General features: G+C 38.8%; 1 protein-coding gene across 4 annotated transcripts; it reads right to left on the minus strand.

Moving 5' to 3' along the window:
* Positions 1-9,945: 9,945 nt before the first annotated feature.
* Positions 9,946-48,681, minus strand: CD36 (CD36 molecule (CD36 blood group)). Of its 4 annotated transcripts, none has more exons than XM_086610009.1 (14): positions 48,471-48,680; positions 36,199-36,428; positions 27,750-27,910; positions 25,438-25,582; positions 21,497-21,676; positions 21,256-21,347; positions 20,762-20,808; positions 18,528-18,597; positions 16,690-16,877; positions 15,748-15,866; positions 14,361-14,434; positions 13,542-13,596; positions 13,177-13,341; positions 9,946-12,439 (listed from the first exon to the last, which is right to left on the minus strand). In XM_086610009.1, exons 2-13 carry the CDS (start codon positions 36,316-36,318, stop codon positions 13,177-13,179), a joined length of 1,416 nt encoding a protein of 471 aa, XP_086466135.1. In that variant the 5' UTR covers positions 36,319-36,428; positions 48,471-48,680; the 3' UTR covers positions 9,946-12,439. The 4 variants fall into 4 exon arrangements, with proteins under 4 accessions (XP_086466135.1, XP_086466134.1, XP_086466137.1 ...); XM_086610008.1 differs by having other exon boundaries at positions 36,199-36,431; XM_086610011.1 differs by lacking the exons at positions 9,946-12,439; positions 13,177-13,341; positions 13,542-13,596 and adding an exon at positions 13,603-13,724 and having other exon boundaries at positions 36,199-36,431; positions 48,471-48,681.
* Between the last annotated feature and the right edge of the window lie 23,408 nt (positions 48,682-72,089).

The following is a 72,089-nucleotide window of genomic DNA, read 5'->3' on the forward strand; positions in this document are numbered from 1 at the left end:
AGTGCTAATGCAGTAAATACAGCTTTCTAATTTTTTTTTATTTTATTTTTTTCCTCCTGTTCTGTTGGCTAAAACCCTAAACAGCTGGCGTTTGCCAGATTGCATTCTTAGGGTGAAGAGTTTGTCCTACACACAGAGAATGCGTTCATTCCTCAGGAATCAAGTGACCACACCAGAGCTAAACAATATGTAAAGCATACAATTTATTTTGGACTATGATTTTGCCAGATGCTGAAAGCTGGTACATTTATTAACTTTTGACTAAAAACCACTGATTTTCAGTAGAAAAATGTGTACAAGAGCAAAAACTTTTACTAGGAGCCATTAACTGGAACTTTGCTAAATGCTTGCTGCTTTCACACTTTCTGGTTTGCAATACTCAATCTCTGAACACAGAAACAAGACAAACCAGATGAATTTTGATTTGCAAGAAACCTTTCATTAAGGCAAAATGTCTTGAACCAGCACTGACTGTAGTAACAGAAAGATTTCCGTTGGATTTGTGGGAGCTGGGGTGGGCTGCCTGTTTGAAGGCAGACCAGGTCACATTCTCAGGGCTCTTTACAATCAGAGCCACCTGAGGTTTGGGCCCAAGAACCAGGAGCACCTGACTAATTGTTATTTAAGACTCACTGAAATTAACAGGAGTCAGAGGTGTAAGCAATTACTTCAGCGATTAGATCTTCTTGAACATTTGGGTTTTAAATACCCTGTATGTGAAGGTTTAAGCTCTGGAAGATGGGCTGCTGCCTGCAGCCTCCAAGAGCTGGGACAGCAGCCTGGAAAATGAATAAAAGTTTTTTATCCTGTGGTATTACAGTTATGTGCTCTGACCAAATTGTTGGCAGACAGAGTAAATCACTAATACCCCGTGTGGAAAAGCCCTGGACACGCAATTTTTGCACTGAAGCATGGAGTTCTTCAAGCAAAGGGGCTGGTGGGTAGTTAGAGACATTATCAGCCTTGTACACAAGGCTGAGTTACGCAGAAGAAAAAGACAGAGTATGTCCAACACGTTTGTACGTCTGTTCCTGTATCGTTCTCACTTTTAGTTGATTGAGTTATGATGGGAAAGTTGGTTAAGAGTGTGGGGCCATGCCCAGTTGAAGAGCCATGGTACATGTTATCTTCTCAAATGAGCTTCAGTTGCCTCACTGCCCGTTGTCTGACTTTGCCAAACGGAGTAGTTGGGGGTTTCAGATATGGTTGTGCATGGAGTTGGAAAACAGTCATTATCAAAGCAATGGGTGGTTATCAAGAAAGAATAATTGGGAGAGGAGGGTGTGATGCAGTATACAATGTCATGGGTGTGTTTGCAGATGACATAATGGAGAGTTCCGGCCTTATCAGATGGTGCAATTTTACTTTTTGGTTTTGTTTTTGTTTACATGGGTGTGCAGTACTGATGTCATGTGTGCAGCAACCTTCTGCTTCACAATATAGATTTTTGCATGTTTGCTGATGGTCAGCACCTGTCTGGAGGACTCACCAGCGGCCACCGCCAAGGCCTGGAGGAAGCAGACCGATGGGGACAGAAGCAGCAAAAGGCAGTATTTTATATATCAGCAGCTGCATGCGCTCCCTGGTGAGTCAGCAGCTGGAGATGAGCTCGTGCAATGGCAGCTGCCTGTGAAATCTTTGGCAAAGCCGGTAATGGAGAAAGTTTAATAGGCTTTGCATATCTGTCATTTTAACACGCCTCCACCACCTCCTCCGACCTGGAGACGTTCTCCCCACCCTTTAGACATTCAGTGTGAAGGCTTAGTCTCAGCAAGGACGCCAAGCTACCATGTGCTGAACTTCCATCAGGCAAGACTTGCTGCAAAGCTCAGTTGCAGAGCTAATTTGAATAATGGATACAAGTTTCTAAATCAACATTTAAAACACAATAACACAAAAGCCTTCGCTACGTTACCAGGTCCCCGCAGGATTATCTCTGTGCCAAGTTCAGTTTGTATGGGTAAAGCTATTTAAAACTCTTTTTTTTTTTTCAGTGAAAGGCAAGTGTGCCAAAAATTAATTGCAGCCAGTAGTCAAAGATAGAGATTTCTTACTTAAAATATATGAAAAGACCAATTCGATAATTAAATATATGAAAAAGCTGTAAGATAACTTTTATAACCAAATGACTGCAAAATTTAGGATGAAGTCCTCATCTAAAGTTGTTACCAGAAACTATCCATAACATACAGGGACAATTGAGAACACTTACAATCCAGTATCCTCTGCTACCAATGTAGGCCAGTCAACTGAAACCGTATCTTCAGGACACCCACATAGGCATGTTGCAAATAGAAATAGAGATGGAAACTTGAACAAACAGCATTTGGCACCCGCATCTGTTTAGCAACACACATAACTTCTGATATAACATCTTGGTCCTTATTACTTTGAGGAATAACTTAGAGTCTAGTTGACTCTCTTTCCATAGAATTCAAGCTGTTGATTTTGAAAAATAAACTGATTGTCCACCATTGTAAAAGGTCTCTTGACTGCTAGAAGAAGTGCTTTCACCTAGGTATTAGGATGTCATCTCACTGGGATGAGAGATTATAGCCCACAGCTTGTCAGGCAGAGACTCCAGCATTTGTCTTTTGGTTAGTAACTACATATAAAAACATACACACATATATATACATATCCCTCCCACACATCTACAAATAATCAGTCTTGGAAACTGAGGTGGTCAAACACAACAAAACCTTGTTTTTCTTCTTTGATGATCATCTCTTCCCTGAATTGTATCTACATGCAAAAAGTATTTAAAATAATCTTAAAAAAAAAATCTTTTGAGGGAAACCTATTTTTGAGAAATCATTTTAGTAGTCTTCTCAAAGACCTTTTTTATTTTTAATATTTTTGGCTTTAAAAACATAATCATGTAAGGATTTTTTTTAATAAGTTTGATTTTCTAAACAAAAGAAAGACTGCTATCTAATCTTCATAAATCCAGGAAGTGTACATATCTTATTCTTAAAGACAATAAATACACACTGATGGATGAATACTTTATTTCCATAAGTAAAGGCCACAAGTGAATAACGGTCTACCAGTAATTTCAGCTAGACCTGACCAGCTTGCTGAGGTGCTGGTTTTCAGCAGAGCTTACATTGTCAGCTTGACAACAGGGATCAGAAATGGCTCATATCCTGCTCACCTGGAAAACCCTACAGAACACCCTGTAGACATGTTTTTGAAGATAGGCTACAAAGCCAAGTTTGCAGTTCACACGTCTTTTTTAACACCTGTTGTTCAACGTTGCTATCATGGGCAGCCTATTAATTGGATATGGTCATTATTGGTGCAAGTCTGTTATCTCAACATATAACTGTCTATCTAGCCACTTTCTTTGCAATAGATGTGTTGTTCCCAGACACACACAAAAAAGAAACATAACTTCCTTTCTGTACAACTAAAACACATCCTGCAATAAAAGCAGTATATCAGTTAATGGTTAGAGCCTTGATTTACAACAGAAAATCTGGGAGGAATGCTGTAACCGTATTACAGGAAAAATTTTGAACACAAAATTGCACAAATACTTACAGAGACATTTCTAAACACGTCAGCATTGTAAATAAAGCTGATCTCAAACGGTCAAGCAGATCATGGTTAGATGTCCTTATAACCACAGGAAGTAGAGAGAATCAGAGAAGGTGAGTTTTCTGGATGGAGAATGGGGATATTAAAAAGGAGGAGTCTTGGAAAGTGGAGCTGCTGGTCTGATGGTATGGTAAGGGACAACGATTGGGTTTGCCGAGTGCGAAGATCTTGCATACTTTCTCATGTTCTGCATGGCTCTCTGAGTAGGCACCAGGGTCTGTAGCAGCTGGCAAACAGCAAGTGGAGCATCTTTTACATTGTTTGCAGGCTTGAGAGTACGAACTCTCCAAGTTCGAATACTTCATCATTTCTTCACAAACCGAAACGCAACTTTGTAAAAAAAGCATTCTCTATGATATTTATTTCTTGTGGAAGCCATACACTAACATATATGAATGAATTAGGTTAACTCTGTTGCAACACTACCAAGCTGTGTGAGGCAATGATGCAATTCTTATTTTATGCTCCGGATTAACGCAGAAAGAGGGGCCTCAGCTGAAGCATCACTAAGTCCAAGAGCGTCCACCCAAACCCCGGAGCAGAGTGAAACGCCCTGGACAGGAGATTTGGAGAGTTTGGGACTGTCAGGCTAGATGTTGCATTGCCATCTAGTGCACATCCCAGACACTGCATGGCCAGGCCTGCGAGTCGAGATGCACGAGATGCACAGCACTACACTTGTATAAAAGTAAGGAGGCTTTTCAAAAATGTTCGATTGGACAGTAACAACAGCAGGAAATTCTTGATAGAAAGCTCCAGTCTCATCCCTCTTTTTCTAAAGGAGCAAGAATCAATGTTGTGAGGGGACAACGAGAGAAATGTGAAGCTCTAAACCCTTCCATTTCCTCTCCCGGGTGTGGGAGAGCCCAGGGAAGAGCCCTGTGTACCTCTCCCCCCACACCCCTAAATACAGAAAGGACAAGCTGCAGGTAAGCCTTGCACAGTGTTTCCTCTTTCAGCTCAGTATTTGCTTGCAAATAGAATGCAAATACATAACTGTCATTTCTCATTTTAAATGATTCACTGTTTGCCTTTGGGATTGCTCCATGGTTTGCACATCACTCCTACACCACAAACAGTGACTCAATGATCTCTGCCTCTTCTGGCAGGTGTGTCGCATTCCCAAGTTTTGCTGCATGGCTGCATGTGGACCAAAAAAAAAATATTGTCAAAACTGTAAAATATACATTTTAATATCTAAACATGCCATTCAGGGTGTCAGACTTCAAGAGAGCATTTCTTCCTAAACACTGTTTTGAAACATCCAAGAAATGGCAGCAAAAAAAGCTTAGAAAGGATTAGCAAGAGGAGTTAATAAAAATCTGCTCCTGTATTATTTAGCTGGATATTCTTATCATTCATTTCTCTGTTCTGCCTACAAAGAGGTTTAGGGGAGTTTCCATAAAAGGGCTCAGGTGTAAAGCAAGAACAGCAAAGGATTTAACTTTTAAGTATCTATTACCATGTCTATGAATAAGGTAACTTGTCTGCTCAGCAAGGGAGGATTGAATACCTGAGATGGGGATATGCAAAGGCCAGCTGGCTCAGAAAATCTCTGCCAAAGCTAGCCAAAAAGTCCTGGTGACTAGCCTCCTGAATTACTTTTGTGGCCTCCTGTACTCATGACCTTTCTTTCTGCCTTGCTTTCAGCCCAGCAACTGTGTTCAAGAGGCCTAGTCCTGAAAATTGCAGATATGGAAATAGATAGCATGATCTAGCAAGACTTCTCACATGACATGCTTGGATTTGAGATATCCACAAGGGACATGTGGTATGATACGGACTCTGTGGGAGACCTAGGCCTTCCTAAACTAACTGCTGATAAAAAAATCAAGTGTCATGAGATATATTGCATTTATACAGTTAAGCAACTGAGACTGTTCACAGCGTATCTGCTTTCCCTGGTAGGCTTGCATGTGTGTATGGCACACAGTCACACTTGATAGGATATCAGCAGCGAACAATTTAGGGGCTGATGGGCAACAAACTCACTAGTGAAATGATGTTCCTGGTGCCCCAAACTATGCAATGCCAAGGGCCTGCTGTGTTCAGCCTTGTAGTTCTTCTTGTGGAGCACTGAGTCTTACCTCCCACTTTATAGCCATCCGCCTGCACACCCCTACCTGCATCTGCGGCTGTTCTCCCTGTCCTGGTCTTCCAGAGTGCTCTTATGCTCGTTGCCTTGTATGGGGGCACTCAGAAATTGCTGTTGTGGCTGTTCAGTTGGGTTTTGTTGAAAGTCTTTGCCATCACCATGAGAATTGCCCTTCCTTCCTCCCTCCACATTTCCTTCCCCACTTCATATATTAGGGAGCAAGTAGAGCACAGTAGATGAGTTGTTCAGATAGGCTATTAACATTTCCCAGTAATGTACACACACAAGGCTCAGTAGACATTTGGAGCTGCCAAATCTGTTCCAGATTGAAGCATGTGCCAGTCAACTCTATTACCGCAAGAGGGAGGGGAAGCAATGGCAAGACCAAGATATAGTTGTAGTTACTTTGAAAATGGTATTTACAGGCAATGTTTCACTGAAGAGGATACTCATCTGGAGAGATCCCTCTCACTTCTCATCCAACTTGGCCACTTGGGATAGCATTCCTTTTTTTTCTCCTTCTCTCTTTTTCTCTTCCTTCCCTTGTTTGGGTTTTGTTTTGCCCAAATGGAAGAGTTACTGTTACAGTTGCTGCATACTATGAGTTACAGACCCCACAAATAAACCTTTAAGCCTGAAAACCTATTTCATCATCCTTTGTGCAATAGTGAGAACTTCAGATCTCTTTCAAATGAAGATCAAATAGCTGAGTTTAACCACTTGTCAAAGATTTAAACATTCATAAAACTATTTAAGAGGTCTCAGCTCAGATCTGATAGATCCAAGATAGTTGCTTAAGCTGTCTCCTGTGTCTGCTACATCAGAGAGTTTGAAATGCAAAGTCAAATGTATTATTTTAAGGTAGAACCACCACGACTGGTTTAAACTCATCTGTTTGACTTGTTCTGTCTCAGCCAAATGTGAGAATTTTAATAAGATTCAATTTTCAGCTATTAAAGAATGAGCAGATATTAGATTTTACTGAACAACAAATATCACTTGCTATGTGGGAGGCTTTGTTGGGGTGTGATCTGCCATCCACCACCACAGCCAGGGCCACTGACGACTCTCATGTTCCTGAAGCCGTGAAGCACAGATTGCAGGACTGACACTCCTAGCAGATGACTTTGAGCTAAACACACTCTTGAAAGTTTTCAACAGGGGTATGAGACATTGCCATGATAAACCGTCTGTGCAGACTTGCCTTTCTTTATCTTTGTGTAAAACTTGGCCATACTTCGAGGACATCCACCTTCTTCACTCAGGTATTCCAGACAGAACAGCCCCTTTAGGGTCAAAGCAGCATTAAACAGAAGCATTTAAGTGTTATGATTGTTGGTGTTGCAATGCCTAAGACGTGCTAGGCCTCGGGGAAGGAATTCAGGTGAAACATAGGGTAAATTTGGGCTCTTCATCTGGATTCATAAAAGCTGGCGTGCTAAGCAATAGATCATCTAAACTCCAAAAAGTGATCAATCTTTCTCCTTCCTTAAATACAAGATGCATTTAACACTTGTTTTACAGTTCCTGCACCTGGCTGGAAAGGGAGATCAAGAGTTTCTGGTTCTTGATTTTTGAACTACTACTGGTTTTAACCCAGCAAGAATTAAAACCAACATGAAAAGAGTCCTCTGCCTCGCAACCAGTATCCAAAGTAGAGTCGAGATCCCCTTCATCTTCGTGAACTAGCAATTATCTTCCTCTAGGATTTTGGCTTCATTAGAAGGAATAACCTGTGTCATAGCATTCTCTCTTCATCTGAATTAGTGTTATCTAAATGGATTCACAGAAAAACAGGAGCTTTTGGAACCCACATATTCCATGTTCTGGCTGATACCACTAATCATTAACCTATTTTTACTGCTAGAAACATTGTGTACATCTACCAGATATGGTTCCTTCAGGAATGTACTAAGAGCCAAGTGATCTTACGCAGAAGACATGTATGTACACCTGTTCGGCAAAGCAGGTGATGTTCCTGGGTGCTCAGGAAAGTCTCTGTTGCCTGGAAGATTAGATGGTGGCTGGAATAGATTTACCAAATTAACCTCTTAACTGCACTGACTTCTTATTGAATTAAAATATATGCTTTGGCAAAAGTTCTTATTAGTGCTTTTTCCCATTGCTCATTGGAAAAATAGAAATTATTAGAGGGTCCTGGTTCCCCTTTCGCCCTTGTTTTCTGTCAGTGTGAGTCTGTGAACAGCAACAGCATTCTTCAGTTTGTCCTGCTGAAGACAACCAGGCTGAGGTTGTCAAGAGCGCAGAATAAAATGCAGCTGCTGCCACATTACAGTCAGCGAGCGCGTGTGCCCATGTGTGTGTCTGTACGTGTTGACTGTAGTGATGATGCCTGATTTTGCAAAGCAGACCCAGTGTTTGACCGGTGCAAAGATAAATGGTTACACCTGTAGAGTGAATGCACAGAGAAGGACATGCTTACAGAGTTGTGGTAAAAACATAGGAAATGTCTGGATTTATATGTCAGTACTCAAAAGTAGCTGCACCTCCAGCAAGCTTTGACCTTCCACTGCTGTTCTGAGATGCCAACCGTGTTTTAGCTTCATTCATGAAAGCAAATATCAGTGGAGAAATTTACATTGAGAAGCATTCATATATATGAGCTTTCCATTTGGAAAAGTTATGAGGAAAAAAGAAAGACAAAAATGCGACTTTCCCAGTCCTAAGCACAAATACCCTAGTGGGGCTGAAATTGCAAATGTGTTTAAGGTGCATCCGAAACCTAAGTCACATAAAAGAGCACACACATGGCTATATGTAAGTCTTGATTTGTCCACAAATCCTTGGTGTTACACAAGTGATGCTGGGCAAGAAATAGAGTTCTGGAAAATATGGGTGTGCCTGGTTACACCAAGCACGTATTTTGTAAAACACTAATTCACAGAACTCAAGGGAAACCCTGGCTTTCACAAAACACTCTGGAATATTAATGGGCATCAAAACTTCTGTCTTAGTCCTACATCTGACAATTTATCATTCAGCAGGCACTTAGGATGTGTTTTTTCTCCCACGGCTTTTAAAATGATGTGATTATTTCTGGTCATGTCAACTGTCAAAGGAAGCAACAATGAATTTTAGCCAGAATTGTTTTTTGTCTGTCTACACTGAAATGAAGCAAGGGAACTTGTAAAAAAACTGTATGACCTTTGGGTGGCGCCTACTGCAAAGCATTTGGTTTCTTTTCTTAACACAGTAGAGCTGAGAAAGGTCCCAGCCTGAAGCTGGCTGAGTGGACTTTCAGTCTCTCTGGGTAGCGCTGGGAGAGGGTGCGACCACAGAGCATCGGGGATATCTGGTTTGCAAAGAGGGCACAGGAATAGAAAATGAATAGCATCCATTTATCAATGCAGTTTGTATTTGGTTAAGTGTGAGTCATTTGCCTCTTTGGGTTTTGATTTTATGTGGCTACTGAAAAAAAAGCTGTAAACATGTTTTATTAGTTCTTAAATTTATTATTTTTTTAAAATACTGTTGATGTGTATGTCCATGAATAAAGCAAGTCATTGCTTAGTCTCACAGTTGAAAGAAGAGAGGAAACTTCAATTTTCCTTCTTTTTCAGGGTCTAGTATCATGTTTACATTACCTTAACAGACACTGGTAGGCTAGGTGGGAAGAACAGGTTTTAAGAAAGGTTTTGAAAGCATAATTACAGATAGAGATCAAGAGTTGGCACACCTGCTCTGGGGTGTAAGTGTGTGGGCTGTAAGTGTGTGGGCTGTTAGATCTTGGGTCAGATTTGATTTTCACCAGTGATCTTCACCCGTAAGGACCTGGGATGGGTGGGGAATGTGTGTCGTGAGCGTAGCCAAGCTCCCCTCCCACCCCACCTGCTGCACCAGCAGAGCCAGCAAAGGATGTCACAATGTTCTGCTGGATGTGCCAACACCATCCTGCCAACACCTCCAGCCCAGTGGAGTTGAAAGCAGGTCTCTGAGCTTGGGACTCTTGGGACTGTTTTACAATTTTTTCAGTTTAGACATGCTGGTGCTTAGCTCTGCCCACAGTCTCCTCTTTTTGTAAGCCAGAGAATAAATGTTGCATGTCACTGGTATTTGTAATATATCATGTGGCAACATGAAATGTGATACGTGCTTCTAAGCAGCTGTGATGTGCCGGAGTACAATGACATAACAAGGTTAGCCATAAGCTCTTTTATAAATCAATTTATAAAATCAATATCTAGGAAAAGAAAACACACTCAAAATATCAGGAAAAGAAACAAAAGTTCATTATCCAACATAGAAGACTTTATTTACAGTTAGACATAAGAATCTCAGAAAGAACTGTTTGAGCTTTATTTTATTTGTATTGAGTTCGTTAACATTTCCAATAAATGTTTATCCTGCACTGTTCGAAAAAATGTAAATACTTAACATTAGCCTTAATAACATGAATTAACAATAACTGTAATCAATGCTTTGAACAAATAACTGCTAATTATGATTCAAATGCAGTCTAGATGCTGAACATAGTTTAAAAGTCCAAACCTGCACTGAGATCAATGAGATCATACATATGAACAAACATGTTTGTGTGCATGCAAAATTGGGCCCTGAGACATTTAAAATCACGGCCTGACTTGCTGGATCACTGTTGCTGAGCACCACATAGCACTAAACACTCTACTGGTAGTAGAGCAAACATTAACTTGCTGACAATGGAGTTGAAGCCAAAGAAAATGAGGCTGAAACGTTAGTGTATCAAAAATGACAGGAACATTGCTATTTCTCCTTTGGTGAAAAGATCTCACTTTTACATTCTGGCACAAAAGACTAGTTTTATTATAAAAACTTGGCATCAGATCGTGAACCACAGCAGAGCTGTGCATGTTTCAGAGGAGAAGATGACTTCATTACGTTAGTGTTCTTCATACGTTTTGACCAGGCCATGGGACTCTAGGTATGCCTTCAGTGTCAAACTGTCCCCAGACTAGTGTGAGAATAGATCATCACATATGACACCAACAATAATGTAGAGATGAGAGAAACATCTTATTTTTCATTGGCTAGCAAGTATTGTGAGTAATCAAATGCATTTACTATCTAAGTGAGAGCAGAGCTTTCCTTGAGCGCCATTCCTCCTTCACATCTCCTGCCCTGTTGCTTTGCATTTCTAGCTCACGGCTGGAAAAAGAGAGTGTAGCCATGTACCACATAGACCTTGCCTTCAAGAATAGTCTCTTGGGATTTCTGTGATTCATCAGCTCTACTGATAGCTACACAACTTTGTTCACAAGGAACATGGGATTAAAACAATAGCATTTTAGTCTGTTGGGTTTTTCCCTTTGTTTCCAATGAGTGAAAACACCTTACTAAAGATATCTGGTGAAAGATCTTGTCCTTTACTAGCAAGATAAATCTTTCTGGCTTAGAGTCCATTGTAGCACTATTTCCAAACACCAGGCTATGAGAGATTGGCCATTTTTGATCTTCCATTTTCTTTGCAGCTCTTAGAATGACAAAAGGTCCAAGAAGAAATCTTAAAAATGCTGAACTTAGGCTACCATTCAGAATTCAGTGAGTCCATGGCAAAAGGAGAAACCTCACAAGACTTCATATCTGCCCTATGGAGCCTCATTTCTAAGACATGGCATTCAGATTAAATGAAAAAGTAAGCCATTTATGCAGACGGCAGTTTTTGCTACCTGTCTACAGGATGATGCACCTCATCAAAACAAATGGTTGCACAGATTTCCTTGTGGTAGATGGTTTATCAGTAAAGAATCAGGCTCTCTTCTCATTTATGTTCTTCTATAGCAAGGAAGTGGAAGCCTCTGATGTTTGATCAAAATCATTATCTCAGTTCTTCCTGTGTCTGGAGCATTCTGGAATATTTTCTCTTGACCTTAAAGGTGACATATGAGATCGTTCCCTAAGAGAGGCCTGGGGCCAAGTGGGGTTAGGACAGAGCAGACACTGGTGTTCAACCAACAGCCAGAAAGAAAAGCACACAGGAGGCAATAGTAAGAGCAGTGGAGCAGGTTGGGAGTAGCTCGTATTTCTAAACAGCTGTGGAGCCAAATGTTGACGAGCTCCATCAACATATGAATGACTGTGGTGTGCCTATGAGCCATCTTCTTATAAAATGTATAAACTATGTATTTTAGTAAGTCTTTTATTAATTTCATGGATTACAGTTAGTATCTTTACATAACAAACTTCACATTCGACACAATTCACATCCCTGAATAGAGGACAGAGAGCAGTTCTATTGCAGCAGCTTCCATTCCTTGAAGGAACAGAAAGAGACATCGCAATGAGAGCATCTAGAGCACAGCACGAGCTCAAAGGTCTTGTCATTTCCAGCTGCTGCCCAGAGACAGAACATCAGCAAAGAGCTTCCATTTGTCTTGCAAATCCCAGAAAAAAAAAAAAAAAGTAAGTTGCATAAATGGGACAAGGTGGACTAAAATCCAACTGCATCTTAAGTTCAGTCAGCTTGAATGCCATTTAAAATTTGTAAAAAGGTTTAAATAATCAAAGTTATTTGAAAGCATAGTTTCCATGGTGGCCTCTTTAGTGATGTCAGAAGTGTAGACCTTTGGAAGCATCAGCTTATTTGGGTTAGTGAGTTGGTCTTCTCAAAATGGAAAAGCATGTTGAATTCCACAGCATATGGACTGACTGTGCCTTGAATCATAATTTTTGTCTCTGGATTTTAACATACTGCTTGGCTGAAATTTCAATTAAACATTGCCTACTTCTGAAGTCTTTTGTCACCTGTAGTGAAACAAAATCAGAATTCAGCGCTTGATAAGGTTTCTTCTTAAAAAAGTCTCTTTACTACAGTGTACTTTTCATCATAACATTCATGTCTCTGCATTTGTTTTAAATCACTCTAAAAACATGTTTGTTTCCCTAGATGCCAGTAAATTAATCCACCACTTGGTTATTGTACCCGTGATAGGAGTATATGTAGTCTTGGACTAGGTGTATTTGGGAAATGCTTAGACTAACATGAGGGTAATGCACAACTGAGAGAAAGAAATGAGAAATTCTCTCCAATAATCAATGAAAAATGTCATTTACAGTGGGTTCTCTGAACCTCAGACAGGGGTATGTCCTGGAAGAGCACAGGAATCTCCAGCTGTATGGCCTTTGTCCCAGAGAAGTACCAGAGAGCACTGCTGAATAGTTTTGCAGTCTTGGATAAAATGTCTATTTTCATAAACTCACAACAATCATGCTGTGTTTTGGAATTAAACAAAAAAAAAGGTTAGTCTTCTGATACAGTTCCCAATACCCCTTCCTGAGTGTGTTAAGAGCATCCTGAAAGATTAAGGCTGGGAAGACAATTTGAAAACATTGGCAAATTATCTGCATGATTTCCCACAGAACAACTGCTGAAGTAACCAGCACTTAAAAAATAAGAACAGCTAAATAGGTAGTGATTCTGAACTTCTCGAAACCCTGAGGAAAAGTTACTGCTGAAGACTGAGCCGTTAGTGCTTACTTACTTATTTTAATTTCTTTGATCTGCATATGAAATAGGAACCCATGAATGCGACGAACAGCACAGAACCTGCGATTATTAACACCATCTGCAGCATATTCAGCATCTGGACCCGACCGGTGACTTTATTTCTGAACATTTCTGCTTTCACATCCCCAATAACAGCAGTCTGGAACAGTGCAAGAAAAATAGCAGTGAAAGGTAAGTATGCAAGTCCTCACTTGCTGAATATATTCTTGGAATGTGCAAATCACAGCATGAGTTTAATTGCCCAATTTCAGAGCATCAAGACTAAAAAAGCTAGGTCATTTTTTTTGTTGTTTTTTTTTTCTTAAACAGTGAAGATTAATAGACAGAAAATATACTAACCTCATTTAGCCAAAGAAGAGGAAAAACATACGGTTTTTTAACTTTTGATAAAGCTCTGAAATGAGAAAATAAGTACAGCATGTTACCTTTAGTTTGGTACACAAGCCCAGTCTCTACTTAAGCATTTTTCTTCTCTAACTACATTTCTACCCTCCAGATGTACCCTTTTAGTATAGTTTTGGACTGAAAAAAAAAAGCCTACAATTAATAACAGCCATTTTACATACTGGGCAGCCAACTCTTTCTGTCTAGTCTTCCACATCCGGGTAGTCAGAAATAAGAATGACTGGACACAGATAGATGTCGGTAGGAGAGTCTGAAGATCTGTGGTGTTCACCTGTCAGATGTATAGTATCTTGAAACACAGGTCTGTACAGATGCTTTTGGGCCAATGAAGAGAAAACAAACTGCTAGAGACCCATCAACTCCTGTGATAAAATCCATCTAGTGACAGAGCACACACAAATTCTCTCTCATTGGCTTTATTACAGACAACACGTTTTGCCTTCTAGTTCATCCTCCTGTCCCCCATTTGGGTTTTGTAAGAATGTTATTTTTAGGCACATATTGCCTTGCAAGCTTCTGTGGGGAAATCAAATGCCTGTTAAAATACTTGGGCAGTGCCTTGCTCAAGAAGGCTTGCTCTTTTGCTAAAATTTATGTTCTCTGAAAAGTCATGATTGAAATTTTTGCAAGACAAAAAGGTTTTGAGAAAGAATTTTTCTTCCTTCTTTTCCCAGCCATGTCTACTGACCCTCTAGTAGATAATCGCCCTCTTGAAAAAAGTCTTTAAAAATAAAATAATGAAGTATTACTTACTGAATTTTTGGTGCAGGCTTCACAAGGAGGTTTACTTGCAGTCTTTTCGCAAATTGTAATGTAAAACCAGTGATCTAAAATCAGAAAAAAACCCCACACATTAGTATCAATATTTGAACTGGATGCCTAAGCCTAGACTATGGACTCTGTCTAAAAGTACTTTAATGTTATTTTATCCTTATGCTTTGAAGGATTCTATTTTTATGATATTTTAATATTTCTAAGGGTCTTTAATTTCTCATAGAAGTTCTGATTTTGTGGCTTTACCATAGTTACTTTTGTAATTTGCAATTAAAACTGAGGGGAAAAAAAGGTTAAAAATACTAAATCAGTCATTAAATGTTTCATATAAAAATATGGTTTAGGTTTTTTTTTTATCAGAAATTCATTAAATTTTCTTTTTCAATAAGAAGGAAGTTTAACTTGCATAGGGTTGAAAACAAACATTTCAAATCAGAACAGACTTATCAAAACACGTCAGATCTTTTCTTCTCCTTCTTTTCCCCTCTGCCCTCCACAAAAACAAGACAGGTTGTGATTCTTGAAAATTTCATATCAGATCTAAGAAATTATGGTTGATGTCTCTATTCCAAGTATGATGAAACAAAGATTTAACTTTAGACCTCCTCGTTGAAGTTACATAGCTTACCTGTCAATATATATGACTAAAAATATTTTAGTGAAAAATCCCGAATTTTACCTTTTCCTCCAAATTCAGAAAAAAAAAAACAAAACCCTTAGAATTCATCACACAATTCGGAAATTTTGACAAATACGCTTAAAGTTAAGAATCTGAATCATTGGAATAGAAGCAGAGGTAAAATTGGAGGCAATCAAAATCAGAGCAGTCATAAATTTGCGCAGTTTGGGAACTCTTTTGGATAATCCAAGTCACAAATATTATATTAGGTCTGTTCTAAACTAGTCTCTTCAGACTTCTGGCAATTTTATTGGAAATAAACTGATCTATATTTTTTAATTTCAATTGAGATAACAATTATATAAAAATGTCTAGTTATAGAAAATAAATAAAAAAAAGTATACAGGGAACAGAAGAACTTTATCATAGAGAAGAATTTTCTCAAAGTACTTCAAGGTCATAGAAAAGGTATGGCATACTTCAAACTTTGCAGAATCTATTTAATCCCACATTCTCAATAAGGAAAAATCAGAATTCATTTTCCAAACTTTGAAGGTCAGAATGAGAAAAGTTCCACTCTAAATTTCCCCTGCTAAAACCATAAGACTTCTGTGAACAGATCTTGCAAAGCAAGTATGAATATATTGTATCTTCTGCTCATCCCTCTGGTAAAAGGCCTACTCTGCTACAATTAAATTTAATCATCTCAAGTTTACTGAGTTACAATTATTAAATATTTGGACTTACAGGCTCTACATCTAAAAACGTCTCATGTTCCTCCTCATTTGGGCTCAGGCCTTCAACATTATGCAGTATAGAATCACTCGCGTGAAGAAAATGTGGGAGAGAGATAAATACCGGTCTTCCTATTTGAAAAAAAAAACTCACTTGAATTGTTAAGCCCTCTTTCAGTGCTCATCTTCTGAGGCCATTCTCCATGCAAACATAGTTTTTTTATATAGACACAATCCTGATAAAAATGTTGGTAGCCCCAAGTCCCATCCCCCCTCACCTCCCCCCCAAATTTGAGCATTTCTGTGATTTTGCTTTCATTAGGAAAATTTGCATGGTAAAATCAGTTGTGGTTATAAATCCTACTTATCTGTGTCCACCCTGTGCAGCTAGTAGTGCTCCCACTTTCATGCTGAGGTGAGGACCTGACAGTCACTGTTTCCCACCAACCTCATGGTCTCGTTTTAGTAGAAAGCAAGCCTGAAGGGAACCCATGGTGTCCACTCTGCACCAAATGTAGACTGTATATATTTGTTTTATTAAATCAATGCTAACCTTAGCCAACAGTGTCTCTCAATCTCTGCATGTGTATATATAGTTGTATACGCACATGCAGTGTGTGTGTGAATTATCACAAATACAAGGACTGCGACTGTCTCTGGCTTTTGTACAGTGCCTATAGAATCCTCGTCTTTCTTTTCTGTACACGCATTCCTGCAATTTCAGTACACAATCTATAGCATCACGATTTTGCATAGCACTACACAAAATACAGAAATACTATAGTCCTCGTTTTGGGAAATGAGGCTACACAAAAGTGAAAGGTCTCACAGGCAATCTGAGGAAGAATTCACAAACACAAACTTCCTGGATCGTAGAGTAACACCTCAGCTACAGGACATGTGCTTTCTCCTCAGTTAAATGGCTTGTATTGGAAGTACCATGTCACTGCTTTACCTGCTTTGCAGGCACTGATGTCAAGGACTCCAGCTAATGTGCAGTTCTCTGATATGACTTTATCAGTACAGAAGCAATAATTATCTTCGACTTCAGCAGGTGATGCAAATGCTTCACGAGGAACTGTGAAACGATAGAGCTCGATCCCCTTCACAATCTGCTTGCTGTGGAAAACCCCATAGATTGATCTGCATTAAAAAAAGAAGAAACGTGTTTCGGTCATTCGGATTAAAAATCTGAATTCATGACAATAATCCTTAAGGGCCCCCAACTGTCTCTCTCTTAAAGAATGAAGTACTCCAGAGAGCCAATGTCCAGGGTCCCTTCACAATGTTCAGCAGTTTGTACGGGTATTCCTCTGTAATGGAGAGCATTCCACACTTTCACAAAAGGATGTACAAGCTCAGAGGTGAGCATGACAATACACAAAAAGACAGACAAAAGTACTAATACTATTAATAAACAATATACACAAAACTAACAAATTTATTAAGAGCTCTTTTCCCCACACATATCTACACCAACTGTTATTATGAAATTTTTGAAAGTTTTTGGACTACAGTAGAGATACTTATCAATGTAAACCAGCTCTGCTATAGGTTTTTACTAACCTGCTGATACTAATCTAAGCTTTATCATGCAGGCAACATTATGCATATAAACTTATTCCATTGCACATGAATAAGAATACCACTTAAGCTTCTTTTTGCTGATACGTTATCAACTGATAATAGAGATATGGTTGTTACACAGTAATGCAACCAGGGCAACAACACTTTGTACTGCAGCCAAACAAAAGAGCGTTCTGGGTTTTGCAACAAAGACAGAACCATTTTGCATGATGCCATTTCAGCACGACATTTGGGCAGTTGTTACTCTCTTTCTTCATTGTTCATTAATTGTGAGAATTAAATGGCCAGAGAGATATCTCAGACTGTGCAGTTGATCCAAAGAATTTTATCATTTCTCCTCTGCATAAAATTCCCTTTTCCATGACTTGTGAGATGCTTTCCAGTTTGGAGATACAATTACTTCTCCAAAAAAAAGAACTTTAACTTCATGTAAAAACACTGATCTTTAAAAGCAACAGTCTGCAAAGTAAATGGCCCACTTTAACATAGTTAAAAGGAAACAGCTGTCTCCAGGCAGCAAAATAAATGCAGGGATTTAACCTCCCAAAGTAAATACACTGTGATGCACTTTAAATCTTTTAACACTGCTTTCAGCAATCCCATTGGAGAACACTGAACAGCCACAGCAGAAGCAGCAGGCTGAAAAGCCATCAGCATGGGATGTATTAAGCAGGTTTGTTTGTTTATAAATACATAAAAATAAAATAAGTAAAAATATCCTGTGAGAAAACAATTTTGAATATCTAGTGGATGACAGTAAATCCTTTCCTGCATAGACGATGTCCTGCAGAAATGCCAAAGATGGGCCTAACTGGCCCCTGCTGTATTTATGCAGAGGGGTAAATTGCCACCTTAGACCAAGTAAAGCAGGTTATAGGCTGAGTCTTAGTCTTAGAAGAAGTTCAAGACTTTGAACCCTGTGGCCCTCAATGTCTTCCATAGATCTATAACACCTCGCAACAGTGTCAGATATTCCTGAATCATACATCTGTAACTGGCTGAAATAAAATACACCATAAATAGCTTGCTAGTTGAAATAAATAAAGGAGTGGAATCAGGTTCTGAATCACGAGGACAGCTCATGAATTTACTTGTGTTTAAGTGAATTGCCTCAGTGACCTGGGCCCAAGCAGACCCTCTGCAGCTGTCCTCTGAAACGAAAGAGCACATGGAGGTGTGTACCCTCCCGGGAAGGGACCATCCTACCTGCAAATATCGGAGGAGAAGAAGCGCAGTATCTGATCCTTCTTAACAAACGGCGGGAACGATGCCCCATCTGTGAATAAAATAAAATAAAAGCTTGAAATTAATTCCACTTAGAAGACATGATTTAATTTCTAGCTCAATGCTCAGCTGTTACTTTCCTATAAAGCTGTGAAAAAGGTAAACAAAATGAGTAATTTATGGGGAAAATATTTATCTAAGCTATTGCACAGTGACAGGCACTCCACAGATAAGATTGTATTGTTTTTGAAAGTGAGCCAAATTACAGCAGCTTTTTTTTTTTTTCCCCTCACAGACGTGAAGTTATACAATCAGACTCATTAAAAACAGAGGATACAAAACCCAATCCTGCTTAATATGAATCCCAATATCTGTTGCCATGGCTTTAAGGTTTATGCAGTCTAAAGACCTAAACCTTTCTAGAAATGTTTGGTTCAACTGCAGTTATGGCACTCAGCACTTACAAGAAACACAGCTTCAGACTCCAAGCCTGCCTATTTAATAATCAGTGCTAAACTTTTTTTCACCAAAGGTTGCTCAAGTCGACCTCTTGTTGGTAAGCTGACTTCTTCTCTATAGCTAATGGACAGAAGAAAACTTCTCAGGCACAACGCATCTCACTCCACGGTAAATACGCAAAATAAATCAGAGGAGTGGCACTTTGGTGATGTCTTTTTCTCCATTTGTTGCAAGAAGAATCCAAACAGCCAGTCCAGATGCATATTTCTGCATTGCAAGCATCGGGAGTTAAGTAAGAAGACTGCCGTTTTCCCAAACAAGGTGTTGTAACAAACCTTTAACCAGTACATTTGTTACTTTTTGCTACTATTTCTGTTTAGTTTCTGAGTCAGCAACCGTAACCAAGGGATTGAAAACATCTGTGATATCTTTCAATCTAGTTGGCAAGAGCGAGAAAGCTAAATTACATACTGCCACTTGCCCACTGCTGACAGGAGCACTTTTTCTTAAAGAAGATCCAAGATCATTCCAGGCACACTCTATTTCTAAATCTTGACAGTCTTGGAGATTTTGCAAGCATGGACTCATTTCAAGCCTCATACAAGAATACTGTTTAATATGTTTATCTAGATATTTACTTATGCTATACATGCTGTGCTTTGGTGTGAAAGCTTACAAGACAAGAAGGAATTATCACACTTACTTACAAAAGTTTTTAAGCCTGCTGCTTCTCTAAACATATGGTCTCTCCTGAGCAAACGCTCTGAATGCTCTTGTAAACTGTGTGATAACCTTTGCTAACAAGGAAAATCTCCACATTTTCACTGTACTGGAGCATTTAGTCTAGTTAGCTGAGTATGTTTGTTCCGCCAGCTGTGGAGGAAGGAAAAATAAAAAGCTGACCCTGGGGAAAAAGAGTCAAGGCTCCATAAGAAAGAAGGAAAGTCCCAGAACCTAAGAAAATATTGCCTCTTCTAAAATTAGTTACATAGTTTAAAAAGGAACTAATCCTTTCTGATTTACAGACTTTTGGAAAGTCAGATTCTTGCGATATATTTGAAATACTTCAAAATAACTTGCCATGTGATCTGGGTTATAAGGGAAATGATCTATGCCAGGTAAAGAAACACAGAATGGGGAAAAAACCAAAAACTCACGCAACAACAACCCAAAAAACCTGTCTGTTTTGACACTTGCTCACTGAAGGCCTACAGCTCTTTGCAAAAGCCTCCACCACGGCATCTATCAGCCTCAGCTCAACAGATTATGGTGTCCTCACATTGACGCTTTCACTCATCAAGAAGAAAAATATCACCTTGAACAAATGTTTCCTCAAAACCCTCGACTGTTTTCACACACATTCCAAAAGGAAATTCAAAAATACTCCTCTCTGGTTTATTCATCCCAAACTAAACTACTTCTCTTCTTCATCCCTTTTCACCTGCTAGTGGCCTCCAAACCACTTGTCTGAGAGCCTCTCCCTTGCCACCTCAATTCCACATCTACTGTAGCTGAAGAGAGTGTGTGCATTCATATGTATAAAAATAATGTACAATAATGTATAATATATATTATAATAGATACACACATATGTACCAATAATAGTAGTATGTATACATTCATATTTTTATAATCATTTAATATATAGAAAATAAAACTCTCAAAGCCCAAGGGAATTAACTTAAATATTGTATCTCATTATTCTTTTGCAATATCAAGAAATGTGTTGAAGTTTTAAAAAGCTTTAATAGGCTCACCTGTGCCATTAACCATATCACAGTGACCTTCCCAGTATGAAAGATTCCTTCAAGATAAAAAAAAAAGTCAAGCTGCATATAGTATATTCTAACATGGAATCTACTACAGTACCTGTATTGCTAAATATAACCACTCCAGTATAAGCCTGATTCATTAGCACATTCAGAGGATAGAGATGTTCTTTCATTGGTTCATTCATTCATTCATTCATTCACTCCGATAAACAATGTGATGCATTAGAATAGGATAAAAGTGATCTAGCTAATTAAGTATGCAAAACAGAAGTATCAAAGAATCAATAATTGTCTTAAATCCAAGCTTCTAACAAAATCATGAATAGCTGAAAGAGGGAGATGATTTTGCTAAGCCCAGGTCTTGATCCAGCTTTCCTTGAATTTTGAAGATTCTTCATTTATCTAGCTCATAGTGAATCAAGCCTTAAAAGCCATACTTGAAAATATGTATGTTTTTTAATTATACAATGCTATGATACCTTTTGTTTTTATAGCTTTCAATTATTGCTGTTTTTTTAATATCTTCTTTCCCAGTATAGACTTTGTAAAGTCCATCCAATGTCCCATTGTACTGTAACAGACATAAGAAGAAGTAATAACAGTTAGAAATACTGAACCAGATTGTAGCATTGTCACATTTTTCTTCCTCACAGCAGCTGCCTTAATTTTTATTCACAGAATGATAACTGAGGGCTTTGCCTTCACATTGGTTTCACTTACCGGGTAGAAGACTCCCAGAACTGGGTCCAAGGGGAAAGGGATCTTGTTTAAGACGGGATCTTTGTATCCCCACAATATTTCTTTCACTGTTCTGTTCTGCAGCATGGACGACTTAGAAGATTTAATCCAAGTATTTAACAGTAGTTGTATAAAAGTGTTTGTATACAAGGCAGGCGCAGCCTACAACAGCAATAAAATGAATGTTTAGCATAAATTTTTGCATGTGCTTTGAATCAAAAACACAGAGAGTGACTCCAAGAAATCCCTGGCAAAGCCAGTTTCTGTAAATTAAGTTTCTACTTAAAACTGACACTCCTTAACAAAACAATTACTGGGCGTAACTTGCACAAAGGCAGACAATTTGTCTTTATTGCTTACACGAGATCATCCCTAGTCACAGAATCACAGAACAGCTGCGGCTGGAAGGGACCGCTGGAGGTCATCTGGTCCAAAACTGCTGCTCAAGCAGGGCCACCAACAGCCAGTTGCCCAGGACCATGGCCAGATGGCTTCTGAATATCTTCAAGTAATAATTTCAAATGCCTATCTGTATAACATGGGTTGCACTATTGTTTTCTACTTTTTTTCAGTCATGTCCATATGTCACATAGTTCAGGCTCACTTGCACTATAAACATCTATGAAAAATATGCAAGTTTTGTTACTTATTGGCTTAGATAAGTGGTTTAGATTTGCTGTTACGCCAGCAGCAATACAACTGTGTCCTGCATAAAACTGCCCAAGTGCCGAATCTCCATTATTTCTTTGCTTAGAATAATAGAATAGAATCATGGAATGGAATCATAGAATAGTTTGGGTTGGAAGGGAACTTTAAAGGTCATCTGGTCCAACCCTCCTGCAATAAGCAGGGACATCTTTAACTGGATCTTGTGACTCAGAGCCCTGTTCAACTTGACCTAGAAAGTTTCCAGAGATGGGACATCTACCACCTCTCTGGTAATTGCCCGCTCTGGCAATCTGTTTCAGTGTTTCATCATCCTCATTGTAAAAAATTTCTTCCTTACATCTAGTCTGAATCTACCCACTTTTAGTTTAAAACCATTACCCCTTGTCCTATTGCAACAGGCTCTGCTAAAAAGTTTGTCACCATCTTTCTTACAGGCCCCCTTTAAGTACTGAAAGGCTACTAGAAGGTGTCCCTGGACCCTTCTCTTCTCCAAGCTCAACAACCCCAACTCTCTCAGCCTGTCTTCATAGGAGAGATGCTCCAGCCCTCGGATCGTCTTTGTGGCCCTCCTCCGGACCTGTTCCAACAGGTCCATGTCTTTCTTGTGCTGAGGGCCCCAGGGGCAGAATCATCTTTGACCTGCTGGTCACGCTTCTTTTGATACAACCCGGAATATGGTTGGCTTTGTGGGCTGTAAGCACACACTGTTGGTTCATGTCCAGCTTTTTATCCACCAGTATCCCCAAGACCTTCTCCTCAGAGCTGCTCTCAATCCCTTCATCCCCCAGCCTGTATTGATTGTCCCAACCCAGGTGCAGGACTTTGCACTTGGAAAGAACACATATTTGCAACAAATGAGTCCTTCTTCTGAATAGCTTTAATTCTAAATAATAGATAACTTTTCCTAATCCAATGAATAATAGTGTAGATTTACCGGCAGTAATTGTAATGAACGTTCCCAGAGGCATAAACACAAAGTCAAGTACCTAAAGGCACTGAATATCTTGGGGAAAGCAAACAGAAATGATCTATGTTGGCCTGTCCGGTGAAGCAGGAAATTGTAACCATTTTGATAAGTAAACCTGTGTAAGACCAAATAATTCTCTTAGAGCAAGTGCTGAGCCCGTTAGTAGACCATCTTTTCGTACTTAGTGCTGTGAGGATAGCAAAGGAAGAGTGTCTTTTGCTCTTATTTCCTGCCCTCTTCAACTCCATGAATCTTTCACTCATTTGAACTTGAACATAGAGTAAGGAGAAAGTGAGTTCATTGTGAGTTCAATCCCTTCAGGGTTAAAAAAGTGTGAAAAATGTCTCTCTGGATTCCCTTGTGAGTATTTTGATGACAAGATTATGATATAAAAGGTGGGCTCTACAAGACTGAAGTCAGTGTTGTCAAAGATAGGCAGAGCCTCTCAGCGCATTTAGGCTTACACCAGTTTGTTTCTGATCAGCAAAATGGGGCTTGGATCCTCTGTTCCCATCTCCCCTGACACAGCTTCTTCTAGGCATGAGCCTGTGCTTAGACCCATAAAGAGCTACGTGGTCCAAAGGATAGGAGCCAAGCAGTGTTAGCCAATACCATGACATGAAGGAACATGAGCACAGGAAACAAGAACAGCAAAAGAGAGATGGTGGTCTAAATTAGGACACAGGCAGAATATATCTGGTCTGAATAAGGTCATTCACCTTTATTAGGCCTTTTTGCCCCACAGAAAAGAAGGCTCAGGTGGATTTTGCAGCCTTCCAGTACTTAAAGGCGGCCTACAGGAAAGCTGGAGAGGAGCTTTTTACAAGGGCATGTAGTGATAGGACAAAGGACAATGGCTTTAAACTGAGGGAGAGTAGATTTAGATTAGATATAAGGAAGAAATTCTTCACTCAGAGGGTGGTGAGGCAGTGGAACAGGTTGCCTAGAGAAGTTGTGGCTGCCCCATCCCTCGAAGTGTTCAAGGCCAGGTTGGATGAGGCTTTGGGCAACCTGGTGTAGTGGAGGGTGTCCCTGCCCATGGCAGGGGGTTTGGAACTATATGATCCTTGAGGTCCCTTCCAACCCTAACCATTCTGATTCTATGATTCTATGATTTCATCATAATATTCCAGTACTTAATGAGCAGCTAGAAAGAGAATGGAGGCACTTTCTTCACAAGAAGTGACATGGAGAAGACAAGGGGCAACAGGTACAAGTTGCACCAGGAAAGGTTTCATCTTGATAGAAGAAAGAAATTTTTACAGTGAGAACAATCAATCACTGGAACGCCATAGAGTCCCCATCACTGGAGGTTTTCAAGGTGCAATCGGACAGGGTTCTAGAAAATCTCATCTAGGTTCCCTTTCTCAGAAAAGATTGGATCAGATGGTCTTCTGAGGTCTCTTCCAACATGGCCTCTTCTATGGTACTGTCATTGATTCCATGATTGTTAACACCAAGCATCTCTTCACTCTGCTTCTAGCATCCACCCTCCCATATTGATCCTGAACACTCACATGCAGACAGCACAGACTTAGTGCAAGATGATCAGGCAACACAATCAGAGCTGAATATAAGTATGAAAACTGTAAACGTCAGCCAAGGGAAAACATTCTCAGCCTGTGACAACACAAAATCATCAGGACTTGAAAGGCTCTGGCACTACTCCAGGTGGGGGCCCCAGTGCTTTTCTTTGAAGGACTAAGGTCTCAGTAGACAGGAGAGCTCAGGGGATGCCATTGCAGTAGTGCTGAGGGACACCATGGGGAGCAAGTAGCTGGGGCAGCGAGGCCATGTATACACCGACCATGGGGTTTAACACAGCCTCCCCTGCAAAGCAGGACTGAGGATATTATGGAAAGAGTACAGGAAATCCGTCTTGTACTGTTTGTGCTGTACCTCACGCATAAAGGGAATCCATCCACATCCTCTTGATTCATTTTCGCAGTAAAATTAACTAGGAGGATGCTTTTTGATGCATCCCTTCCAAACTGTTTACTGCTTCCATTGACAGGAATAACTTAATTTTTATTTCCTGTTAGGATTACCCTGGGAATATAAGGAAATCTTAATATATGTGCAATATCTCCTCAGAATTTTTTTGTTTGTTTGTTTAAAGACAATAATACAGCCACCACCAGTGCAGCTGACACTCATGTCATCTGAGTTCATAAAGAGGAAATCTGTCCTGTGACAGTTTCAGTATTCCTAATGCTAACTTCTCCCCTATTTCCTCCAATATTCCAACATTTGCATGTGGACATGACGGTTTTGCTTCTTTACTTACAACAACAGCAAGATTGAGGCACGTGATGGTATCGTTTTCTGTCCCAACAGACATATCAGGTTCAAAACGAGCAACGTTAGGCAACATGTAGGATATTGTGCCGTCGGAGTTTTCTGTGATATTTTCTTTGGGTAAATATCGCACCCTTGAAATGCAAAATAAAAACATAGGATATGTTTAAAATTTGACTTTCTAGACAACACATAAGCATGCCTGACTGAAGTTTTTTAAAAGTTGATGAACATTTTTGTAGATGAATGTTGAACATTTTATAACCACTGAAAGGATTCTAAAATTTTCCTGTGAATATATGTAAAAATTCCATTTTCTGTAAAATATTGTTCTTTTGGAAATATTTCCTTAGTGCCTAACGGATTATATTTCTTGATACTAAAATGAAAACAAGCATTTCTTTTTTTTTTTTATTTTATTTCAGTAATGGACTTTATATCTTTTTATATTTTATTTTAAATAAAATACCTTTTTTTCTAAGTCACATTTTTTTTCTAAGTTTTCTCATGGTTGCCTGTAATTAGAAGGGGATGACTCAGAATGATTAATAAAACCTCTTAAGTTTTGAATTGATAGGCCTGTGTCGCAACAAAACAAGTTAGAGGTTAAAACCATAATGGAAGTCACTTTGATAACATTTCATATACATGTGGAGATTTATAAGCAACCTTTCAGCTCCACTGAGATTCTCACAAGCCTCTCAAGCATGCCCTGTCAGCAGATCACTAAGGTACAAATCTCTGAGCTGCTGCAGTTCTAGCTTTAGCTCAACTTTTCAAGTCCCCATCCTCTTGCTGACCCCTCTGCAGGGGCAGCATCCAGCAGGCACCATATGACTTAGTCTAAGTTGTGGCTTCACAAAGCTTGTCCCAGCTCCATCCCAGAAAGCGATCTTCAGGGCACTCCATCAGTCTTCCAGTCTGGGTGTAGAGGGACCAAAATGTTCAGAGAGCTTTTCCCCACAGCATAGACACAGTCAGTGCAGGTGGGCCTTACCCCAAAAACAGGTGGATCTTGGCTTGTCAAGGTTGGCTTGTATGCATGTCATTTTAATTAATAGCCTAATGTGTAGAGCACCTACCTGAAAGCTGGGAGATTTTTTTTCTAATTAATGTTACTTCTAACTGGAAACAAAAGACTTAAGGTTTCCCAACAGAATCATGAGGATAGTTGTGCTTTCAAGGCCAGTTGTTCTACATAGTAATAAATAATTAAATATTTAAAGGGAGATTGAGAGACAGAGACTCAGTGTCACAGTGATTCAGGTAGACCCAATATCCCAGGTGAGCATGACCACAGGAGCGAGAAGAGCTATAGCCATCAATTCTTATATAGTCTTACCTAGGCTTCTGACAGAGATTTGTCCCTGAGAAAACAGGCACCATCACCACCACCAGAGTAAAACATTTCTGTTTAGCAGGAATTCACTTTCTGCTGTATTTATTAACTGGTTAACATCCTTATTCCTGTGTAACTACTTCCTTCTCTTCTCAAGTATTCTATGAACCAAGAGTTCTCTATTTCCGATAAGAAATAAATAATCTTTAGACATCAAAGCACCTCAGATGTATATGCTGCAACGCAAAACCCTCTTGCAAATATAATATACGTCCTCAAAGATACCAAGAAAGAAATATTTTACCATTTTAAGAAAGCAATTTCATAACAGGGGTGCCAGTGATAGCTGGATATTTGGCTTAATGACTCAGGAAACATCAACTGTGTCAACATCACATTTAAAATTAAGCAAGTAGAGAAAATCTTCCCAGAATGGGGATAGACTGCTTTATCTAGGCCCTAGCTAGTACATTCAGAAAAAGGAATGCTTTTCAGAGGAAAAATTGAAAAAGGAAAAGCTACAGATTAAAAGTAAGTCATAAAGAAACAAAAAACCCTCATATTATTAAAATAAATATGAGTGATACATCAATAATAGACAAGCTCTTGGTTTTAGGGCATCTGGCTTATTTTCTTCTATGTAAAAAGTTGTCCAAGACTGAAGCAACAAATGCAACCATGCCTGTGTGTTGTGGCAAACACCTGGCTAACGAGCAACCGTTTTTCACAAGAGCAAACAGCTTCACACCTAATTAGCTATTTCTATATACATTTTCTCAGTATGACACTCAATACAGAAAGTTCGATTGCGGCAGGGAGCCACAATTTAGGCTTTTTTGTCAAGTCTGACTTGAGAAAATGATGCTGAAATTTCAAAACCAAACTTTAGCTCAGGAGAACTTTCTCTGACTTTAACAAAGCTTCTGATACAACATGTCACGTATTCAGGGGACTTTGCTTACCTGTATGTGTAAGGTCCTCTTTGTTCAAGTTTTGGACGTGCTCCTTCTTCTAATACCTCTGCAGGATTTTGCACGTGGAAAATCCAAAATTGTCTGTAAACTGAACTTCCTGGAACAAGCCAATTTTCAAAAGCAATGGTACCATTTGAAATGACAGCTTCCTAACAAGACAAAAATCAAAACTAAAATTAACCACAAAAAAAAGAGTGACAAACGGCATTTACTTTCCAGATGATTGTAGAAGATTCCCAAACAAATAGGAAAAAAACCCTATTTTATCGTCAATTTGAGGCACAGAGCACACATTTTTGACCAACATTTGAAGGCAGCCTGACATTTCTGCAACCATAAGTGAGAGCAAAAGTGAGTCCCCCTAAAACAAGTGACCATCACAAAGCTGTTGTGATTGCTACTGTAGCCAATATCAAAACTTTCTTACTGCAGTGGTCAGACACTGCCTTAGCTCGCAAACACTTGTCAAATCCACTGATTATTTGTAAAAAGAAAATCTTTGAATGACCAAATGATACCCAGTAGTTTTTGGAATCTGTAAACTACTTTTCATACATTTGCAAATAGCCCAAGTGAGGAAATGAGAGTTATTTCTGAGCATTACTCAGGCAGTAAGTAATTTTACACCCGGAGAACGAGTGTTCTTGCAGTACCTTTTTTTTGACTTTCTAAAATATCTCTTCAGTTTTGGTAACATTTTGGTAGGAAGGTTTCCGAGGTACAGGCAATTAGGTAGAAATATGGATATAAGGACAAGACAGGACATCAGGAAACACTCTGGAGCAACCAACAGCTTTAAGTCTGTGGCACTCAGCTATAATATGGTAGATAATATACTATATAATAATATACTATTCAGACCTTGGGACTGTGCAGTGAAAAGGAGAGTTTGAAGGTATGTTTCCAGTATTGTTAGGGGAATACCTGCTCTGCCTGGTCTACATCAGGCCTCTTCCTATATGATTTTCACAAAATCCTGGGATAATATTTTCCCCTTGGTGGTAAAAATTTAGAAAAGTGTTTTTCAATAAGAAGAAAAATCTAGGCTGCCTGACTCCAACATATAAAATGTTTTTTTTTCTTAGAGTTGAGCAATATTACTTAGTTAATTTGCACAGCTCACAGATTCCCAGAAATCAAAAGGCTGGAATCCCTCCAGATAACGAGAAAAGACATTTTAAATTACAAGTTGCTAAATTTTCTTTCTACCTTAATTTTCTGCCTCTAGAGTTTGCATAGCAGGCACCAACAAAAAAAAAAAAAAAAAAAAGGATACTACCAATTAAGAACCATTACAGTTAGAAATGAATATCATGTTTTGGAGAACTGGTAACACAGGAAGGGCTTTGTCTGTGGAAAGCTTGTATGGTGGAGTCACAAATGCCTTGCTAGCAGTGTAGAGCACAGGACTTGCTGTCTGAATATCTACTATAATTTATGTGCATTTGTGTGAGAGAGGAAGGAAACTTCACCACCACAAATGTGTTATCAGCTTGAGACCTTGCACTCAGAACCAACAGCTTAAATTCTCTTCAGTCTTGTTTTGCAAAACTCAGGAAGCCAAAGATTCTGTCAAAGTTGTGATCCAGCATGGGGCAGACCATCTCCTTGGTGAAGAGAGAAATGTTTATATGATTTAGAAATCATCTTTCCAGTTTCCACAGAGAATTGCTCAAAGGATCGGGGAGAAGCAGGCTGATACAAATAAACGCGCAGCTCGGTCTGCTCAGAGTCTATCTGAGATCTGTACTCAGCAGGGTCCTGGGATGGGGGCAGATGCCAGGATTTGACCTCCTGCCTCTGTGTAACTAGGATAGGGAAGTGGTTAAGGATTCCTGGCAACTGTATGGTCAAGAGGACAAACTAATCTTTCTTGAAGTCGAGAGCACACAGGCACAGAAATGAACAGAGACGTTTCAACCTTGTGATGATAGAATTTAAAGCAATGTTACTTGCTTCTTAAAAGCTTAAGCTTTCCCCTCCATTTATTCCTCCCCTTATAAGCCTTTGCTAGGGGTTGTAATAGCACAGAATGATATACAAACTGCCCTGACATGGCAAAGTTTGCTCAGAGTGCCTGAGCCATAAGATCACTCCCCTCATCCTTGAGAGGCACAGAAATAGCCCTCAACCTGCCTCTGGCTTTAGACATTTTGGGCACTTTGAAAAACATTTATTCTGCAATGATCATATCTTATGACTTTGTGTTGACTTGGAAGAATATAAGGAACATAATTCCTCACAGTTTTCTCCATGTAAATGATCTTACTTTTTCCAAAGTGTGGATCTTTGCCTCTAATCCTCTCTCTGTTATTGCAGGGAAAGCTGAGAGTGTGTAGAACTTTATACTGTCTTTTTAATACAACCAGGACAACTTTCCGTGTAAACTGAGACTATAGGCTATGTGACGAGCCTTTTTGTGTACTTTCTGTACTGCCTCTCACTATACAGTGTACTTTCTTAATCTAGCACAGATTTGCTATTCACCTAAAGAGGTGGGCTGGCTCTCCTTTATTTTTCATGCAAGAATAACTACTGTGTCCGTATTACACCCTTAGAAAATGCCAACAGAAGAAAATTACTTTGGGCATTTTACAAAGAGGTCTCTGGGACCTAAGTACTTGTGACAGCTGGGTCACAACTAATTACTGTGTGGATTTTCAGCCCACCATTTACTCTGTGCCAATGCCACCATGGACACTCTTGGGGTGTTTCAAGAGGACAGCTGATCCAACCCGACAGTGCTGCAGCCAAGGGGGCAAGTCAGATCCCACAGTTCCCAGTACCTGATCCATGTGCCTCCCCCTTCCTTCATGCCGTCTCTCATTCCTCAGGGAGCTGTTTCTGCCTGCTGGAGTGGAGGAAGATTATTTCCTTTTGTTTTTGCTGGGTTACCTTTCTACTAGTGAGCCACTTGGCTTAGTGGTGTGAGTAGGGGGAAGGATCAGATGAGAACGAGAGTTAAAACAAGGGAAGCAGCAGGATAAAAGAGGGAGGGGGAGGAAGAGAGCAAGACCATTCTTTTAGGTGGCATTCAGCCATTATTGCTAATAACCTTTCTCCCACAAAGGAGGTATGATTCTCTGTCACATACTTTGAGAGGGCAAATGGCGAGTTGAAGCAGAAGAAAATCTAGAGCTCTGTCTTTATTCATGTCTCCATTTAATAAAACTAATATCCTCACAGCAGCAAGCCCTTCAGGTTTGGCTGTCTGATCACTGAGAAGGCCAGCTCTGAATATTACCCCTCTCTACGGCTGGTAACCTGTGTACTCCCCCAGTAACACCGACAGGCTTTGTGATAATCTGGAAAGTGGGGTAATTAGGGAAACTACTACTTTGCAACTGGTAATATGAAACACTTCTCAACTCCCTAGTCAGCCTACATCAGATCTAATATCTTATGCAATAGTTCAGTATTGTTAGCAAAAGTAGCTATACAATATGTAATTGTCACACAGACAAGCTCATCTCATGACCTAACTGTGCAAGACTGAGGGAAATCAATAGGAGTTTTAATCCCTTTTGTTTCTGACACATTTTTTCTCCACTTGTGGTGGGTCAACTGACAACACATAAATTCAAGAAACACTGAGCAGTCAGCGGTAGAAGCTTGTTGTACTTTATTGATTTATGCTGAAAGCAGCCTGATGAATTCTTCCTGATGAAGAAATACGAAATGTAAGACAATGTTGCAGTCTTGACAAAGGATCTGGCCAGGTAGACAAAAGATGCCATTTTCTGGGAACTGAGAGACGCCATGAATACTTTAGGCTGAAACAAAATTGTTACTAGTTTATCTATATGTATTGGGCTGCATACGTAAGCTGGAGGAAACAAACAAGACAATTCCTTAAAACTAAGTTAAGTTCCAGGAAAGCAAATTATGTCCTTCCATTTTGCAGCTGAAATTTCAAAAAGCCATTTATTACTTTTTACAAGATGATTATTAGCTTATTATTAGCCTTTCTATTCAGGCTTTGTTGGACCAAAACTCTTAGTCCTTTTTCAGTCCTTGATCATAAAAAATTACGGAAGCCAATCAAGTTTATCATTGAAAATACTGGATATGTGATATTATGTTCTTAGGTTCTACTGAGAGCCAGTAGATGCTTTAGCTTCATTAGTTTAGATAAAGAAGTGGCATATGAATGTCACAAAGACTGTTTTAAATTAAAAGTGTTTCCTATGCTTCCAGTAGCTGAGGAGATATAGTATGGCCAATCATAGATAACACATACGAAGAGAGACAGATAGCTAAACATAATAATAGCTAAAATTGATAGCTTTATTTCTAAAAATAGCAGAGACTAACCCTGAGGACTCTACAGATAGGGTGTAGCACTGAGGTATTGTGGTAAATCATACACTGTTTTGTATTATCAATTCATCAGGAATTCAACATATTAAGTAACATTATATGGCTTCTGTTTACCTCCTGAGCTCACAAGCTCAGGTAGAAAGCAAAAGCTCATAGAGAAGTGGTGATAAAGATTTTTCTGGCAAATGAATCAGCTACCAATAGGTTTGAGTGGTTAGACCTAGCTACAAAAACGAGCTAATCAATTGAAAAAAAAAAAAAAGAAAAAAAATGTTTTGTCGTAACTGAAATAATGGGAATTTTGCCTAAATAAATAATATTGTTTTAAGGGAAGGAAAGGCAAAAAGTAGTAATTGAGCCATGTCAAAATATCTCCTTTCAACTATATTAGATGCAAGCTTTCTGAGTTGTTTTGAATTCACAAATTCCTTTAGATTTTTTTAATGTTAGACACCATAATGTCTAATAATAATGAAAATAGATGTGATAATGTGCAACTAAAATATGTGGAGTCAGTTAAAAAGGTACATTTTGCTAGCCTCAAATAGAATAATCTTTGTAAAGAATTCCAAAACTTTCATATTTCACTCCTAACTTACTAACAACAGTTTTCTTAACCCCTAAGGCCTTCATGCAAAGGCATCTCTTCGCTCTGGATAGATTCCTTGTTTGGAGAAACTAGGATTTTTGCCCTTTGGTACTGAAATCAAAGGGACCTTTTGAGAAGGAAGTCTCCTTTCCCTGAATAGTGTCAGATCTGAAATAGCTTAGTACTAATCTCATTCAGTGGATCCCTGCCAAGGTGCTGCTGGTGGTGTTATTTTGAGAGTGCTCTCCAAGTGGCAGTTTCTTTAAAGAGCCTCTAAAAAGATTCAGAAAATGCGTGCAACGTTGAAATTCTTTAAACCGGCTGGAAACAAGAGTAGAAACAGCTTACCCCAAAAAGATCTAAGGCACAATTAGAACAGTCTAGGGCTAGAGGAAGATGGCAATCTGTTTTGTGTTGAAGCACAGATGTATGTTAATAAACTGGAACACATGAAGAGGTGACATCTTAGTGTTTCATGCTACATGGACTTTGTTTGTGTTGCCCACCCATGGACTGTTCATGGGTGGAGAACAGCACCTGCCCGCTGTTAACAGCCTGTATAACCTGAGAGTCTCTGTCAAACTTCTAGGGGCACCTGAGATTGTCTACACGCTTGCAGATGCTTTCTCTTTGCTGCAACAACAATGTGCAGCCCTCCAGCAAAATATGTCCTGCAGTGTTTACTCAGACTAATCTCTCAATGACTGCAATAAAGAATAAATGATGCTGGTAGGGTTTGGTAAACTGCAAAGATGTGTAGTTAAGGGAAGCATGCTCAGGCTTCTGCTGCTAGCAGAACAGGAACGGTAAGAACTATGGATTGCATAGATCTTTGAAAATAAAATTGTCCCTGTTTATTGGGAGATGCTAAGAAGCTCAACCTGACTTGCTTGAGAGTAAATAAATGATAATGTGATTTGATTAAATCTTGATAACAAGTTAATTTATGATGATTTGACCTGTTAGAGTATGAAGTCTCCTAAAAGTATTCATTCAGGGGAAAAAATTACTCAATATTTGTTTCTTTAGTCCAGAAATAACATTTCATAGCAAAATTTATTTCCTCTAGAAATATAGATTTGATCTTGTTATATTGCTGTCAACTTTTGCAAAGAACTAGGATTTACTCTGAGATAGGATAGATAGAGAAACAAATAAGGTCTTTTTTCAAGCTTTGGTGGACCGTGCAGAATTTGAGACATGATTTTGCTTATAATGGTGCTATCCGAGACAGTTTTTCCATTTTACTAAAAATATGTCATTTTGACATTTGTTTTCACCCATTGAGTGAGGATCTAAGTTCAGGTTTTAACTTATATGAGTCCAATGGAAATATAAAGGCTTACAGGCCATATATGAGAGAACATCTCACTCATTAGGTTTTTTTTCTTGTCCTAGAGCCTCTATTCTTGAGAAATTCCAGATAAAATTGTCATTGAAACTGATTCATTTCTACCAAACATTTCCTTTAAAAATGACATTTCCGAAAGTGAAAGATTTCAGAAAAAAATGTATTTTCAGTATGCTCTGCTCAGCAGACCTGTTTCCTTTGCAGTCAGCTTTATATTTATCTTAAATGGAGCTGCAGTGAATAACAAATATTTGTTTTTCTTACTAGCCCTTTCCTCAACAGAGGTATATTAGAATTAATTAAATTGAAATCCCTCTTGAGCATCTGCTGAAGTGATGACATATTTCAGCTGTTGCACCTAGGTATATCTTTTCTGAAAAGGAATTGCCTTAGAGTCTCATGGTCTCACTAAATAGTCAGCAACATAAATAGGAAAAAATAATCTAATATGGCTTGTGCTTAGGAAAAAAAGTATCCATTTACTTAAATAAATAAAGCCTCTATAAATTTACTCGTTTAGGTTTTATAGGAATACTGTCACAAACTTTCCTTTTTACACATATCAAACAAGCTGCCTTAAAATAGGTACTAGCAATTGAAACATGATCACAGTGCAGAAAATTGTAAAGAGGTTGAGGAAAAAATTACTCTGTCTAATACTTTACCGCTAAGAACTCATGCAGGTATAATTTCATATGTAGACATTTGCAAACCATGCTGTATAACTGATTCATTATTATAAGTAAATAGATGAACACGTAATATTGCTAATGTGCATAATTTGCTTTGAAAATATTTAATGACATAAGACAACAGTCTGGATTAACTCAAAAAATATTTAATGTAAGGAGATATACATTTTTAAAATTATGTGCTTTCTGGAAAACCTGCCATTTCCTTAATATCTCAATCAATTAAAAGTATTTGCAAATATAGAGTATGATTTTTGTAAAATGTTGCAAGGTAGGTGAGACATTATCTAGTGAGAATTACTTTTTTATTCTCTATAAATTTGGAAATTCCATGAAAAATACAGTAAGAATCGGAAAATCCTCTACAGTTAAATTTTTACTGAGTTTACTGACAAAATTAAAATGTTATGTAGAAACCATTCTTTCAAGTTTTTAAAAAAGCTATAGCAGAATCTAAGCAGGGCCTCAACAGGCAGTTTAACATTTCCTGACACTTCAAATATGCATCTCCTCAATTGACTTCAATAGCTGTTGAGTTAAGGACAATCTTCCACAAGGGCCTTCAAATAAGTATCTCCAAGATGCCCTCAGTCTCAAGTGCCACAGCAGGTCATTAGGAGGACTAACCATCAGCCAAAGACCTTGAGGTTTCTAGATTTTTATCAGCAGGAGAGTCCACCTTGGCTGCAGTGACTCCAAGGAGACTTCATCTCTCCATGGAGGACACCCCAGGGATTTCATAGTCTTTCACTCCAGATTACTCCATGATTTAGACCCTCAGTTTTACACTCTTTTCACTGAAGATTTAACAAACTAACTTTTCATTTTTCTTTAAAGACAAACCTAGACTTTAAAGATATAAAATCATCAATAAACCAGAAAAATTTGTGCCTGCCAAGTCTACAACATCCTACTTCACACTCCTTGAATCAAGGAGATATATATGATGAAATCCTGTAGTCTTGTGGAGCACATTGGCTTGGATCATATAGCCACAGAGTGTGAGCTGAATGCCTGTAAGTGTAGGACTAGATTCTGCATCAGAAGTTTGTTTAGTTTATCTGCAGTATGTAAATAAGTGAGTATCGAAATAAGAAAAAAAATGAAGAAAAATAAGAAGCGAATCATCATGGGGAAAAAAAATAAAGAAACTAGAAACAAACATAATTAAATTATAATTTTAAAAGCCTTACTTCTAGATAACATTACTGAAAACAAATCTTGAAAATAATATTTCGGCTTCCCATGTGAAGCATGAAAGATAACAAACAAGTAAGCATGATAATATAATTAATATATTAAAAATATTGCTGCAGCATCTATTCTCAATGAAGTTTGGATTGCATAAATTACAGAAACTAGGTTTAATAAAGAAAAAAACAAAAAAGAGGAAAAAAGCAGAAACGGAAAACAAATTTAGAAATAATGACTATTTAATAACCATGAATCATATATTTAAAAAAAAAAAAAAGAAACAATTTGTACCTTTTTTATAGCTTTGCCTATAAGGTTGTCGCCAACTGGTATCAGAACTCCTCCGAAGATAGCCAGCACAGCACCTATGATGGCCCCAGTGAGGAGCCCACAGTTTCTGTTACAGCCCATTCCTCTCCTTTGTCAGGGTGCACACAATGTAAAAATATCCTTGCTGTAAGGCTTGATGGTTTTTGCTCACTTCTTGGTCCCAATAGAGTCACTGATCTTCCTGAGAGAAGCTGCTAATATAAGGAGAGAGTGAACAAAAATCACATTCCAAAGCTCAAAGTACAAAGTGCTTGATGTGAAGCAAGTAGGAAGACAACATGTCAGAACCAGACAGACAGTGACAAACGGTGCCAAAAAAAAAAAAAATTGCATGTACTTTTGGCAAGCTAGTCGCTGTAGTCATTATATTCGTTAGTCATCATTATATTTTTTTAATTCCAATTCTCTAAAAGACCCGTAAATTATTTCATTAGTCTTTTTGTTGAGTTTTGTTTTGTTTTTTTTCTCTGTTGCATTAGGGCAAACTGACATAGCCATTATTCAGCTGACACTCTCCCTGAGGCAAGCACCTTCTCTACAGTCTCTCTGTGCCAAGGATGGGGGCTATAGCCCTCTGCTTTTATCACAGCCTGCAGTGTCCCTGGCTCCCGCTGCAGGCAAAGCCAGGAGTTTATGCCACCAGTGTGAGCTATGCAGGCTGCTTCTGCGTTGTGCCTGTAAGGAAGTCAGTCCTCAAGGTCCATCAGCACCTTGGTGGGAATGGCAGCCTCTAACGGGAGGCACCTGCAAAAGCCTGTCTTTCCAGATCACTGTCAGTCCACAGCCTTCTAATGAAGAGATGAAGATTTGATTCAGTGACTTCATGACAAGGGCATGACTGGGTTTTCCTTTTAGAGTTGCATTCTTATCATCACCTAGGTAATCTCAGTTGCCTTGTAGAAAGGAAGACTTCTGAAAGAGAGTCTATATTTTGATCTCTGAAAGATGTAACACCTTATATTTCAAGATCATTCAGTCTCAGAAAAAAAGGTCTACAATCACTAATTGGAAGACAACAGTTGCTGGTAATATGTGCTGACGTATCTTCAGATCTGGCCCCCAGTGAAAGGTGTTGTAAAGAAAATGAAAATGATAATCAGTGCTGAGAGATATGGCCAGTCATGAGCTCCCGGTGATAATTTTTCCTGCCTGCTACTGTTTATGAACAACTGAGAAAAAAAAGCTGCCTAATTTGCAATTTATTCTTGGTCAGGAATTAATCATGTCCACAGAATTTGCAAGTATGTTATTTGCTTTAGACCTCCAGCTAAGAGATAATCTGCTATTTTCTGTTTTAAATGTCAATGTCCATATCCTTTTTATTCTTAACAATCTCTGTTTAACACGTCGTGATCATCTCTAAAACAATTGTAAAGCAGGCATTGGTTACAGAGTTAATTATGCTTTCAAGGCCAAACACAAGGAGCAAAGGAAATCAAAAAGATCGAGTGGAAGAATGACTCAACCTGAATTCCCAATTTACTTATGAGAATTAAGGGGCTAAAATTAATAATCTTCATGGATTTCTAAATAGTAAAGCAGATGTAAGAACAGTATGTGATTTTTGTAAACGCAGTATGAGGTCCTTTTATTAAATAAAGGACACATAGAGCATGTGCTGACATAAAAGGTACCATGGTCAGCAGGCTGATGATGTCTCCTCCCATGTCCTAGTAAACTCATCCTGTTTGTATCTGAGCCCAGACTGCTCCTTCCATCTGCAATGGAACAGCTGTTGGTGGCTCCCTTGTTATTAAACATTACTGTTTCTGTGTATTTGAGCTTGTTTGGTACTTCATTTCTTATTGGGTACTTGCAAGCAGAATGACCAAAAGACTACTTGTAGTCTCAGAAAAATACCCTTTCTATAAAAGTCAGTCAGTCCATCTACCTGCCATCACATCATTCCTTGTGGTTCCACATCAAAACTTTACTCTTTTATTGTTTTAGCTGCACATACAAGGGAACAAGAAAAAAATAAATTTAGCTAAAATTTTTGACTTTCGCTAGGGACTGAGAAGTGTCTTTACAGCTGTAAGAGAGACTGTAAGACTGGTTTTTCTGCTGGAGGAGGTATATCTTGTTTGAACTGCAGGTTTATTTGGTTACTTTCCTCTACCAGCTCTGTTATACTCTGTGCCTTTGCACAGAACAGCAATAGAAACTCATCAAAGGGGTAGCATTAAGAAAAAAATAATTTTCCTAAACTTTTCCTGCAATTTGTTGTGCTTTTCATAAAGATAACTGAAAGATAACTTGACTGAATTATAAAACTGCCAAGTTATTAAAGGCTCTTTGATATACTAGGTGAATGCATAATGTGGCTAGCAGCAAACTTCAAAGCAAACTCAAGTTAGAAATTCATTGGACCTGAAGAACTTTTAAGTGAAAGTCACTAGGACCAACTCTCATATCTTTGTAGATATGTTCAGATCAGGATCCTCAATCTGGCAAAAGTAGAACTGTAGTACCATTGTGCAGCTTGTTGGATAAGTGATGTGGGGATTCAAAAATCTGACTGCTATTACATATGTAGCAAATCTAAGGAGAAGCAGAAATTCTCAATGAAATCAAATTCTGAAAAGTATGTATTTCTAGTTGACTTTTTCCCCAATGCTATCTATTCTAACAGATTTTTTTTCCAAAACTGTAGAAATACATGTCTTAAAATTAAAAATAGAATTTACTTCCTCCACAAGTGTTTAAAGTGAGCTTTTAAACATTGTCAGACTTTTTCTTGGCTTACACACTGAAGCTTTTCAAACTCAACAAAAATAAATTTCTATCTAAGTTTCTACCAGCTGTTCCAGTGGATATTTTTTGTGTGTTAGGCAGACTAGGTATCTCTCCTGAGCACTAGCAATAAACAGCTCGAAAGCAACCGACTGCTAATAATTTGTGACTATTTCAAGTTTTTGTAAACTGTAAAATATTCACCCTTCTCCCACCAAACACAATGCAATAGCAGTCTAGACATATCTCTATTTATGCAATTCAAATTATCCGTTACACAACTGAGATGAAGAGCACTCATAACATACACTCAATTTCACATAGAAGTTAACAAGCTATTCTCATCACAACTGAATGTAAAATATGAAGATTAAAGTAGAAATTTCCAATAAAAATGCAGTCGTGCCTGGGAAATCATATTCAAGTGAAAATAATTTACCTTAAGCAGAATGGAAAGTACCATAACAAAATTATATCTTGTCCATGAGACTATCGAATCATTTAAACTTAGATTTGACTACAGGATTAATAACAATATTTACTCCATTGCAGACAATTGGGTACCTACTTTTTAATATTGTTTCAAATGCCTTTAATAGAATATTGACAATGGAAATGGTCTATTCAAATCTTTGAAAAGACAACTGATAAGTAAATGAGTAAGAGGAAAGATGCAAAATGTTATTAAACTTTTTCTTCCCTACTTAACTTATACTTCTGTACATGCCAGTTTAAAGCAAGCCCTTATAAAAATCAAAGAATATTATCTGTATTTTCTTAATGGTTTCTCCAGCTCTAATAGTAATTTTTAAACATTGCTTGACATGGCATTACTTCAATTCTGACAGAGAATGAGATTTATTGCCCCGAATCAGTGAAAATATGGGGAAGAAGCATTATTCATAGTGAAAATTAAAACAGGTTTTGAAAATTCCTATTAAGAGTTTCAACTCAAAACCATAGTGTTTCTTTAAATGTAATTCTGCTTTCTTCGAGGCCATATGGTGGGATTAAAAATCCTGAAATTATTAAGAGATACACTTGCAAGGAAGAGGTTATTTCTGCTTTTTTTTTTTTTAATCTTTGACATACTTTGAAATTATAGTTTTGAGCTTTTTATTTGCAATAATAAATGCATTTATCTGCAATAAATGCAATAATAAATACAAATATCACTCTAAAAAATGTATTTCTTATATATTAACATGACTCCAGAACTGTAGTTTCAAGAATTTTAAATATCAAAAGACAGAATGGAATTGGGAAAGCCAGCAATATTGAACATAAAATACCATTGCTAACATGGTAACTAAGCATTTCACTCATACTTGTAAAATGTCACTGTTTCTTGCAAACAGCTTTGCAAAATCCTGTCATTTCATTTTATATTACAAATAAACATTTTCAAGAGCTTTCCACTGACTGTTTTTAAAAGTATTTCTGAGGAAATCCCTCTGATTTTACACATTGTATCCTACGACTCACCTTGAATAAGGGCAACTGACTTCTCAGCTGAATGTACGAGTACTTAACATATGACTTGCATCAAGTTACCAGAAGACAAGCAGCTAAATCTCCCCACTAAGCATATAGCTTCTAAACTCCACGGGAGTGTTTATATATTCCAAGAGACGTCAGTTCCCTCTTTATCATTTTGCCAGAAGAAAAAGTTAAGTTGTATTGGTGCTTGGGGGGTGTGTGTGTTATTTTTACAGTCTGACTAAAAGCCACTACCTACGTCGCGTGGTAATATACTTAGCAGCTGCAATCTTTGTCAAATTTTGATCCAAGTCAGTCAAAGGTCAAGGAGACAAAAGGGTAATTTACTTATTTGGTCCCTGGTCATTTCTACTCTAATACCCGTTCACTTTGAAACTGCTCATATTAGCAAGTCATGGCTAACCAGTTCCTGACAGCTTCTTTAAGATACAGAATATTTTCAAATATTCTTTGCTGTATAGCATGCTCTGCTGTATAAATAAAGCCTTACTGCTGCAGTCATTCTCTGTCAAAATAAAGGCTAAACACCTTTGCAGCTTAATCATAGTGATAATATATTTTCAAGCAATGAAAGTCAGGAAATGTCAGAATATTTTTAAAAGGGATTTTTTTTCACAGATTGGATTACAAAATTTCCTCATAAAGTGTTAGGGCTCTTCCTCTTTTACTGCAAGTTCCATGAACATCATCCCAGAGGCTTCTTTTTCTTAACGTATCTAAAAATCAGTTATTTTTACATGGATATATGTGTAGACCAAAGTGTCACAACAGCACAGTGTCTACTATTAATTAACGATAATCAGTGAGGCAAGCTTTTGCACAAATATTTTTTAAATACCTCTTCATCCCAGATGAATTAAATAAATGGATCGTTTTAAAAGATTCTTCTGGCAGCAGGAAGAGGAAGTGATTTATGTTTGTCTTATTTAATTATAAGAGAGAAAATACGCCTAAAAATAGATGTTGACTTTCAGGGTACAGCACTGAACGGTTTGTGATCCGTATGTTTCGTGTTTGCTATGTGTTTTGACTCATTGTTTACTGTTCCGTTTTTGATATTGTCCTATTTGAAAGTTAAGCTTTTGTGGAAGAAGCTCCTTTCTTCTAATCAACTTTTGCTTAGTAAATCTAAGGTAGATGAAGATTAATGAATTGGAGGTTTTATCTCCTGATAGTGAAAGCAAGACTGAAAGTGAGCTTGGTCCTTTGAAAACATCCTCTAAGATGGTCTTTGTACAAGGCTCACTTCCAGGGAAAGCTGATGACTCTAACTCTAGTTTCACACCTTTGAAAAGTGGAGTAAATGTGCTTTCCTCTATTCTCTAATTAAAGATCAAAGTGTAACTGCTGAAAGAAGTAGTCCTCTGTGAACCACACTGTAGCTCCCACATGCTACTTCTATGAATATTGTCATTAATTATTTCTATTGGACATCTCTTTGTATGATGCTTTCCTGAGGATGCTCTTGTTTGGGATCCTCCAGTTTTCCTCCCAGTCCATGCTGCCTTCTTCACTGCTGATTTATCTCTTCTAAGAGGGAGTAATTCCAGATACTCACACCTACCCATGGAGATGTTCCCTACCATGCTCATTTTCTCCGTTGGCATTGTATGAGATTCAGTGTGCACCCTTTTTAAGGGAGGAAAATATCTACTGCTATCTTTTTGTTGGAATCCTAAAGGCACTAAAATAGATGTTATGAAGCTCAGTTTTCAACATATACGTGCTGAGTTGTATCAGCTAATTTCGTGACTCGTGGTATCCTATGATCATCCCATATAAGCAAGATCTCTTCTAGCAGGCAGTTCTTGGCAGTGAAAGGAGGACTGCCAGGTTCACAAGCAGAAACTAGCCAGAAGGATTTGAAAGTAAGAGAGAAGTTGTGTACTTTTGGATATCAGCCATTTCTGTTTCTTAAAAACAAACCAAAGCAAACCATAAGTACTCAGCGATCCTTCTGTGTTCTCTGGCTTCATATCAGCATCCAGAGGTTATAGGGGAGACAATACAGAGCAATGACAGAAAAAGCAACAAGTTATGTACTTCATCGGAGTCCCCTGTGGTGCAACAACAATCTACCCCACAGGAGAAACTATCAAGAAAGAGAAATAGTGCAAATGACACTCACATGCTTGATGAATACACAGAAAAACACAGGAAGCAGAAAAAGACAAATGTACTTGTTACCCCTCAATGAAGTCCACCCACATTTCCTGGAATAAACATACTACTGACAAGAAAATGCTGAAGAGACAAGTGTAATTCCTGGCTTTTCTAGACATCTCATAGTGAGGCCTTTTAGAAATCACTTTCTTTGGGGTGCTTTCTATACGCAGAGGGAACAAATGAGGAGAGTCACCATCCTTCTATATGCCCTAAGATTCCTAAGCACTCAATGTCCCCCCTTTATTTTTTTTAACATTAAGAACTCTTCCATCAGGGGATGACATACCTTTATGGTACATATAGCTTGAATTTTGAGGATGCCCACATAAACATTCCCACATTCCTATGGGAATTCTGTGATGTATAGTACAGCACAGTATGATTTTGTATTCCCATGTTTCCAAAACCATGGCACTCTCAGGGTTTTTCTTCACCAGGTTATTAGGAAACTTGTAAAAACTAATCTTAACATTAATCCTTTGATGTGGCTGAGGTTAGCAAGCAGATTAGAAAACTGCAGGAAACTCCTTTCTGTACTTTTGCACCCTCGGAATTTTTCAGAGGGCACTAACCTTTAAAAAAAACAAAACTAAACTAAACAAAAACCTGCTAGTTGTTAGGTAAAGTGCCAAGCCCTGAGGCAGAATATGAGGTTAATGTTCTCAGCTTTCAAAACATGATTTTCTATAATCCGTTGAGTACTTTTCCTACTTGGAAATAAAGGATGTAAGGAATTCTATTTACCTCCTTACAGCAAGTAAAAGCACAGATTTATGGTTTATCTGGCTTATTCTATTAGCATCATCTTATGTGGCTTCTACACTCCCTGCTCAGAATCCTATTGCCACCACTCAGTGGTCCTCTCAGACTTCTCCACAGTTCTTAAGTCCCACAAGAAGAGTTGTGTCTTGCTCAGTAGTGAAAGATTCAAAGCTTTCAAAAAATCCACAAAGAAGAAGATCTTGTGACTCCTGTCCCCAAATAACCTCTTTCTGATTCAACACATTAATTTTTGCTTATGTGTACTTAGTTCTACTGAGGAAGAGAAGGAGGAATACGAATCATCTAGAGAAGAAAATGCACAAAATGTGCAATATGCCACCAGCTGGATGAGACTTCTGTCACTCCGCATATGTTGGAGACACTAGGAGATGTTCCTTTACAGAGAGTGAGATTTTGTATTCATGAAAGACAGTTTGATTTCCTATGGATATGAAAACCCTCTGTGTATCACCTCATCATATAATACATAAGTAGCGGCACATGAGCTATCCACCCAGACTAGCCTCAACAATTTACTTCACTCCTATTGCACAAGGGCCTCCTCTAGACTGAATATAGTCTATCTTCAAGTATTCATAGAATCATAGAATGGTTAGGGTTGGAAGGGACCTCAAAGATCATCTAGTTCCAACCCCCCCTGCCGTGGGCAGAGAAACCCTCCACTACACCAGGTTGCCCAAAGCCTCATCCAACCTGGCCTTGAACACTTCCAGGGATGGGGCATCCACAACTTCTCTGGGCAACCTGTTCCAGTGCCTGATCACCCTCAGAGTGAAGAATTTCTTCCTTAGATCTAATCCAAACCTCCCCTCTTTCAGAGTAAATCCATTGCCTCTTGTCTTATCACTATATACCCTTGTAAAAAGTCCCTCTCCAGCTTTCCTGTAGGCCCCCTTTTAGTACTGGAAGGCTGCAATAAGATCATCCTGGAGCCTTCTCTTCTCCAGGCTGAGAATTGAGTATTGCCTATAAAGAACTTGAATACATAATACTCAAATTATAAAAAAATATTAATATAGACCTAATATTTTTTCCTGAATTATATATTCATGTTCTTTGTTTCCGACACTCTCACTATGACTGCTATTTTCTACCACCTAATTTTCCAAAAGCCATGGGAGAGAACAGAGTTATATAGAAGGAGTAGTCACTTCACTTCAAAAGAAAGAAGTATCAAGATATTTCAGTTGTTTCAGTTTTGCTTTTAATATCTTCTCTCTAAGGACCTAAAAGAGAAGAAAGACAGAGTTTCATAGCAATAATTCTTTTCTTGTTTAACGTTAACTACAAATATTTGTTGCAAATAATTTTCCAGGTAAAAAGTAGGCACCTGGCCTAAGGAAGATGAATTTGTTTCCTCTTCTCTCAACAGAGAAGTATAAGCACTTCCACAGACTCATCACATCTACCTTAAATGCTTATCTTAGGCAAGGATGTATCATACTTTTTGGAGGTAGTGATGTCTTCTTTAACTACAAACGATCTAAATGGCTCATTTAAGTTCAACATCTAACTTTTAGAAGATTAATGTTAGAACAATTCCACTCAGACTCCCTGGAAAGATCTTTCAGCTCCTCTTCTTGTCATATATGCACCATACTGACAATGCCAGGACAGCTAGTCAAGGTTTTGATAAGCACAAAAAAGTTGTGAAGCAAGAATATAATGCAATGAGAAAACTTCAAAATATTTACCACCTGACATTAGTGGAAAGTTTGGCCAAAGATTGCAGAGATGTTGAAACATTTTTTTCCCCACCTTACACCACAGACTTTTAGTACAGATGTATTGACTTTCAAGGCTTTTCAGTGTATGCCCTGAGGCATACTCCAACCACTCATATAAAGTAGTCTCCAGCCCTCTCAAAAAAGATCCTCCCAAACATGCATTAACACCTGATTTCCCATGACAAGAGCTTGGAAGACTCATTCCAAACTGCTGTGCAGCTCCTTCATTACCCACTAATGACTCCCAACTATAGTTTTCCCAGCTCTGTGAAGTCTTAAGACCTAAGATGTTGTCCCTTGTAATTCTCAACGTGTTCTAATGATACGAAAAACATCCTAAAATACCACTGGATCAAGCCAGCTTGGCAGCAGTACAGTGGAAACAGTGTGATATATTTGGTTCCTACCAGTGATGAGTTTCTCTGTCATATAGTAACTAGGTTCTTTGAAGGAAAAATTGATGATGGAAGAGTCAGCAGCTGCTTCAGTTCATTTTTTCTCCAGAAATATTGATTCTGAGCTCTTCTTCACTGACTATGTCATGCATAAACTGCTGCCTTCCTCAGTCCTTAAAATCACTTTTAAAAATTATTTTCAAGTTATTTTAGCAGGGGAATGAGATGAAGTCAGCACAAGAGAGGTAAGGATAGAGTCATCTGTGATTATTCCTATCCTGTCGGTTCATGTGAGAGTCACTCAGAACGTAGGTAGGAAGGAACTTTATAGAGCTGAACCCAATACAGAAACTGTAATATAATAACTTAGGCTTCTGGGTGAGTCTGAAGCAGCAGAGAGCTATAAAAATATGTTACCTGAAGGGCTGGGTCAGTCTATTAATGCTAGAGACTTTTCTCATTGAAAGCTAAGGAGGGCACAAAGAGGAGGCTACAATGGTAGGGGAGAAAAATTTTGAAAGTGGATGTCTTTTGAAAGTCAAGAAAAATTTAATAAGTCTTGTCCCTACTTGAATATATTCCACTTCTTGCAAAACTCTTCTCCTTAGCTCAGAAGTCACAGAATAATGGAGTAATTCAAAACTGCTTCGCTGGTGTAATATGCGGTTGAGAAATAGTCACTGTAGTGAATCATCCCAAACAGACGACAGTGGCTTTGATGACTGACTGGGTAGCCCTTACGTTAGCTTTTGCCTACCAGCTACACCGTAATTTCGTCTGTGTAATATTTAAGAACAACGTACATAAAGGAGATTTTTGCAATTAATGAAGAGGCAAGTTTAAGGTCAACTTTTTGATGATTTCTTAGAGTTGGAGAACTGTCAAACAATTGACATCACTTTCTTTCAGTTCACATGTTCCAGACCTGGAGATACATCCTTGATCTGAGCAACATGTAGACCTTCCGCAGGACTTCAGCCTCAAACACAAGGTATTAAAGCCAAACCACGAGTGTACTGCCAGAAAAAAAATCCCTGCTCGTCATCAGACCAGCACAAGACGAAAGCTTTACTTAACCAACCCCATGTCCTGAGACAGATCCCCAGCCCCACTTTGAGAATCACAGTCAGTGGCTGGGATAGTACCAGGAGATCCAGGCTTCTGCCAGCGAGATGTATGTTTTCTACCAAAAGAAAGGGGGACATAGGAAATCATCTGGAGAACTAATAGAGACCAAAGCCCTTCCTGACTAAGCTTTCTCCCTCAGGGGAAATGGCAGAGACTACAGCAGTGGCAGCATGGAGCTGATGGAAACACTCTCAGAAAAGCAATTTTCCTCTCCAGCTGGCAGAGCAGGTACAGACTGTGTAGGTCTTGCCTACCAGTCTGAGTGAGGAAGAAATACTCAGACAGTTTCAAGAAAACGTGTGCTGACTGCCATGGAATTTTTCACCTTTTATAACCTTTCCTTAATGATCTGGTGAGCTAGGTTTTATTTAAATTACTTTATTATACAAAAGAATTATTATACCAATTTTCTTATACCAAAGGATGTTTCTTCTCTTCCTTATTCTAAGTGCTGATGTGCTACTCTTGTGTGACAAAAAAAGGAATTCTTCCTTTTTTCATATTTTTCTTGAGAAGATATTTAATTACTACAGTGAAAGTGTAAAACATAGATCACATACAAGAGAATAAAAAGCAAAACTGAAAAATAAAATCACTCTTGCCACAAGAGATACCTTGGCAGCAGCTGAAGATCTAAAGAGATTAGGAAAGTTTCTGTAGTATTATTGCATATTAAGAAATGTTAACAACTATGAAGAGCAGACCAGCAGAAAAAGTACCAGTGGTGATTTCTGTGCACTAGTGGTGAATGAAGTAGGCAACTAACAGATATCCTGAACTTCTCAGATCATGTAATTTTCTGATGCTAAGATATGGCATTATTCTTTCAGATGAAACCATGTTACAGAAATATGCATATAACTACCAATTACACAAAAAGCAGCTCCAAAATATAATTTAACTGAAAACCTCCTACTTTTCTCATAATTTTCCTGGTTGTGCCAGTTATATAAATGCTTCTGAATTCTCTTTTGAGGAGAAAAAAATCCCCAAAAGCTAAACAACTACACACTACACATTTTTATGAAAAGGACATTTTTGTTAAGTTAAAAAAAAAGAAATAAATCAGGGTTAATATCATAGTTACTGTAAAAGAGAATCAGATCACTAAAATAGCATAAGTTATCAGTATTTATATGACTATGCTATATATATTGAGTTGATCTCAGGATTTACACATCACAATTAATTTAAGATATGTTATATCAACATATTTATTGGAGATTAATTATAATTTTAAATCTACACAGAAACGCATATATATGCCTTTTCCTGTAAGCAACAATTACTACAGTATTTTCAGATGTTCATTTATAACACATTTATAAAAGATGCATTTTATGATCAGCCATACACTTGACATTTCTCTTCATTCATATTTATTTTTGATAATGATATAATCCTTCATATGATAGACTTTTATATATAGAATAATGATCCACAGACAAATTATTATATATGCTTATGTTACAGTTTAAAATGTGAGTATATTAATTTTCAATTGTAATGTACAGTGACATATTAGCAACATAATAAACACTATCATGATATTAATATGCAAATGAAATAATTTGCTTATTAGCATATTTACTCTTTCTAAATTTTAGTAAGTGAGCTCTTCTTATGGTTGTAAACAGACAAGAACTAGAGGCTGAATGGCATCTGCCTTTGCTTTTAATAATTCTAGCATATAAGAGCATTTTGCCAGCAATAGGATGCAACAGTACGCTCACAAGAAACGAATACAACGTCCAACTGTGTGCTGAGAAACTGCATTGAGTCCTGGAGCAGGGTCACATACCTGTATGGATGGAGAGCTGCTCCTGCTACTCTTGCCAGCAGGAAGGGAAGAGCTGCAGAAGAGCCCGCTAAGTTAGCTCCTTATTTGCAGAAAAATCAAGTTGCTGTAGCAACCCTATAGCAACCTGGCTGTCCAGTGCCTGACGAGTCAGAGGATCTTTCATCAGCCACAAAGAGAAACAGAAAGTTTCAGAGACCTTTTAAACTCCTTGGTAGCTGAGCTGTCTCAAGTGATAAGGAATTACACAGTCTCTGAGCCATAGATAATACTCTCACACTTGCACTTCTCAAGAAAGACCAGTTCTAAGAAATCCTTTCAACACCAGCCACTGCATCTGATCTCTTTACTCTCTGCAACTGCCCAGCACTTGGAAGCTGTGTATCAGGTTCCTGCTGCCAATCCAGAACAACCATAATCGACTTTGCTCTTTGCAACAACTCTTTACAAACAGTCTACTCCCAGTTAGTCCTTACCGCGCACTGGAAGCCAAGTAAGGAGTTTCATACTAGAGATAACTCTTCAGATTCGGGCTTATTATACTTATTTGCACAAAGCACAGAGACAGGCCAGAATGCGGGATCACAGCTGTGAATACAGCTGTTCAAATTCATGGGGTTCTTTCTAATGACTTCCGCAGGTCTTGGTTCAGAACTTTGTTGTCTAAACGAACATCTGAGTCCAGCGGCAGTGCTATTACTTCCTCTGCCTGACCTTTTAGATCCTCCCTAGATCCTTTCATCATAGCTGTGATGAACTGTTTAAAGTACTATTTAAAAACTATTGAAGCACTAAAGTTTAAGAACTGTATTAATTTTTTTATTTGAACAGCAGATTGAGGCACCTCCTTCCAGACAGTTACAGCAAATAGCAACAGCGAGCTGTCTATCTGCCACGGCCTTTCATAATTAAGATAAAAGATATCTCAGAGTGTGAACAGGACCCTGAGGTGAGTCAGTATGACAGGAGCTATAAAGCTACGTCCCGCATGTACTAACTCAAGAGGCATCCCATGGCATAAAACTCTCTGCCTGGCTTTCTATGAAGTTTCTCCTCTAAAGTTAGTCAGAAAATGAAGTGACAAGAGAAAGGAAGGAAACAAAAATATTCCTGAAATTTCCATTAGCCTGGATATTTTCCAATCCATTTTCATATGTAAATGCTGTTGTTCTACCTTTGGTCTTCTTGGAGTCCTGTTGATTGCTTCCTGTGTGCCTTTCACAGTTGCAGCCTCCAGCTCCTTGCCAGGTTTCCCTGCCTTCCTTTTCACATGCACTTCCTTTTACTCCTGTTTCCTTTCCCAAGAATCTCCTCCCTACTCCAGGTCTCTGCATATCTCTCCCACGTTCCACCCTATTATCTCAGCAGTAACTCCTCCATTAAGCATCTCCTCTGGTTTGTATCCTCCCCCATTGAATTGTTCTCTAGTTTTTTCCCCACCTCCAGAATCTACATCTGCTTTTCATCAATTCTGTCCTTGTCCCCTGCCATTAGCATTTTTATTTTTCAAAATCTCCTATGATACTTTTTTCTTTCTTCTCCTACTTCCCTTCTTCTCCTGAAGTCCTGGTAAATAATCTTCTTGCACCATCAGTTAATCAAAAACCTGATTGCAACTGAAAGCCAGATTTATCAGTGTTCTTTGGTACACAGGCAAACCTTACATGAGAAGGTTAATTATAAAAAATAATTTAAATTTGGTAGCTTAATCCTGTAATGTGTTCTTGTTTGTGTTCCTTCCTAAAGCCTCAGAACAGTAAAGCTCATGGTATTCCTGCCCATTATCTTCTCCCTGCTCAGCTGTCTTTTAGCGCTTTTTTTGAAGTCCTCCCACTCCTAAGAAAATGAATATTGAACAGCTTCATCCGTACACACAGAAGATGTGCCAGGTAAGGAAAAGTAAACCTTGTCCTCAACTTACCTGCACCAGAACTGAGAGACAATCTGGGACAAGGCTGGGAACAGCTCAGACTTCTCTGAAGGCAGAGGCAGATAGGTTCAGTGGTGGAGCAGGCGTATTGGACTACCAAAAACAGTGCTCTGCTCTTCCTTCCATCCTACAACAGCTAGAAAGGATATGAGATGTATTCTTCACCTCTTCCTTATGCTTTGAGAAGTCAGGGCACTCGTTAGTGCTTAGTGTTTAAAAACAATCCTTAAAATTACACAGGATGAAGATTACAGAATTGTAAACATGCCATCACAACATGAAACACCCCAGGCATGTTTGTGGCTGAGTGCACACCCTCCGTCTAATTATACTTGGGCTTCTCTGTTTTAGGCGAAAAGTAACAATAGTCACTTATCAGATTCCCAAAATGGTATTGGAGAGGGTTCAGCAGGACACTCCCAAGACTTTCTGGATGCTAATAGCTACAGGATTACAGACACATAACTGCTCAGTCCCTCAAGCTTCTGGCAACCATTTCTTCCATGCTGCACTCTGCTCTGTTAGGGGTTTTCTAGCTAGTTTTTCACCAGTCTTTCTTTCACAATTCCTTTTCTCAGCTGTCAGACTCTAACATGGATTTCTCCCCCTTTCCCTAAGCCTTGCTAACAGGCTGTCTGTCCACATCCTCTCAGAGGATAAATCTGGACCATATTAGAAGAGCACTTTTAAAAGTCTTGGATGTGCAGAGTGAAATGCTCATCTCAGCACTGCACCTTCGTGCAAGAGGGGAGTTTCTTCCACTGTACTTCTGTGTGTGAGAACCGTTTTAACAGCAATTACACATTCTGGGTCTTACTGAACATTGTATTTTCCGAAGTCAGTGTACCCAAGGGAACATCCCACTATCTTGATCAAACACCATCCATCAGCTGGTATCTGCCAGTTTACCTACCATGCCTCTGTCCATAGTTTTAATGTGTCTGTGATTCTAACGTACACATACCTCAACAGTATCTGTATGCATATTCAAATAACGTGTACAAACCTCCTTATAACAAACAGAAACCACTGAAGTGGAGATGATTTTTTATGGTGTCTTAACAGCTTTCCTGGCAGACAGCTCTCGTCCATTAGGCTTACAAAAAATGTAGTAAAAGACAACTTCTTTGCCATCTGGAGACAGCAGATTCCTGCATTTTGATTCTTCATCTGCATGTAAAGGGAAAAATCTTCATCTTGGTATGACAGGTATATGTAGCCTCATGAATTGGTGAGGCTTGTGAGAGGATCTTGTCTTTTCTCGCATAGTAAACATGATAATATATTTATCTGTGGATATTTTATTTTCCTGTGCCCAAGTAAAATGCAAAGGCCCTCTTCCCTAGGGGAAATAATATTCCATTTTTGACCCCACAAATATTTAAACATTTATATACGCTTGCATGTATACATGAATAAACATGCATATGCCTCATTATATTTCCAAAGAATGTCTCCTGAGACTTACCGTGTAGCTAAGCTCCTTAGGCAACCTTGCCTATTGCCATTTTCCATCATGTGAACACCCTGACAAATACCACCTTTTCCTTGGAAACTTCCATGCGTGTCTCACCGAAGTGCATGTGACTGGGAGGATCTGTGCCTACGTAGACCTCTGGAATTGTGTTATGACTCCCTGCACAGCCTTAACCAAGCCATATTTTTCATACCAGTTGGTTTCCTCACCTGAAGAATGGGGCAGTAATATAGACCTATTTCTTTGGCAGGTTGCCACTCTTAGTGTATTGTTTAAACTGAGGTGCTTTCTGAGGTACTACAGCCCTCTTTAATGTGGCTACTGCATTTCTATGGAACCTTCCTTTTCTTATGATGACACTCATCCATGAACAGATCCCCATTTTTAGAACTGTGTCTCATTCTCATCTAAATACCATTTCAATACTTCATGTTTAATTCACATTACACACCAGTGCACATTCTATAGAAGGGACAAAACCAGCTTCCAAAGTATAGACCCAATGCAAACGTGTCTCAACACATCACCTGATTTCACTTCTAGATCCTTGTGGATCACCTGAAAATATATCTTGTTTGGATCTTACAACTCTAAGGATTAAAACCCAGCATAAACCTATCTTTAACTATATATGTGACATCTTCCACCTTGCTGCAGGAAATCTTCATGCTGCTGTTCCCTATTGTGAAGGTGATGTGCAGTCCTCAAGCATCCTAGAAGAACTGAGCTAGTGCATCGTTTCCTGTGTGTGAACTTCAGTAAATTTTCTCAGGACTAAAAGTTACCAGATTTTAATTTTTAAAATAAAACACAAATGAACAAAAATCATGCAGCAGACCATAGCATTTTTTTTTTCTGAAAAATCTTGAGTACATTCTGAATCAATATACGTTTTGTGGAGCAAAAGAAATTAACTGCTATTTGGGGTAGGATTCATCTTTCCACGTTTATTTATGCACAATATAGACATCTGAATGTCTACCCAGAATCCCTTCCTTGTCTACAGAGAAAAACATGTCTTTCTAGGACTTGAGTCCTCTCATCCTTTTATGTGATAAATTAAAAGTAGCTCTCATAAGCTTGCCACAAGTGCCTATTGCTCTGCAAAAATTTAGCTCAGAATATTTCCGACTGTCAGATAACGTTTCTCCTTTCACTCTAAGCAAAGCAAGGAGTATTAATCAATATAGTATCTGCAAAACTCATTCAAAAACGCACTCCAAAGATCTTTCAGGATTTCAGAAATAACCTGTATTCAACTTCATGGGGCATTAAAAGGGAGTAGAAACAAATAAAAAGATAATATAAGCTTTATTTGACCTGGTCTCATCCTCATTTTGTAATTCAGATTTATTTGATTCTGGGATTTACTTGCTATGGAGAGAGTTTCATCCTGAAAAAATGTCTGTAGTTAGCATAACTTGATACAGTGATATAACTTGAATTTAAACAGCCTATGGGCATTGTTCCTGGGTTTTGCTCAGGGTGAATTTCATCATAGTTCAAGGAGCTCATATGACTCTTTATTAAACAATCACAACATGAAATTGTCCTATTCTATCTGATTCATTAAGGTTTTTATTCTCATTTATTCTTATATTCCTTATTTCACCATATTATAATTAGTGAAAATTAATTTAATACACAATTAATTAACAATTAAAACTTCTCAAACATTATGCGCTTGCAATGCATGAAGCTGAAGCTTCATGAAGTGCTGATGGAGTCTCAGTCAGTGATTTTCTTCAAGCAATTATAGAGGCACATAAAGGAGCCATCACATTAATTGAATAATTATAGTCCTTAATTAATTAGATATTAAGACAGAAGCTAGTTCAATACTAAGGTTTAGCAAGGAGCACGCTATTCTAGACACACCATGCAATACTGAGTGATAGTTATGTAAAAGCATTACACTGACAAAATTCAACACCTATGTCTTTCTGTACGGCATCTTTAATAGCAAGAAAAGATGTGAGATATTGCAGTAAGTTGCATTTCTGTTCAGTAACTACAACAGCAAACAGCACTGGACTTGTCTTTGCTGTACACTGCACGAGTAATTGACACCTCAAGTAAAAGAGTAGAATAGCAAGAATTTTTTTAAATGAAAAATCAAAATAGCTCCTTAAGAGTTCAGTGGTTCAATCTGTGACATAAGAAATGGACTTCCACGGAGTTTCTAAAGACTCAGAGCCCTTGAAAGCAGCGTCTTACCAGCTTCTTGTTAATAGAGTGCCTGACAGTCTTTAAAGTCAGGAATAAAAATGTGAAGATCATTTCACACAGTGTTAATACATTCTATGCATGTTGAAGAGTTAAAAGTCTGAACTAAGAAACTGCAAAGTGGCGCAGCTCCTTGTTTAATGACAACCCATCCCTGCCGGGTTTACTCACGTAATTGAGTGTTCAGAGTGAATCCCTGCAGAGCCTGCGGGGAAGCTGGGAGAGCTGGCATCGGTGCCGAGTCTGGGCGGTGAGACTGGAAACTCCTGTGTCTCAAAGCAAAATGTCAGAGCAGGAATTTTTCCTAGTCCAGTTGCCTAGACCTGCTGCCTACACACCCAGAATTGGTGACAGCGATTCTCCTCTTCTCTGACTGAGTCTGAATGTATTCAGAGCCATCCAGAAACAGAGGCCAGACCAAGTGACAGGTCACAGGAATCCTAAAGGACTTATATCGGAGAAGTAATGAAGTCACACAAATAAAAGAAGTGGAAAATCAGAAGTTCTGGGATATTCTTCAATTTTTCAGAGATAAAGCCTATTTATTTCCATCTATTGTCTTTAAGTCTCGGCATAGTTGAAAACAGCATCTCTGCTTTATTTCTGTAAGTCAAAGACGGCAATGTCCTAATGTATATGAATCTTAAACATGTTATTTTCAGAAGTCACAGACTATACTGGATGCCTTCAAATTAACGTAGCTGATTTATGAAAACTGCTGTTTGCCCTTTGGAAAACAGATCCCTTTTAGCTGAAATTACCATATTCCTCAAACAGAGAGATTAGTATCACCAAAAAACTTCTAAAATAAAAAATTGCTGTTTACCTAAAAAATGGAAGTGGCATGTTTGTTTTTACAGTGTCTACATAGTGAAAAATAAAGTTATTGGTTTAGATTATTTCAGTCTTGCCAAATAGCAGTTGTTTCTAATCATCACAAAAAAAAAAAAAAAATCTCAGACCTAGATTGTTCAGCTGGATAGTTCTCGACTATCTCTTGAAACAGAAGCAAAAAGTCTTTCTGTCATTTTTTTAGCCATATAGCCCCAAATTTTGCCCATCAGAGTCAACTGGAGTGTTCCCAGCAGGATGCTGACAGTGCTTATCTCTTCTCCTACAGGAAAGATTCCTAACATTATTTTTCATCTCAGCAGACCTTAATTAACTTTCATTTCTTTGGCCTTTTGTTTGTATTTTCTAAATACAAGTGCCATATCCGTAAAACACCTTTAGGTGAAAACGGAAGGTGGAGCATGCCTATGTCTTTTGAACAAGCAGTGACCTCCAGTATAACCCATGTGTGTTTCAGCATATCCTTTCTTGAAAAGCCTCTGTCTGGGTGTTCTTGGTTTACAAAATATGTCTTCAAGGGCATAGGAAGGTGTAGCAAGTAAAGCCATAGGCTTTACGAAGGGCTGACAAACAATGTCTTTCTACTTTAGCAAGCACAAGTCATGCACACTGCTAGATGAAAGAAGGCATGATTCAGGCTAGGTGAAATTCAGGCAACAGGCTACTGCCCAAAGAACTGGAATTTTCTTTTCTTTTTTTTTTTCCATTGCCAAAAATGAGAAAGGAATGTCGAATTCAAGAAGACTAAATTTCTCATAGACATCTCATTGAATAGCTTATGACCAGCTCTTCAACCTTTGCTTCTGAAGCTAAACTCTATAGAAAACATACTCTAAACAAATAAAGACACTCAAAATACATCATTTTAATATCATCAGAGGATGCCATTAACATCTCAATATGTGAATTTACTATTTATAACTTTTCTTTTCTTTTACATAGCTATAAGCTTCACCGATCAGGGCATTACATTTTTGAAACAAAAGCTCCTTTAACAAGATACACAAATGCCTGGACTACTCTCGCTTCCTCGAGGCAGTATTCCTCTGTGAATTGACCAGTATTAAGAATTTGATCTATTTATATTGTGAACAAATATTCTTTTTATTTCAATGTTCACGAATTTAAACAGCTAAATGAACTTTCCTTTTACAGAATATGCAGGCTTTCTAATTAATGAGAAGCCCAAATAACAATTTTGTTTGCATTATTATCGGGGTCAGAATGCAGACTCTGGTGTGAAGAATGTATCTTGCGTAGTATCTTGCCTGTATCTTGTGCTCTGCCCTACTGGGCAGCTGTAACAAACACTGATCCTTGTTAAATTGAACCAAATGTCACAAGAATGCTTCTTGCACTTTGTGAGGACTTGGAACCATACGTGCACTTTGGGTCTCTAGTGGCTCTGGCAGTAATTGTGGGAAGAACAGCAGCCGATGCAAAGCTGGAAAGTAGTAAGTTGAGAGCAAGAAACATATTGGGATTGACACAGATCTTGACATTGCACAAGTCACACTTAAGTAAGTGCCAAGAATGACTATTCAGAGGCCAGTAGCTCAAAGATACTTGGCTTCTCTTTTCATTTTTTATCATTTTGTTCCAGGCACGTTTAAACAATACCTAATTGTAGGAAAGCTGGGAGATGATTTTCGACTCCAAAGAGTATGTAAAAGGGTAAAGGAAACTGATGTTACTAGGAGAGAATCAGACTTAAGTACTACCTGAACAGCCTCAAGGGACTTTACACTAAACAGACAATCCTCAAACATGATTATGTTGTGGAAGGAAATTAGGAGAAAAAGAAAGATTCAAAAGAGATACTAAAAATAACAGAAAATAAGAAACTAAGTAAGTGTGGTGGCTTGAGCTTGGCTGGCTGCCAGGTGCCCACCAAGCTCCTCTATCACTCCCTATTCTCAACTGGACAGAGGAAGAATATAGAATGAAAAGCTCATGGGTTGTGGTAAGGACATGGAGATCACTTACCAACTATCATCATGGGCAAAACAGACTCATCTTAGGGAAATTAGTTTAATTTATTGCTAATTAAACCGAGTAGGATAATGAGAAATAAGAACAAATCTAAAACCAACTTCCTCCACTTCTTCCCAGGCTCAACTTCACTCCCAACTCTTCTACCTCCTCCCCCTGAGCAGCACAGGGGGACAGGGAATGGGAGTTGCAGTCCTTTCATAGCATTTCATCTCTGCCACTAATTTATAGAATCATAGAATCATAGAATCATAGAATGGTTAGGGCTGGAAGGGACCTTCAAAGGCCATCTAGTCCAACCCCCCTGCAAGGAACAGGGATATCTCCAACTAGATCAGGTTGCTCAGGGCCTCATCCAACCTGGCCTTGAACGTCTCCAGGGATGGAGCATCCACCACCTCTCTGGGCAACCTGTTCCAGTGTTCTACAACTCTCATGGTAAAAAATTTTTTCCTAATATCCAACCTGAATCTACCTCCCTCTATTTTAAACCATTACCCCTTGTCCTATCACAACTGGCCCTCCTGAACAGCCTCTCCCCATCTTTCTTGTAGGCCCCCTTGAGGTACTGGATTCCTTCTCACACTCTTCCCCTGATCCATTGTGCAGTGCTTCTCACAGGATAAAGGGCTTCACGAACTTCTCCAACATGAGTCCTACCCACAGGCTGAAGTTTTTTATGAACTGCTCTAGTATAGGTCCTTTCCATGGAGTACAGTCCTTCAGGAATGGACTACTCCAGTATGGGTCCCTGACAAGGCCACAGGTCCTGCCAGCAAACCTGCTCCAGAGTGGGATCTCCTCTCCATGAGGCTACAGGTCCTGCCAGATGCCAGAAGCCTGCTCCAGCATGGGCATTCCATAGGGTCACAGTCTCCTTTGGGGCACATCGAATTGCTCTGGTGTGGGGTTATCCACGGGCTGCAGGTGGATCTCTGCTCCACCGTTAACCTCCATGGGCTGCAGAGGGACAACCTGCCTCACCGTGGTCTTCACCACGGACTGCAGGGGAATCTCTGCTCTGGCACCTGGAGCACCTCCTCCCCGTCCTTCTTCACTGACCTTGGTGTCTGCAGAGTTGTTTTTCTCACACATTCTCACTCCTCTGTCTCACAGCTGTTGCACAGCTTCTTTTTACCCGTTTTCAAATACGTTATCACAGCTACAACGTCACTGACTGGCTCAGCTTTGGCCAGCAAAAGCTTCATGTTGGAATCAGCTGCAACTGGCTCTGTTGGGGACAGCTTCTGGTGCCTTCTCACAGAAGCCACCTCTGCAGCCTCCCCCTCCCCAGTTGCAAAAACCTTGTCATGTAAACCTGATACAGAAAAAAGAATATTGTGGACATACGAAAAGTAAACCAACAGAAATACTTCAGGTAACTTTGGCTTTTTATGAAATCAGCATTACCCATTAGGCTAATCATTTTACTGTGGATCTTACAATGTTTGGCATGGTTAAACTCCTATTTATAGAGCCAAGTGTAAGTGCTAGTAAGAGTATCTTAGCTTTAATTTCTGAAAAAAAGTTTATAGCTATTATAGCAAAAAAATGAAGGAAAAAAAATATTATTTTTGCAGTGAAACCAGTCTCCTAATTCTAACACGGTTAACTTATTATTCCTGGGGGTGTGTGGTGGGGTTGTGTGTGTTGAAAATTTTCGATTTTTGCAAGATGTTATCAATGTTTGTGGGAATTCTAGAAACTATCTTTTAAATATTGAAATATATTATTATTACATAATTCTTGAGAGCGAATAATTTTAAACTCAATTTTCTCTTTTCTGTAACACTAACGAGTGGTAATAATTTGAGAATTATACACAGAAAAGAATTCAACTTTTACAGCTGTTTTGTAGAGAAATGAAAAAGAAATGACAAGAGTCAGTGCTGTATTAGCTGTTAAATAAAGCATACACATTTACTTAAAATACATTATTACAGACTTCCATAAAAGTGCCTGGAGAGGCAAATTCTCTCCTTCGGTTTCACTGAAGATTTCTTACAATTCAGTGGGAGGTTCTGTGTTTTGACTTTTTTTTTTTTTAACTCAGAAGACTTCTGGACACCACTTCTGAATGTCCTTCAAAATTAATTCCTTTTCCTACAGATTTCTAATAACACAAATGCAGGAAATGGTTATTACGAATGTTCCACAAACAGCCTTGCTTTGATGGATTAACATTTCTGAGTCTTCTAACCTTGCACTGATTTTATGGCAATAATCTAACTGAAAAAGTAAGAAAATGATCTGGAGATGATTGCAGCTATTTCAACAGCATCTAAGGAACCAAATATTCTTTTAAATTATTCTGAATAAAAGTAAGTTAATTAAATTCAACTGGAAAACATGGCTTATGAGGATAATGTTCTGTTGGTGATTCCCAGTGTCACTGGGTTTCTCTGAGCAGAGAAGTACATGAACAAAACAAGGAAGACAGCCCTTAATCATGAAGCAGACAGGCCTGACCTTGTCTCAGTCATTAAGGTCAGATCAAGTGTGCGGGAAGATTTCTCAACTGTTTTTTTTGTGCATTGCCTATTTCTAGTGCCTTGTCATCCATCTAGCAATTAGAAATTCTGTCACTTGCCATTGCTACCTAAATCAGTAATTACTTCAAACCATGTAGGTAATTTAACATAGTCCTGTTTAAAAAGAATAATTCAACAACAGTTGAAGGCTTGATGGAAAAACAGACTTATAAACGCAGTAGCTGAAATAGAATATCTTCAGTGTGGGCTATGTTTTTATGTGCAAAAAGCCCTTCTAATAACAATAAAACTGTTTTCAATAAATATTTACTTACACTTTAATTAGGTAAGTGTATTCCTAGATGTATTATCACAAGGCAGTTCATACTAATATTGATGATAATACAATTGTTTGCAACTGTCTTGAAAAGATTTGTTTGCATCTATATGTCATAGATACATGCATGTTTTCATTGTAAATCCTGGTTTAAGCATGGACCTTAATAAAACTTTCATTAAAAAAATACAAGAATCCTCAACCTTTACACGTGAGTACAGTGCTTTTACAGCCAAAGAAGACAGCTGTTATGAGCAGAAAGGGAAGGACTGCACATAAAACTTCAGAGGGAAGGAAACCCACAGCAATGTGAAACTGGGAAAAGTTTGATAAGGTGGTAAAAATAGACAGTCATCTCCTGTTAGTAACCATGCCCTCTCCTGCCAAGGTGAACTTCTTCACAGCTATTCTAAAATCTTGGATTCTTGTCTTTGGAATATTTTGACTTGGCTGTACGAAGGTTGAGTCCCAGCTTCTCCTCTGCTGTTCTACAGCCTGGTGTTTTGGACAGCAATGGGTGAAATGGGACAGGCTGAGAAAGAATCTGAACTTTTTTCTCTAGTCTCTAACATTACATCCTTAACCACTAGACTCCTACACAAAAGGAAAATACTTTTGCCAAGAGCACAACAACCTGGCACTGGGACTTAGGTTCATCCTATTCACTAAGGTGTACATCCCAGCATAACGAAACCCACTTCTACAGCCTGTTCTGGAGCCTTAAGTCATCAAAATCTCATTTATAATCCAGTCCTATGTCAGAATGTGAAGAACTGCCTCTGGGACTACTTATGTTTCTTGTTCTTAGCTTCTTACCTAAAATTTAAGTAACTGAAGTTGAGAGGAACTTTATTTCAATTTTTAAATGGTTTGAATTTTTTTTTTAGAAGGCAGATGATGTTTTTGAATATCCAGTCTTTCAGGTCCATATGCAAATATCTAACCTAGTAATCTGATACAAATCTCAGTATTCAGAAAATATCTTTGTTAAGTTGACAATGGGAGAGGATGTGCATTCTGTTCTAACATAACTCAAGGAAATAAGTAATTACCAGGGAAGAGTTAAGAAAGGCCTCACCTTTGTCAAGGAAAATCGTGCCTCAGAGTTTTCTTTGAAGAAGGAAGCAAAAGTGGACATGGGAAATCCTCTGTGTGCAGTCACTTTGGTTTGAAAAAGCTATACAACACAATCATCCATCAAATGTTCCTAAAGAAACCAAAGTGGCAAAGCATGAAAAGGAAAATCCTTAAATGAAGAACTGCACAAAAGATAGGCAATAGATAGCAAGAGATAGTAATAATTTCTTTTAATGATTTTGAAAAAGCTGGGAGATCAACAGAGAAATTCCACAGAGATTTGTGCTGGGGCTTGTGGACATCAACAAAATTTTAAAGATTAGGCAAAGAGGAGGAATTGATAAATTTAGTGATAAAAAAATTTATTCAGGTAGGAATATGAAAACTGAGTGTGAAAAATTGCAGAAAAGTCTTATGACATTAAATCACTATGCATTTTTTTTTTTTTTCAAAAAATATAGGTGAAGTTATACATCTAGAAGAAAAAAGTCCTAAAATTGAGCTTTTATTAGTCAGGAATCTGAGTGATGAGAGATTTTGGACAGAATAGGCAGTTCTATAAGAATGTCCTCTGAGTAAGAGTCAGAACAGCAAACATAATTTTAGGAACTGTATTGAATTCTTTATTCTGCAAAAGAAACTGCTGAGGTAAGACATGACAGAGTCCTGTAAGTAGTATGATAAAACTCAGTTATTCTTTCTTCTAATAAAGGAATTAAACCTATTACCCCTTAAAGTGGAGTAAAAAACAACAGCAACAAAAATAAGAACCAAAACAAAGAGAGGGAAAATCAGATACGAACCAAAAGGAGGTGTGCATTTACACAGTTAAGCTACAGAATTACTTACTGCTGGTAATTTACTTGGGTTCAGAAAGTGACAGAAAAGGACTCTTGAAAAAATATCTGTTTAAAGCTGTTTAGTACAAAAAGCTCTTCGTCAGTAAGCTACAGCCCGCTATAGGCTGAGCGATTACTCAAGAGAAATCTCTCCTCTTACACTATTCTGTAGAATTTCCTATTTGCTAGTGTTCAGGATACTAGGCTAGATGGGATTTTGGTTTGATCTTGTTCTTTTGTGTTTACAACCTTACGAAAATTAGATAACTCGCGCAATACCAAGGAGTCTGACTTTACATCTGATTGGTTCAATCCTGGCCACTGAAATTAAACAGAGTAAAATGAGCTTTCTGTTTCTCAGTTATGATCCTCTCACAGGTAATGACGAGCAAAATGTCACAGTTCAGCGGAACAGAGCAGAAGTTCTAGGGGTACTCAGGACAGAGCTGATAGCAAGATGAGCTTTATGATTTCTTTTCTCTTTTGCTCATTGGTTCCATGGCAGAGAACTTCTTTCTTCTGTATGCATCCTTCTGTCATTTCAACTCATTTCGCTTTGAGATAGTCTGAAGAGTAGTTTGACTAAAAAAAATTATGAGATACAAATATTTGTCAGGGTAGGTTTTGTCTGCAGATGTTCTGTTTGCTGGTAGCTCTTTGGCACTCCAATGTTTATATGTTGCGTAGGTGTGCCTATTTTCATGTATGTAGAGGATAAGGAATCTCTACCCCTAGAGACTGTGACAGGTGTATTCAAACTGGACAGATTAATTACAGGAGTCACAAAGAGTTTCTTCATGAGCACAGTTAAATGAAAGCTGATTATACTACTTGTTTGAATATCTCATTTGATTCTGAATTACAAACCAGAGCCACACGAGATGCTTAATAGTAGAGTGAAGCTTTTTACTGTTACAGGGTTGTTTTTTTTTTCAGAAGGACCCACAAATACAATTAGTTAAGAGTCTCAAGGCTCTAAGAGTGTGGTTTTTGTGATGAATTTTAAATTTTACTTCCTATTTAGATTTTCATAGAAGGGGAGGAGAAATATCCTACAAAAATGAGTGAAATATTCAGGAAACAATCTAATAGCCTTCAAATGAGCCATTATTATTCACAAATAATCCCCATCAACTCTTTTCTGAATTTGTTGCTCTCTTTTCTACTATTATTTAACACTTTTAAAATCAAAAGTTCTTTTATTTTATTTAAAATAGATCCTTCTTCTACATGACTAATAGTTCTCTTTCTGTACTCTGCTATTAGCTTTCTCTCTTACTACTAGCCCTTCATATTGTGGTTACCTATCATCCCTCAATTTTTAGGTTTCTTTCTACAAAGAAATTTGTTTTTTTCCAAAGTAATTCTTATTATTTTTCTGCTCAATAGCGTGTTTCCTAATATTTTCCTGTTCTCTTTTGTATTGCAGTAGTGATCTCCTTGTCCTCTTTGCCTCCTTACTGGAATGATGTTTTGTTACTTATTTGAACTGACCTCAGTGAATCGCTCTGAGTTCACATAGTTATGTTTCCCTTAGTTTCAGTTCCTGAAAAGGAAATCAGGATTTATGTTGAGATAAGGACAATTTAATGCTACTACTACTAATAGATGAATACATACGTATTTATAATGATAATAATATATACTAACACATGATACACAGTGTAATTGCTCGCCACTCAGTGACCATGACCAGCCTGCCCTGGACTAACAATCCTGAAACAGGTAAGTCTCGACACTGCAATCCCGGACAAGCAAGAGGTCCTAAGAGAGAGAGAGAGGGAGGGAGGGAGGGAGGGAGGGAGAGCACTCTGAGAGTCCGAGAGTAAGAGCCCCCATAACAGCAAAGGCCCTTCTTTCTGCTGTCCCTCATTTTTATACTGGGCATGACGCTGCATGGTATGGAATACTAATTGACCAATTTGGTCCTCAATCCTAAATCTAAGTTCAAATCACAAGGGGAGTTGTGGACTCTCTGTCCCGGCCATGCTCCCTGCTATCCTGTTGTGCTCCTGCACACTGGTAAGAACACAGGAAGATGGAAAGTCCTGTCAGTGTTCTTCTCATAACGAGTCCCAGACTAAAACAAAAACATAGAGCTCTTCTAGCTGCTAAAAAGAAGAACCAACTCTGTCCCAGCTGAAACCAGGACAGTAAATAATGGATGTCTGAACAGTGAGCATGAGAACTGTCTGTCTATGTTTAGCGCTTCTCAGTGCAGCAGTTCCTTGACTGTTTTGAACAACTCCAACCAGTGCTAGCAGTAAGCACTGTGGATATAGGACAACCAGTGCCACTTGGCCTCTGTGGTCCTCACTTGGTTCTGATCCCTTTTCCTTTAGCAGTACAGATAGACTCCTAGAGGCCTTAGGTAAATGTAGTGTTTTAGGATGCCTGTGATCTCTAAATAGCGGTTAAAGGCACCCTCAGCATCACTTGCTTAGCTAAACTGGTATCCCTCTCTGCTCTTTGGAGAAAGTTACGAATCTGGAGAAGCAATCCACATCTTTGAGACTTTAGTCCTCTCCTGCTTTCTATAAACTGCAGGGGGGAGCTGAAGTGACTAACCTCCTCACCTCATTGAATCCACTAAATGTCTGGATTTGGGTCCCCAATCCTCTTGAGGGTAATTTCCTTCCTTATGTTAGCACTGGGGAAAAATCTATAAGTAGGTATAAGAAGCAGAGTGACCGGGGCTAAAGCAGAGAATGAATGCTCTGCATGTATTTAAGGCTGAAATATTGCAACATTTGGTAATGAGGCCAGGGCTCTTACTCCTCGTCTTCACCTAGCAGAGGTGTCTATATGTCTATATGAGGACCTCATAATATTATTCCTTTTTAGAGTTTTACACTTCATTTACTCCAGTGCTGGAAACTGCTGTTTTACCTTCAGAGAGTTTGAACTCAGGATCCAGGTGTTTTTCTTACAATATATACACGAACTATACTATTCTTAAAAAATATACTAATAACTGTTAAAAAAAAAAAAAAAAAGAAAAGAAAACACAACAGTGTAATCCCAGTAAGTATTTATTATAACTATTCATTAAGAAAAAAAAGCGTAAACATTCTGAGTAAAAATATTGCACAAAGTATGGTTTAACTAACACAATACTCCCAATCCAAAATTGTAGGGTGTGGACCAAATATTCCACACTACCCAGGCTGCGTGTTCTCGACTTTCATCATATTCAAAGCATCATCTTGGCAAATGATATAGAATCTGCAATCCTGATTCAGCTCTTTTTGAGAACAGTGGTGAAAACTCCCACTGTTTTGTTAGGTTTTTTTTGGTTTTGTTTTAATTTGGTTGTTTTTTCTTTTGCATGTTTCATAAGATGTACCAATGCCTACAGCTAAAGGTAGAAATGGTAACCTGCAACCTGGCACCTTCTAAGGCAGTGCTTAACATTGAAAGTCTTGGAAGAATGCAATAATCGCCTACGCTCCTTTTTCCAAGGAGGTGGCATCTCTAAACCCTCTTGTATGCAATGACTTTTTCATAAAGTTCCAGCTATGAAAAGTATGCGGATTCAAGAGAGACAAATAAAATAATTAAAATCTTGCAACAGCTCCCCATGGGCTGGGGCAGGGGCTGATGGCACTGGGCTGGGCTGGAAGGAGGACCTGGGCCATGGGCAAGGTGGGGGAGGCCCCAGGAAGAGATGAACTGAGACTATGTCTGCCCTGAAGATCATGACAAAACAACAACTGCAGCCCTCCACAGACCTCCTCCTGGTTTAGTTCCAGGATTTAGAGCAGCCCCCCATCCTCTGTGCTGCATCAATCTGCCTCTGTGGGAAATGACAGTCCACCCTTTCTCTCCCACCTCACACCTGGGAGCATCTCCTTTGTGTTCAAATTGACAGGGGAAAGGAAACAAGACTGAAATATCTTCTGGAAAATTCACAATCCCAACAACAAGCAGGAGGTGTAAAGAAAAAGGAACAGAAGTGAGTGCAAAGCTCTGAGTGATGAAGATGAAGGATCTTGCCCAGCCTGAAGAGCCTTTATACTCAAACTTCGGTGAAATATTCAGTCTCATTTGACGTCTCTGCTTCATAGATTTCATAGATTTCATAGATTTCATAGATTTCTAGGTTGGAAAAGACCTTAGAGATCATCGAGTCCAACCATCCCTAATCCTCATTAAACCATATCCCCAAGTAGATCATCCACCCTATTCTTAAACACATCCAGGGATGGGGACTCAACCACCTCCCTGGGCAGCCTATTCCAGTGGCTGACAACCCTTTCAGAGAAGAAATACTTCCTAACATCCAACCTGAATCTCCCCTGACTAAGCTTATACCCATTTCCTCTTGTTCTATCACCCAATACTGATGTAAAGAGCCCTTCCCCTACCTTCCCACCATCTTTTCTCAAGTATTTGTAGGCTGTAATCAGGTCTCCCCTCAGCCTCCTCTTCTCCAGGCTAAACAGCCCCAACTCCCTCAGCCGTTCCTCGTAAGTTTTATTTTCCAGCCCCTTGACCAGTTTAGTCGCCCTTCTCTGGACTCGCTCCAGGAGCTCAATATCTCTCTTAAAGCGAGAGGCCCAAAACTGGACACAATATTCCAGGTGCGGCCTCACCAGTGCCGAGTACAGGGGCAGGATCACTTCCCTATTCCTGCTGGTTACACTATTCTTGATACACGCCAGTATCCCATTGGCCTTTTTGGCCACCTGGGCACACTGCTGGCTTATATCAAGCCGGTAGTCAGCCAAGACCCCCAGGTCCTTCTCCGCCAGGCAGCTCTCCAGCCACTCTTCCCCGAGCCTGTAGCGATGCTTGGGGTTTTTATACCCCAAGTGAAGGACTCTGCACTTGGCCTTATTAAAGCTCATGCCATTGGCCTCAGCCCAACGATCCAGTCTGTTCAAATCCCTCTGAAGGGCCTCCCTACCCTCAAGCAGATCGACACAGCCTCCCAGCTTGGTGTCGTCCGCAAATTTACTGAGGGTACATTCAATTCCCTCATCCAGGTCATTGATAAAGATGTTAAACAGAACTGGACCCAGCACTGAGCCCTGGGGAACCCCACTGGTGACCGGCCTCCAGCCGGATTTAGCCCCATTTACCACCACTCTTTGGGCCCGGCCATCCAGCCAGTTTTTAACCCAAAGGAGGGTGTGCCTATCCAGGCCAGCAGTTACCAGTTTCTCAACCAGAACATTATGAGAGACTGTATCAAAGGCTTTACTGAGGTCCAGGAAAACTACATCCACAGCCCTTCCCTCGTCAACCAGGCGGGTCACCCTGTCATAGAAGGTGATCAGGTTTGATTGGCAAGACCTGCCTTTCATAAACCCATGTTGACTGGGCCTGATCACCCGGTTAACCTGTATGTGCTCATTAATAGCACTCAAGATAACCTGTTCCATGACTTTGCCCGTTACCGAGGTCAAACTGACAGGCCTGTAGTTCCCCGGATCCTCCTTCCGCCCTTTTTTGTAAATGGGGGTAACATCTGCCAGCCTCCAGTCCAGTGGAACTTCCCCAGTGAGCCAAGGCTGCCCAAAGATAATGGACAGGGGTTTGGCAATGACATCCGCCAGCTCTCTCAGGACTCTCGGGTGGATACCATCAGGCCCCATAGACTTGTGGGCATCCAGCCGAAGGAGCAGATCCTTGACCCGTTCCTCTTGGATCACAGGAGCTTCAATTTGCTCTCCCTCCCTGCACTCAGACACTGAAGGCCAGCTCACCTGGGAACTACTAACCTTATTATTAAAGACTGAGGCAAAGAAGGCATTAAGGACCTCAGCCTTGTCCTCATCCCTAGTGACTAACGTACCCCCTGAGTCCAGTAGGGGCTGGAGGTGATCTTTAGCCCTCCTTTTGTTATTAATATATTTATAGAAAGACTTTTTGTTGTCTCTTACAGAGCAGGCTAGTCTAAGTTCCAATTGGGCTTTTGCCCCCTGATTATCTCCCTACATGTCCTAACTTCCTCCCTGTATTGATTCCTGGATGCCTGCCCATTCTTCCAAGACTTATAGACATCCTTTTTCTTTTCAGATGTTCCCAAATCTCCTTTGTCATCCAAGCTGGTTTTCTACCCCGGCGGCTCGACTTCCAGCACACAGGGACAGCTCGCTCCTGTGCCTTCAGAATTTCCTTTTTGAATAGTAACCATCCCTCCTGCGCCCCCTTACCCTTGAGAGCTGTCTCCCATTGGACTTTGTTAACCAGGCTTCAATCATTGTTTAGGTGACAGAATGATCCTGTAATACACACAGGCTCATTCCTGATATTCCCTAAAATTAATTTCACCCTGGGAAACTTTACAGGTATTATAATGATGCACATCATTATTAACCATTTCTGAGATGGATTTAAAAGTTTCCAGTTATCTCAAAATCACACCTCAGAATTCATGCTGGTAACCTAATAAACACCAGCATTTTAGCAGCCACGTGTTAGCTTGGACAGCATTGTTTTTATACCCTGACTGGGATGTTTGTCATTCTGTGACAGTTTTAAAAAAGAAAGTTGCATAACTCAGGGACCACTTTATAACCACTGGCGCTGAAAATCTACCTCCAGCAACAACGCCACTGATTCTACTTCGACTTGACTTTGACAGGCGAAATTATTTTTGCATAAAATTGACTGGTATTCATAAACAAAACCGCCATATACAATTACCCATATACATAAACTGTCATATTTGTCATCCCCCCAACTACTTCAAGTCATAGCCAATGTAAGTTATTTTTCTTCACCTGTTTTAAAACATACTTTAGGTGCCTATGGATCATTCCATAGTTTCTGCTAGATCAAACAGATAAAACAAGTTGAATCCTGTGCACTGGTGACTTGAGTGCTTCACCTGTGCTGTTAACTAATACGGGACTTGAGTGCCAAAGTTAAAAAATAATGATTACAACATTCAAAGTACAGAAAGCATGCAGCATGGCTTAAGCTGCATCCAAGTCTTGTTTTCAGGACACACAGACTTTCTCCTAAGTTAGTACAAAAGACTGAATCTCTCTGTGACTTTCCAAATTTGATTTACAACATCACAAAGAGTTAAGGCACAGAAGAGAAGTTATATCAACCAAATCATGGGGAGGTGGGGATCCTCAGGAGACAGATTTGAGGTTAAGCTTTAGAGGCACGTATAGGAAATCTTCTCCAACAAAATTATCTCTCTAGTAAAAGAACAAAGAACAAATTGTAAGAGGAAGTATCAGAAAAGGCACAAAGATAGCTTGTGCATTATGAGTAAATGTCGTGACCAGAAAGCCACAACTGAACAGTCACTTACATACAAAATTACTTACAGACACAGTCAATGAAATCCTTCACTCAGAGGTGGTCATTTAGACATCCTGGCTCAATCACAAAAAGAATATAAGCTTAAAATCAAGCAGAAATTGCTTTTAGGGATCAAGGTATGCCTAGTGTTGGCTTTCAGTCACATGGGCCATGGTGGAAAGTACACAACAGTGACTAGTAGTCATACGTAACATTTACAGACCCAGAGAACATTTGTGCATGATAGCTAATTAAACACTGATGGACAAAGACAATAGAATTAATTACAGTTTTCACATCAGTGTCATCTAGAGAGACTCTTTATGTGGTCTGAATTACCACATAGGGAGGAACAAAACTACTTATACAGTCACATACAGGAGGATGTTTAACAACCAACTGCCTTGCTGGAATATGTTGGAATGCCAGAAGCTAAACTCCTTTACTTGCTTAGAAGCACAGTTCCCTTGCCCAAGATGAACATGTGCCTGTTTGTTACACACTGAGATTCTGAAAAGTCTTGGACTTGTATGAGTATCTACAGATTACCTCAAATTAATTCAACACTAATCCGTCATAAGTACTTTTCCTCATAAATATGCCTGTAGGTATCTGAGCAATCTGAGTAACCATGCAGGATGTGACGATTGTAGATTTAATTATCTCTGCAAGAAGAGTTTAAATTCCTGTCACCAAGAAAGCCTTAACTATCAGTTTGAAACCAAAGTCACAAGAGTGATCATGCTTATCTCACTGTTCCCTGCCATCTAGTTATTTAAGAGGTCCCAATGCAGTTACAGTGCCTTTTACTGTGGTTTTAAGTGGTTTGTTATTATGCCTTTAAGATTGTTATTTGGTAATTAATGGTTTTTCTCTTATACTATACTGTAAAACTAAATCCAGCAGTTTTCTGAGTTGGTTACAGTCGTCAATTTACACTTTGCTATTCCAATTTCTTTCACAAATCAGGGATCTAAATTGTCTTGCCTATCATTTTTAAGCTCCTGAAGCAATAAAATAGCAATCAGACAACGACCTCGCTGAGTAACCAGTGCAATGTTTTGAGGAGTTGTTATACTGATATCATTTTATCTCTGTGTTCTCAGGGAGTACATTTTTCAACAGAAGTAAATGATACTGTCCATTTAGTCACTTGCTCAGCTATTTGAAAAAAAAAAACCACCTTGCTCTCAACGCACTCTGAGAACTTGCTAGGCTATATCATGTCTATTATTTTTAAACAGCTTTGTGGATAATTAAGATTCCCTCGAGTTCTACCCTTGGAGGTCATTAAAGATATAGATACACAGTGACCTTCCAGAAAATACACAGTCTGTATAGAAAATAACCTGTGTTAATATAGAATTAAGACTATATCTTTCTATATATATATTCTAGCTTTTCAGTTTTTCCAACCAAATATCTTGATGCCTGAGTGAAACCATAGTTTCTTCCTACCTTTCTACACGGTCCTGATATTTGAGACTACGCATCTCAGATGCTCAGTGTGAATGGGTTCTAGTCTGCCTAATAAATAAATGTCAACTCAGGTAGACAGTCCCTTTTAGGTCATCTCACTCCACACAGACACCTGTAAAGGACAGGAGCTGCCTAAAAGTAGGCGCAGAGCAAGTGCTGAAGCTGAGAAGACTAGACTGCACCTTTGGTAGCTCCATTAACTTTCCCCCACTTCCAAAGCCCTGTGTTGGATTCTAGCTTTCAGCCCAATTTCTTTCTTTAGGATCAGTCCAAACTAAGTGTAAATTCTCTTCCTTTTTTGGCAAATATTTATTATTTGATATTCTTCCTCATCGTGCTTGGGACAGCAGCCCATGAATGTAGAAAGCAAAGTCTTCTTATCAGTACTTTCTACTCCTTTATGAATATCCCTCCTGTATTTACTTCTTCCTTGCTGAGGACTAAAAAAGAATAATCCCTGTCCTGCAGAAACCTTGATTATTTTTCTTAGTGTCTTGCAATACTAATGAATTATTGTAGCCTGACGTGCTTCTTTTTCTGGCATATACTTTTTAAAAAGCAACTTGTGAACTAGTAACAAATAGTAATTTATTTCCACTTCTGTCCTCATTTTTCTAAATATTTTCTGTATATCAGTTATTTTTTTTATTTTGAAATTGTCATTTTTTGAAACAGAAATGCATCATCAGGTATTATTGCAAATATCCACTCTGAATCTCCTTTGCTAATAGGCTTATTTCCCTTGTTTCCCTTCAGTTGATATGGAGAAAAACTCATCAGTATCCTCTTTACATTGCATAGTACCATACTTTTGTGCCTTTCTTAGTCTTCTTAACCAAATAAAATGCCTTCAGCCTTTCCATAGTGATCATGCATTCTCGTATCAGTCTTGGTATCTCCTCTGGATTTTCTCCGGTTTGTCTGTGTTCTTCTTATCCTGCTTACAGTTTTCCTAGCTTCATTAACAGCACATAAAAAGTATATTACTTTCTTTGTAATATGATCTTGTTCTTAAGGCACCCCAGAATAGGGGTGGTTTGAGGGTTTTTTGGCTGTGGTTTTTTTGACTTCTGTATAAAAGTCTTAGATTATTGAGCCATATTGAGAAACTTAAACTCTTCATAAATATAACACTTTACTGACTTAAAAATTTCAGATAATTTCTGTGGTTTAGTAGGATTTTGCGTTGCAATTCTCTTTACTACAGTATTTATAGTCCTCTTGAAGGTGAAGTGCAGTTATTCTGATAGATAGACAAAATTACGCTAGTTGTTTGCTGTGGTTTTAAGATCACAGCCCTCGATCTCTCTAGTGAACGAACCAGACATCCTCTACTACTTTTTTCTCCTTCACTGCCCCTTCCCCATCCTGAAACACACACATATCACTGTCTACCCTGTTCAACTTATGGCCATGTACTTTCATGTCTGAGCTTTGGCTTGTTGAAATAGTGATGAAGAAGAGGACTATGAGGCAGCTTCTCCTTACCTTAATGTCTTCTCCTTTCCTCAGTTATTCAATCTGCTCAGTGTTAATTTTAACCAAACACTTGCTCTTGTTCTTTTTCAACCGAAGTCTTCCCATTTCAGGAGTCATTTAAGTGTTTGCAGGTCCAGAAAGCTTGTTCTACAATACATTCTTGACAGCACAGAAAGTCATACCTTTCTAAATCCCTT

This window comes from Tauraco erythrolophus, chromosome 4 (genome assembly GCF_009769465.1).
Source record: "Tauraco erythrolophus isolate bTauEry1 chromosome 4, bTauEry1.pri, whole genome shotgun sequence".
Classification (NCBI taxonomy): Eukaryota; Metazoa; Chordata; class Aves; order Musophagiformes; family Musophagidae; genus Tauraco; species Tauraco erythrolophus.

What these genes read in the sequence shown, in the direction of transcription:
- CD36 (XM_086610009.1), bottom strand. Translation starts at nt 36,318, where the DNA reads ATGGGCTGTAACAGAAACTGTGGGCTCCTCACTGGGGCCATCATAGGT. An exon ending in AAGCCTGCACCAAAAATTCA is followed by an intron (nt 13,597 to 14,360) that starts GTAAGTAATACT and finishes TTCTCATTTCAG; the next exon opens with AGCTTTATCAAAAGTTAAAA. An exon ending in CTCTTCTTTGGCTAAATGAG is followed by an intron (nt 13,342 to 13,541) that starts GTTAGTATATTT and finishes GCACTGTTCCAG; the next exon opens with ACTGCTGTTATTGGGGATGT.